This window comes from Ambystoma mexicanum, chromosome 6q (assembly GCF_040938575.1).
Source record: "Ambystoma mexicanum isolate Mex_15411 chromosome 6q, UKY_AmexF1_1, whole genome shotgun sequence".
Lineage (NCBI taxonomy): Eukaryota > Metazoa > Chordata > Amphibia > Caudata > Ambystomatidae > Ambystoma > Ambystoma mexicanum.
This window is the reverse complement of record NC_090937.1, coordinates 1,653,227,604-1,653,299,692: the sequence shown is the minus strand read 5'-3', so window position 1 is coordinate 1,653,299,692 and position 72,089 is coordinate 1,653,227,604. Positions and strand designations below refer to the sequence as shown.

General features: G+C 49.6%; 1 protein-coding gene and 1 pseudogene across 1 annotated transcript; both read right to left on the bottom strand.

The window, feature by feature from the left end:
• Positions 1-25,380: 25,380 nt before the first annotated feature.
• INO80B (INO80 complex subunit B) lies at positions 25,381-51,542 on the bottom strand. Its single transcript, XM_069632479.1, has 5 exons — positions 51,381-51,542; positions 51,085-51,280; positions 42,313-42,431; positions 41,569-41,741; positions 25,381-25,987 (listed from the first exon to the last, which is right to left on the bottom strand). Exons 1-5 carry the CDS (start codon positions 51,391-51,393, stop codon positions 25,520-25,522), a joined length of 969 nt encoding a protein of 322 aa, XP_069488580.1. The 5' UTR covers positions 51,394-51,542; the 3' UTR covers positions 25,381-25,519.
• An 18,467-nt stretch (positions 51,543-70,009) lies between these two features.
• LOC138517074 (5.8S ribosomal RNA) lies at positions 70,010-70,160 on the bottom strand (annotated as a pseudogene).
• Positions 70,161-72,089: the final 1,929 nt, after the last annotated feature.

The window sequence follows — 72,089 nt, the reverse complement described above, 5'->3', positions numbered from 1 at the left end:
CTGTAGTCTTTCGGTAATAATTCGGTCACTTTTTCGGAGGAAAGTGAAATAGAATTAACGCCTGTTATACTTGACCAATTAATTCTGTCTTTGAAGGTGAGGTAAAGGATTGAGCTGCAGTATATTACTGGCGACCAGTCCTCGAATGAACTTACAGATATTGTGGTATTTACTGTGGCGGGATTACCACCTGCAGTAAATCCTGCAACATCTCCATGGAGTCCCATGGACCCTAAAACATTAGGGCTAACACTGCAATGACCATATTCATAATCCAGCGGTAAGTTGGCCGGACTGAATGGCGGTAATGGTAAACAAGTTTGGCGGTAATCGCAGAGGGCCAAGAGTTGGAAACCGATTAGAATACAGTACAGCTCGAGAGTATATATGGAGGTACACCTCCACACGGCGGAGTAGTGGCCTACGACGTATCCAACGTCAGAGGTGATTCGTTCAATCCCCAAAACACACCTAGGGTTCTTCAGAGTGGGGACTGACTGCAACTCATAATCAGGACGAAATTCCCGCATGGAAACTGCAATGGACCTCTGAATACCCACAAACCTGCCGCTGGGCCAAGCCAACCCACCCGCCACTCGCAATGCACCCTACCAAAGCGCTGTCCTGCTTGCATGGGTGCCATTTTAGCAGGGGACAAAGGGTGTTTGTCCCCCTTAACCTTCTTGACACACCATTGTGCCCCTTTCATTTTGCAGGGGCCCCTTTGCCTTAGATGTCATGTCACCCCAACATTTTCAGCAAAGTGACTCCACTGCCTGCTTGTAAGTGTACCCCTGAAATCCCCCTCAGTCCAGCAGATCCACATTCTGCTAAAGTTTGGGAAAATGAGGGTTTAAGAAATGACTGATGTACCCCATGAGGGTGCGGAGGATGCACTCCTTGCTGTAGACAAAGCTCTGTCTGACAGTCGCTTATGGCGTGGCCCCAAAGGGGCTAAGGGCACTGGAGCTTACTTAACATGGCGGAGGGGCCAAGCCTCCCCTGCCCGCCTCCTTCTCCTTTGCTGAAGAAGAAGGGGTCACCGGGATGGTGACCCCAGAGGAAGAGAAAGCAGGGGCCAAAAGGGGCTGGGGGACCGGAAGGGGAGGAAGCCCCCTCCCCTGGGCAATCCCCCGATTGGAGGGCAAAGGTAACTTCACACCTCCAACAGGTGACATCGGAGGCCACTTTGGGGCCTCTATATAGGGGAAGCACAGGGGGAGCGGTCTCTTTCACCACTGTATACTCCTGCTGCAAGTTAATATTTGTCCCACCAAACATGATTTCTATTTTAGGTTTTAATGTGTTTTTTATGTATTGTCACAGGTAGTTAATAAGGAGATCGGGCAGTGCCAAAACGGACCTGACAGAGGACAAGAATAACCAGGAGCAAGTATCCCCGTTAGCCTAACACGACCGGGTGCAGCACGGTCAGGTCAGATAGAGAAGTGCACCCTCCATTTGGTCGTCAGCTTCCAGCCTTTGGCGTGTTGAAATAAAGGCAGAACGGCACTCCCTACATCCCAACAGCAGCGGCTGCCAATGTGATTCGCCCACAGGGAGGTAGGGATCTGGGTCCCTAAGATACTTGGTAAAGAGTTGATGAGAACAAAAAGCGAGCCGACTGGAGATTAATAAAAGTGATAAAAAGGGAAAGAGGGTGCTGATGAAGAAAGACTAAACAAAAGGGACCGCTGATCGTCTGTGTTATTAAAATGAATGTGTTCTTTGAAGAGTCATTCAGGGAGCCAGGCGAAGCACTTCTCAGAGGTAGGTAAAAGTCTTGCACAATGTTTTAGAAGCCTTTGTAGGAAAATAAGAATTCAAAGCTGGGCCACGAGAGGTTTAGGCTTGTGCAGTAAAGAAGCTGTCAGCAACTCTACAGAGCAACCACAAGTCTCCTCAACAGAGAGCAGGTGTAGTTCCACAACAAGAGGTAAGTTCTCCTAGACTGTACAGTACCTTTAGGTTGAAGAAAAGTGCAGCAGACGACTCCCGTTCCCCCTCTCCTTCTACTTGCACAGCCCATACAGGAGCCCGATCTACTCCAAAGAGGAAGTCCCCCGATTTCCATTCATCTTCTGTAAGGAGAGAGGAGCTTTTTAAGGGTGGCGGGGGTATGGGCTCTCTCCTGGATGGCAGGGTTGTTTCGCATATTGCCCTTAATCGGGCCAATTCTGTCTGAGTTGTCACGAATGCTACTTCTGAATCTCAAGTGGATGGTCCCAGGGGGAGGGGGGTGGGTGTGATTATGGGAGGGACATAAGGAGGTGATGTGCTGTACCGGGTGTTGGCGTGCTTCCCCCTGGTACATAGGCTGGGTCGGAGTATCCCTCTTCGGGTCTCGTGAGAACCGGTATAATTTCTTGGGTTCTTCTTTCCCTTTTCCTGCTTTCTCCTTTACTTCCACAATCAACCCCCCCATTCTTTTCCACGGTTATGCCTGGGGGGGGGGTCTCCTCGAACATTCTCCACAAATCTAACACCTCTCGTCTGTTCTGGAGCCGATTTCCCTTGTTTTATGCCATTAGGTCGGTCGTCACATGGGCCAATAGTCCTTTATCAAAAGACCCTTCGTCTGGGCAGGCATGGGGTGATCCCACCCCCTTTGTTTCCGCTACCCACGTTATTTTTATATCCCATCAATGTATAAGGGGAGGTGCTTACAAATATGTAATAGTGGGGTATCCATCCCATGCACCCAAAAAGGCCTCTTTTCTTCCCCTTTCCATCTGTCAACGTTCAAATCTTAATCTCTTGTTATAAATAACAACCTAGTGTTCTTTCACTTCAAAGCATTACTTGTAGGTTTTCAGGACAGACACGACACCTAAACCATTGAACATTTCACCAGGAAAAACCAGCGAATAGGCCAACAACACAGAACAAAAAAAAATCTTAATATCTTCTCTTAAACCCTGAGCCTCCCACCTGTTTAGAGCATCACCCCTTCCTCACTCACATCACCTCTGCCCCCACTAGGCCTACCTCCACAAATAAAAAACACAAAAATAATAAGCTAAAACAATAGACCAAAATAATAACCACTACATGTTCCCGAGCCAACTATATGGGGCTCCTACTTGTATACTTTTTTCACTTCTATCCGCACAGGTCAGGACAGTGCACTGCAGCGCCGTCTTCTACCCCCTGTCAGAGCTAGGTTCCTGTTTCTCCTCCATTTTTCAACTTGTCCTTCCTTACATAAAAAACAATGGCCATAAAAAAGAAAGCACTTATTTTCACACACTCATCCTACTCATTCCCATCTATATCATGCCCGTTCCCCACTTATTGTGCTCCAAAAAAGAACCTTCCCACTTTCCCTCATTTGTTTTCCTTTGCAATTAATACTCACATGCTCGTGTGTTTCCAAGAGCCTCCGTTTGTGGTCTATCCACAAGCGTGGGCCTGCCCCTCGTGACCGTACCCAGCTCAGGCGAGCAGCGGGGTGTTCGGAAAACAGGTAACCACAAAAACCTTCTCTTCTGCGTACGTGTTTTGTTTGGGAACTGTCAACGGTAGGTGGGGGTGTTCCTTCCGGGAAAACCCTGGATCTCACCGCAAGTACAGGGGTCTCAAGGAATATCACGCAAGAGGAGTCACCAAATGAAGGCACACACCCAACAAAGCAAGTAATATCCGAGACCAAATAATGGACACCCCACAAGGGAATGAGACCAGGAGATGGACTGCAAGTAAAACAAATATATATACATTGCAACCAAAGAACTCTGCTGCCCGAGAGCGATCTGCCAACAGATACACAGGCAGCACATTAAAAAAGGCACCAAGCTTCATGAGTGACATCACGTATAGGTAACAAAGTAACACAATCGATTGGTTAGGTATGTATACTAATCCCAGCTCCATATGGGAGGCCTGGGTTCCATTGCTTGCTGTCTCTCCATTAGTCACAGTGCACGTGGTCAGCTGGGCTCATCGCCACAGAGGAAGGTCAGGGCAGAGAGGCGCTACACTGCTATCAGCTAAACACCAGGAACTGATTGAGTAAAACTAATGGCGAACATAAAAATCATAAAATCATTGTATTGTGGGATGTATTTACCCATGCATCCGAGCCCTACCTCAAAACTGTGCAGTACTGACATGAAAACATCATGATGGCCAGAGCTTCCCAGAAAATGCACAGGGAAATGCATGAAGAATAGGCTGCCACCCATTTTTGCCGATGTTATGGGCACAGAAGGACACTGCCTAAAACCACCATTGGACTACCCACACAGTAGTCTGAAACCATTGGGAATGGCAATGCTGATTGCCAAAAGCAAACCCATAACTGTTAGGAATTCATTTTCTTAAATCCCAAAAAGGGGTGCAGTACCAGTACTCACCACTATCCAAAAGCCGGCATTTTAAAACACCAGATTTTACTTTTTTGTAGAAAACTGAATAAATGAACCCAAAACATGCCAAAGAAAGACATTTTAAGAGGTGGATCCAATGTAAAGTTATATTCTGAAGTGACTTGAAGGTTTATAACAAGACTGGCTGAGCTGTGGATTTCAGCAGTTTAAGTAAATTTGGACTGAAAGACAAAAAAAAATCTAAATGTTTAAATTGACTGAGTGACCTACTTTTGAGTGTCACATAGGTTGCAATTGTTTAAATGTCATAGTTTTAAACTTAGAATCAGCATCCTAGCTGCATATGTAAAAAAATGTCTTGACTTAACTGGGTAACAAAAAGTGACATTTTATCTGAAACCTGGCTTAAGGAACTGAATTCTGCCCACCAGCCACCCCCATCAGGAGTGAAACTTGAGTCACAGCTGTGTTCCCAGGCCTATCTGCCTTTTGCTGGCCACACTAAGGATATGCCATCTCTCTGATAATTGAATTAAGGGGAGCCCCCACAGAATACAGGAGCTCTGAACAAAGCCCTGTCCTGACCCAGGCAGATGGTTTATTGCAGATGTCGTAAAAGTAGCTTCCTCCTGAAGCAAAGGGGAGGGGCACTGCCTGTGAGAGCAAGCTGGCTTGGCAGAACTGGAAAAACCAGAAATTCAACCTTGTGCCGGAGGAAAACCACACCCCTTTGGGGCCAGAACATAACTCTAAAAAGATGAATAACTCATAGAGCGGACATGTGAAAATTTTATAAATGATACCATAATTCTTGTGATTTTTCTGCCCACATTTTAAGAGGTTTTTAGAACCGGTGGTATGTTCAGGGGAGTTTTAGCGGAAAAGAGGATATTACTCAAAATGTGTGCATGTGAAAAATCTGACACTTCATCAACTAATGTCCATACTCCTTGCGCACATGTGTGTAAATTTGGGGTAATGTCCGGTATTGCAAACCAGTTAAAAAGTGCAAAATATTGCCATTTCTGAATGCAAGCTCCCAGGAAGAGCAGAGTTTGAACAGGGTATACCTCCTGTAATGCATGATGGGTGCATATGATTTTAAAACAATATGTACCTCTGCAAATATGTATTTGGTTCAAATCTAGATTTGTGTGCAAGTTGACAGGAGTGGACTTTCTGCAGGCTGTAAAATGACATCACTTTGACACAACTTAGCTCCCCCAATCAGGGGAGAAATGAAAGCTTGGCCAATGATAAGTGGAGAGGGGTAGGGTCTAGTGATGCTGCACACACACCCATAAAAGAAAACACATAAAAGCAGAGAGACAGGACAGATAGGGGCCTTCAAATCCATTTGCAGCTGGAAGCTCTGCCGGAAAATCCATACTTTACCTCCATCAACCTTCAGAGAGCAGACATAGAGACTTCAAATCTATCAAATTTCCAGAACCAGAGAGAGCAGAGCTGACCCAGATCACTGTTAGCAGAACCAGAGACCCAGACCAGACCAGCAGAGAGAGCTGACCCAGATCACTGTGAAGTGCAGAGACCAGAGTCCAGTCTAAAACCTGACCAGATCCATGGCGAGGCCCATTTAACTCAAGAATATAGTGTGAGTACATAGCAGAACTGTGCAGAACCAATCTCTTAGTTAAAATAATATAATTCAATCCTATTTTAATCTAAATAGAACTGTCTCCTAATTGTCACCTGTCATTTGCAAAGCTGTCACCTGTCATTTTCTAGTTGCAAGCTGCACTTGTCTTTTTGAACTTTAAAATTTCAAATCTGAAAAACGACCTTTCTTTAATCGCTCATATCTCTGTGACCGTTTGTGCTAGAGACTTGCAGTAACTTTCATCTGGAAGCTGAGATCCTAGGCTTTCCTAGGACCCCAAAACGATAGTGATAGTCCTTGTAGTTCCCCGGTAATCGCGCTCGGCGCATTCGCAAATTTAGCCGCGATTTGACATTTTGCCGCGATTTGCAATTTCTTCACGTGTAAAAATCTGCTGCTGCTTGCCTTCCATTTGCCAGAAATTCGTTTAACCTGCTAGTTACACCCTAGATCCTTGCTAAAGTGATCCTGAACTTATTCAAAGCATATACCACTCACCCTAAACCTCCTAGAGGGAATTAAAAGCATTTTAGCATATTTTTTTTCTACATTGCCAGCACATTTAAAAGCATTTGGGCCTGTGTTTTCAACGTCTGTAGTCTAAGTTGCTGGGTGAACTGAATCACATTTAATTGCATTTCTGAGAACTGTGTGCTTCCTTCCATTTCCTTGCATTGCATAAAAGGGGGGGTGAATTGTACAAGAAAGTGATTACATTGTCTTTGCTGAAATCCTATCAAGTTATTTTCTGTACTGCATTTCATTCCACATTGCATCCATTGGAAACCATAAAAGTATTGTTGCTATCTTATCCATTTCATGTCAACTCCTTAGTGATTATCAAGAAGTGTGCTAGTGCCAGATTCTCCGTTGTTAATCTTTATCATCTCAGATTAAGTGTGATATTCAATTATTAATTTATTATAAAGGGTGATAGATATATATTGCTTTACTTCTCAAATAAACCTTTTAACTTGCAAAACAGAACTACTTCTTGGCTCAGTGGGGTCAGGGGGATTCTGAGAGAGGGGTGTTATATAGGGGTAGTCATCCAGAACGCATGAACTGGACATGAAGATATATCAATAAGGGTTTTCATTCAGTATTATAGACTAGGCGTTGACTTAGCTGTAGTGTTGAATTGAATCCTCTTACAAATTGGGGGCTCGTGCCGGACGTTTGGGTTAGATCTACCATTTGTGCAGATTAATACAGCGTGCCAGCTGACCAGATACACATATCCGGTCGGATCACCACGCTGTGTTACGCTGTAAAGCACTCCTCATAGGAACGCTCCAAGGAAACGGTCTGTTTTGCAAGAATAAAATACTAACTCTTGTAAGTCAGGAAGGAAATCAAATTTCCAGAATGACGACACTCGTGGACATGAAAATAGCCAGAGAGCACCTCTTACATAAGCTATTTGTGAGATGTGAATGGACCGAACAGGGCCAGGATGCGTGGTTGCAGGCAATCACACAACAGGTCACTGAAAACGGGGTCAGATATATATAGAGATCAGGGTCCACTACATGTGGCCCTGAGTGAACTATACATGGCCCCGAAGGCCAAAGATGAACACGACAAGATTGTTAGGATAGCGGCATACCTGTACCTATATATGGGAGACATGCAGGATAGATGTACTGAAAGCCAAGATCTGGCGAATAAGCGACAGATGGCGTTAGAGAAGGTCCAATCTGACCTGGTCTCTTCTGAGCAGAGGCTGCAGAGGAGCCAGGAGTCAGAAGATGATAGTAGGCAGTACATCATTAAAATAAAAGAGGATATGGACATCCTGCAACAGGAAAAGACAGACCGGGATACCAGAATTCTGGCTTTGCAGCAGGAACGCCAAGACAGTTTGGACTCCCTACTGCAGAGCCAGAAAAAGCTGGAGCAACAGATCAATTTCAACAGGGCATGCACAGAGCAGGTAGCCACCCTGCACATCCAACTAGACAGAGAGAAAGAGGAGAGCAATAAACTGATCCTGAAAGACCTGGATACCCAGGCAGAGTTTGATCAGGAGCGCCAGAAAGCCGGTGCCTTCCAAAGGCAAAGGGACGACCTGGCGGCACAGATGCAGGCTCTTAGTCAGGAAAGAGACACTTTAGGCCAGGAAGTCTGCCACTTAAAAAAGGAAATTGAAGAAAATCACCTGGCCCTCCAGGGGCTGGGTGATCTCCAAAAAGAAAACCAGAACTTGGTAGAGCACACCAGAAGGGTGGAGGATGCTCTAGCAAGAAAGGAGCAGGCCAATAGGGACACAGCTCAGGCGGTAACCCTCCTGCAGCAAAGACTGGCCCAGTTCTCCAGGACCAAACAGGAAGCACAGAGGGAAAATGAGGCCCTCTGTCAACACAATGATAGGCTCCAACAACAGGTAGCGATGCAGGAGAGACTGATAGAGTCCAGTAAGGCCTTAACTGAGGAACTGAAGGCACAAATGCAGGCTCTTGCATTGCAACAGGGAGCAGGGGCGGATAGAGATGAGGTTCGCTGGGAAAGGGAAACTCCGGAGCATAACCTCAGGAGCCCTAGTACCAGAGGCCCTCATACCTCTCAGTCCCTGGACTCTGCCACCCCCTTGTTCCCTGGCGCACATGAGCACCGGGCCACCGGGATGGCAGACTACTATCCAGACAAAAGTATGGGGCTCATAGGCCAGTACCACCCAGGTATGGAGGGGCGGGCATCCGGTATGGGCACCCAAGCGCAGTGCAATTTAGTGGGGAACCCCAGGAGAGTAGGCCCATTAAGGGCATCCTGAAAACCTCTGCCCAGTTAGGTCAGTGGAGGGGGTACCCATCAAATCCTGGCAGCAAGGAGGAATCTGAAGACTCCTCTGAACTGCGCAGGACACAGGAGACCAGGTCCCCACATTCTGCCAGCCATTCCCAGGCTCGCAGAATCCGGGAAAACCTGGAAGAACAGACAGGAACCTCTGGGAGCAGTGCCTCTGAGTCAGAGGATGAATGGACAAGGGTTACCCGAACCAAAAAGGCCAATAAGGCAAAAAGGGCCTTGCTTAAGCAGATTAAGGCGATCAGGAGCGTCATCACGCCTTACCATAAGAACGCTAAGTATTCTGTTTGGGAGCACTTAGAGTTGTTTGAGCAAATGATGGAGACTTTCCATTTGAAGGACAGCCAAAGCTGTATTCAATATGTAAAGTGGACCTTCTCCCCGGAATACTCCAGTTTCTTTGCGGGGCTGGAGGACCAAAATCATTTAATTTCCATTCATAGAAATCCTCAAGAGGCTCGCAAGGCAGCCTACAATTTGCAATGTGGGGAGGATCAGGCCCCACAAGAATTTGTGCAAGAACTGAAACGTGCTTTTGCGCAGACCACCAGAAGGGTGCGCACAGACAGTAGAGAATTCATTAATACATTTTTTCATGCCTTGCCCAAATACATAATGACCCAGCTCGTGAGGGATTTTCACGAGAAAAGATCTTTAGACTGGGTCATTGAACAGGCTACCCGGATCTATGAGGTGCAGAAACCGGTAGATAGCAAAAATAATGCCCAGAAAAACCCCAAAGCCAACAGCACCCCTGCTGCTGCCAAGGTGGCAGAGGTAAAGGTCACCCCCGTTTTAGAGTTGGAGATGGGGGGGCCTAAAAACCTACCTGCACCTAATAATGCTAGGCCCAGAAGGTCCTCGGGCCAGTCACAGACAGGGAGCCAGGGAGGCAGCCCCACAAATGGGGTCCCTCGCTCTCCTGATTATGTAAGCCCCCGTTACAAGGGAAACAGACCCATCCTGGGTTATGTGTGGACTCCTCCAGCCCAAGGGGGGAGATCCAGCCAAGAACCTAACCCAGGGAACTTTCCTCCTAACTTCCCACCGGAGGGCAGAAATTCTCCGAATCCTGGGCAGAATTTTTTCCCCAGGTATCCACCCAATTTCCAGCCCCAAAATCCTCCACCCTTCTTTCCCCAATTCCCTGAGCCCAGACAACCTAATCCGGGAGAGGGGAGGCCAAGGGTGGAGGGGTACCCAAATCTTCCCAACCAGGGGTACTACCAAAGAAGGGATACCCTTCCCGGGATCAGCCCAGGGGAGAAAACAGGGCCCCGTATCATCCTGAGCGGGTTTCCCAGTTAGAGCGCCAGGTTCAAAACATGGCGCGGGATCTGGGTCACATACTGAGGGCGCAGCAGAACCCTCAGATCGGCATGCCGGCGCAGAAACGCACCCAACTCTGGACCTGGTGCTCCAGAACAATGACGGGGGCAGCACCCCGATAACACACCGGTTCCCAGGGAGGAGGCACAAGGGGAAGGGGGGTGTAAAGCCTTGGAGGAAGCTTCCTTCCTCACTTGTAAACAGCCCCTGGAAACCCAGGAACCGGAAACAAAATCTCTTGCCCCTGAAAGTCTGCCTCCTAAGGAGCAGAGGGGGGGTAGGAGAAACAGAAGACCCAAACAGACTCAGTTTGAGGAGGAGGTACAGATCTTCCAATTTGAGGGAGAGGGATCCTCAGAGGATCCTGGGAAAAGGATCTTCTCCTTCAGAGAGGGGGGAACTCCGAAAGAAAAATGGGGAGATGTGGAGACTGAGCTACCGCCGCCCACCATCTCACCCCAGAACCAACAGCAAGAAAATCCCCTGGTTCAAACCCATCCTGGTGACTGCCTCCAAAAAGGGGGGGGCGGCCCGGAACCGGAGCCAGGGGAACCCACAATGGCTCTGATCTCCAGTTGCCAACTCTTTCTTTCAGATTCCCAAGGCTCTCCACAGAATTCTACCCAAATCTCTTCGCTAGCGATGTCCAAAACCAGAAAGTTAGCCCACCAGTTGTCCAAAAATGTGCATTATCTGTGCCCCCTTGAGGAGAAGGAGGGAAGATACTATGCCCTGGTACAAGTACAGGGGCAGGGTACAATTTTGGCACTGGTGGACACTGGATCTCAAGCTACCCTTCTGTCCAGAAGTGCCTTTGACGAACTGAATGCAGGAAGGGGAGAGAATTACCAAATTCCTCTCACCTCTCTTCCTGGACAACTCCAGAACTTTGACGGGAAGGAAATTCCCGTCGAGGGGACTGCAGACTTGGACATTAAGATCGGGCGACACAAGTTGAAACACCCGGTCATAATTGTGACTCCAGAGGGCACCCCTTGTTTACTAGGGAATGACCTCCTGAGAAGGTTGTCACCCCTAATAGATTGTGTAAACAAGGTCCTCTGGACCCAGACTAGCCGACCCATAAAATTAAAACAGAGTGACAACCATGTTAGTTTAAACGGCACCTGCCACATGGTTGAACAAAAATCTGACCAAGTAGAATTTCACTTCCAGAATAGCCAAATTCCAGACGCGACAGTAATAGCAGTAGGACAACAGACTGGTGATGGGGGGTCCTCTCTATTTCTGAAAATCAACCTTCCTTCCAGTTTAAGGTGGTATTCCACACTGGAAGGAAACACCCTGAAATTCTTTACTAATCCACAATCAGAAACTCCCACTCCTACAGTCCAGAAAGATGTGAAATCAGCTCAGAGCCTGACTGATATTCAGCAAATTGGAGAGCAGTTGTTCATCCCTGTTCAGTTAAATAATGGGAAGGACTCTGTTCTCGCTCGAGTGTGTGTGAACAACGGTAAGAGCTTCCATCAGCGAAGCCATGTTCCGCCAACTCCCAAAAGATCCAGCCATTCCCACATTCAAACTGATAGACAAATGGGAAATGGACCTGGAAGCGCCTAATTCCAAACATCTCCTGCCAAGCAGGTGTATGCTCAAAATCTCCATTGGCAACAAGAGCATAGTCCACAATTGTTGGGTCGTGCGAGACGTCCCTGCCGCCTTTTACTTAGGCAGTGACATTCTCAATCGCTTTGCCATTAGTTTGGACCTAATAAACGTCAAAGCTTGGTCCCGATTAGCGGATAATCCCATGGGCTTTGATGATCCAGAAAAAGCATTTAGGTCAGCTCAATTGCTACCTTATGCAGTTGAAATTCAGGTTAAAGAGAAAGTCACCATCCCAGAAAGGACCCGACAATTCTCCCTGGAAGTGAAAGTTAAAAGGGGACAAGAGTTGAAAAACCCTGATGCTTACATACATCTAAACGCTTCTCTCCAACAGCAAGGGTTGGGGGTAAACCCAACTCCATTAGTCAACATAGAACATGACACCATTCCAATAGAGGTGGATAGCAGCGACTTAAAGAGTATTACTCTAGCCGCAGGCACCATTATTGGAATGGCGGTTGATGACCGACATGTCTCCATTGATCTTGGAAATGAACTGTTAGGGCCAATCCCCAAGGACTGCTTTGACAGTGACAGTGAGGACAAAACAACACCAGACAGGATTTTTACCCGGCATGGGGGGAACTTCCTGGTGTACACTTCCTGCCCCTATGGTAAGGAAGATGTGACTTGTGACTTCAGGAGGGATGAGGTGATTTTCCAGGTCCATGAGGGCTGCCTTTCCCACCTGAAGCCTCCAGTCCAAATCAGCACTCTGAACAGGGACTTCTCCACCCAGCTGGAGGAGGTCGCAGAAATAGCCAAACCAGAAGTCTTTCCAGGCTTCAGGCAGATGGTGGAAGAGAGAGTCAACCTAGCTGATGCCTGTGTGACTCTGGAACAAAAGCAAAAGTTGAAACAAGTTCTTGGATTTCCAAGATCTCTTTGCGGTAGACTCATATGACTGCGGTCGCACTGACATCCACACAACAATCCCCACGGACCCTGGCATGACTCCAGTGTTTGTGAAGCAATATCGCTTGCCTCTCGCATCAATGGAGTCCCTTACTGAAATAATTAAGAACCTTGAGTCCCGGGGAATAATCCGTCCAGTCCACAGCACCTTCAATAATCCGGTGCTGGGAATATTGAAGCCAAACGGCCAGTGGAGACTCTGCGCCAACCTTAGGGAGCTCAACAAACGGGTCCATACTTCCTGATGGCCTCTTCCCTACATTGACCAAGGGCTGGCCCAGATCCAGGGGTCACAGGTATTCACTGCAATAGACCTGACCAATGGATACTGGACTGTGCCTGTCAGTAGGGAGGACCAATACAAGCTGGCTTTTACCTTTGGGGGCCAGCAGTACACATGGACCCGGACTCCCTTCGGATACCTTAACTCCGGTAATGAGTTCAACATTTTCCTACACAAGGCCATGCCCGACCTGGGTGCGAGGGGTAACCTGGCTTATGTAGATGATGTCCTCATCAAAAGTTCATCTGTGGAGGAACACATAGCGGAGATCCGTTATGTTCTGACGCAGTTGAGGGCCGCCGGAGCAAAACTTTCCTTTCAGAAAGCACAGTGGTGTAGAACCCGTGTTAATTTCTTGGGGCATGAGATTACTCCTCAGGGTCTCTGTCCCCAGGAAAAGAAAGTGGAAGCACTTCAGAAACTGAAAGACCCCACAACTCTGCGGGAACTAGCCTCCTTGGACTGACTAATTACAGCAGAAAGTTCATTGAGGGCTACGCAGAGATCACCAGACCCCTGATTCATCTCCTGAAGGGGGGGGGGGGGGTCAAGTGGGAATGGGGTCCAGAACAAGCCGAGGCAGTAAGACAACTCAAAAGAAGCCTCTCACAAGCGCCTGGCCTAGCTTACCCTGTCAGAAACAAGGAGTTCTTCCTGGAGACGGGGTTCTCGAATACGTGCTTGACGGCAGTATTATACCAAAAGCATGACAAGGTCAATAAAGTAATCTCCTATGCGAGCAAAACTTTATCCTCTGTGGAGGAAAAATTCAACGATTGTGAGAAGGCACTCCTGGCAACGGTGTGGGCATTAAAGAATTACCGCCCGTTTATCCAGGGGGAACACATCATAGTGGAGACTCCACACCAGCCTCTGCAATATCTCCAAAGTGACAGAATCCGGGCCGGAAATGTGAGTAATTCCCGAATTACTTCCTGGATTCTGTCAATGCAAGGCTTTCCTGTGGAGGTCAGATATGGCCAAAACAAGAAGAGTCCCCTCGCGCAAGGTCTGGCTGACTTGCATGATTGTGTCAGAGAAAACTGTCTCGAGGACGAAAGTCTAAAAATCAAGGACAACACGGAGGCATACCTTAATTCCCCACACAAAGTTTTTGAAGAGGACAAGTGGGAGGGAATGCCCACTGTCTATGTGGATGGATGCTCTTACCATGTTGACAACGACGGGGAGAAAGAACTGGTGGCTGGCGTAGGGAATGCATGGGTGAATGAGTCCCCAGAACCCTCCGCTGGATACAAAATTGGTCCCCGAAGTAGTCAGGTGGCAGAATTGATGGCTGTGCATCAGGCCATCCTCACTGCTGTCCAGCATCAACTCCACGAACTGGTCATAATCACAGATTCGGATTATGTACGGAACGGGTTCGTGGAGCACCTGGTTAATTGGAAAACCAGAGGCATGTTATGTGCTAACAACAAACCCTTGAAACATGGGAAGTTGATCCAAAACATTGATGATCTGGTCACCTCGAATGAGATGACCATCTATTGGAAAAAGATCAAGGGTCATTCCAAAATAGAAGGACCCGACAAAACTGGAAATGACTTAGCTGATCAGCTGGCCAAAACCGGGGCCATCCAAGGGGATCTAATTGAGATTGAGTCCCTGTTGGGGGAAATCCAGGTCACTGCTATCACTAGGTCCCAGACAAATGCTCACAGTGACCTCTCAATTGCACAATGGAGTAAGGAGACCCCTGATGCTGATTTGATTACAGCTCAGAAGGGGGATCCAATTATTGGTAAGTTTTACCAGCACCTTGAGGACCCTGAGAACTTTCCCCTGGCGGATACCGATTACATTGGGAAAGAGGACCTAAGAGTGTTGATGAAATGTCCAAAAATGTTCCGAATCCAAGACGGTTTGTTGGTAAGGAAATCCAAAGCTGGCCATGACCAGTGGGTGGTTCCTACCTCATTCCGAAGCCTGTTGTTAAGTCACGCCCATGATGCGGCTACTGCCGGTCATAGGGGGTTTCACACAACATTGGAAATCTTAAGAGAGGTTGCATACTGGCCACACATGGGGCAGGACCTCGACCAATACTTGAAGGGGTGTCTTGTGTGTGCACAATTTCAGCCATCATCCCTCACGCACCGTGCGCCTCTCCAAAAGAGGGGGATGACACTGCCATGGTCAGATTTACAAATCGACTTTGTAGGCCCTGTGATTCGCTCTGCTAGGGGGAATAAGTACATGTTGACTGTGACATGCTTGTTTACCAAGTGGGTGGAATGTCTCCCAGCCCCAAATTGCAAGGCAGAAACTGCAGCTGCCTTGATGATTAACCACATCTTTTCCCGTTTTGGTCTACCTCAAAGGATTGAGTCAGACAGAGGTAGCCACTTCACCAGTGAAGTAATGACAAAGATGTGGGAGATACTGGGGGTCAAGAGAAAGCTGCATATTGCTTATAGACCAGCTTCTTCTGGGGCAGTAGAGAGATATAACCGGACAATTGTGAGCATATTAAAGAAGTTTGTGGCAGATTCTGGGCCAAGTTGGGATATCCGATTACCTCTGGTCCTAATGGCCATCAGATCTACCCCTTCATCTGCAACCAAAATGTCATCATTTGAGTTGATGACTGGGCGCAAGATGGTGCTTCCGCAGCATTTGCTCTACAGGACCCAAGAGCAGACACTAATAAATGCCTCCACAACTCACGAGTATGTGGAGAATTTAAGGAAACACCTTCAACATGCTTTTGCTTATGCTCAGCGGAATCTAGAAAGATCAGCTGATAGCATGAAGACCCACTATGACCTGAATACTTCCAGGAAGGAATATCAGGTGGGGGACCGGGTCTATCTATACAACTTCCAAAAGGAACCAGGCCAAGCAGCGCAAATTTTTGCCTACATGGAAAGGACCCTTTGAGATCATCGACAAGATCTCCCCTGTGGCCTACAAAATCCACATCCCCAAAGGTCCTTTGGCAGCGGGGGAAGACAAGTGGGTCCACATAAACCAGTTGAAATGTTGCCATCCCAGGCACACTCTGCAACAACTGGAGGAATCCTCTGGAATCCTAGCAGGTACCGTCTCAGACTAATTCAGTTCCAACCATAAAAACATACCACATCTAGTCTCTAAAATATTGTGATTGCATGAAACTGTCTTAGTTATACTGTTTTCTTTTTTCAAAATAAGAATGTAATGTTTCGTTATGATGAAATGCATATGCTGCCCCACTATCTCAACAGTGGTGGAAAAATGTCTATGAATAGGTATTGCCGCTCTTCCTTTGTCGTCCTAGGAGAAAGAAAACCGGGAGACAGGCCAAGGAGGACGATCCGGAGACCGGGAGCAGAGACGCAACGGGCCCGGGGTACCGCCCAATCTTCCCATCAGGACCGGCGAGGAGAACCGATCGATCCGACCGGATGGAGGAAGAGATGCTGAACTGGCCATCTACCGGAAGAAGATGAGAACTACATCCCAGGTCTTGCGAGTCCCATCAGTGAAACAGAATGGCCATCGCAAGAGGGGGGCTTGTGGGATGTATTTACCCATGCATCCGAGCCCTACCTCAAAACTGTGCAGTACTGACATGAAAACATCATGATGGCCAGAGCTTCCCAGAAAATGCACAGGGAAATGCATGAAGAATAGGCTGACACCCATTTTTGCCGATGTTATGGGCACAGAAGGACACTGCCTAAAACCACCATTGGACTACCCACACAGTAGTCTGAAACCATTGGGAATGGCAATGCTGATTGCCAAAAGCAAACCCATAACTGTTGGGAATTCATTTTCTTAAATCCCAAAAAGGGGTGCAGTACCAGTACTCACCACTATCCAAAAGCAGGCATTTTAAAACACCAGATTTTACTTTTTTGTAGAAAACTGAATAAATGAACCCAAAACATGCCAAAGAAAGACATTTTAAGAGGTGGATCCAATGTAAAGTTATATTCTGAAGTGACTTGAAGGTTTATAACAAGACTGGCTGAGCTGTGGATTTCAGCAGTTTAAGTAAATTTGGACTGAAAGACAAAAAAAAATCTAAATGTTTAAATTGACTGAGTGACCTACTTTTGAGTGTCACATAGGTTGCAATTGTTTAAATGTCATAGTTTTAAACTTAGAATCAGCATCCTAGCTGCATATGTAAAAAAATGTCTTGACTTAACTGGGTAACAAAAAGTGACATTTTATCTGAAACCTGGTTTAAGGAACTGAATTCTGCCCACCAGCCACCCCCATCAGGAGTGAAACTTGAGTCACAGCTGTGTTCCCAGGCCTATCTGCCTTTTGCTGGCCACACTAAGGATATGCCATCTCTCTGATAATTGAATTAAGGGGAGCCCCCACAGAATACAGGAGCTCTGAACAAAGCCCTGTCCTGACCCAGGCAGATGGTTTATTGCAGATGTCGTAAAAGTAGCTTCCTCCTGAAGCAAAGGGGAGGGGCACTGCCTGTGAGAGCAAGCTGGCTTGGCAGAACTGGAAAAACCAGAAATTCAACCTTGTGCTGGAGGAAAACCACACCCCTTTGGGGCCAGAACATAACTCTAAAAAGATGAATAACTCATAGAGCGGACATGTGAAAATTTTATAAATGATACCATAATTCTTGTGATTTTTCTGCCCACATTTTAAGAGGTTTTTAGAACCGGTGGTATGTTCAGGGGAGTTTTAGCGGAAAAGAGGATATTACTCAAAATGTGTGCATGTGAAAAATCTGACACTTCATCAACTAATGTCCATACTCCTTGCGCACATGTGTGTAAATTTGGGGTAATGTCCGGTATTGCAAACCAGTTAAAAAGTGCAAAATATTGCCATTTCTGAATGCAAGCTCCCAGGAAGAGCAGAGTTTGAACAGGGTATACCTCCTGTAATGCATGATGGGTGCATATGATTTTAAAACAATATGTACCTCTGCAAATATGTATTTGGTTCAAATCTAGATTTGTGTGCAAGTTGACAGGAGTGGACTTTCTGCAGGCTGTAAAATGACATCACTTTGACACAACTTAGCTCCCCCAATCAGGGGAGAAATGAAAGCTTGGCCAATGATAAGTCGAGAGGGGTAGGGTCTAGTGATGCTGCACACACACCCATAAGAGAAAACACATAAAAGCAGAGAGACAGGACAGATAGGGGCCTTCAAATCCATTTGCAGCTGGAAGCTCTGCCGGAAAATCCATACTTTACCTCCATCAACCTTCAGAGAGCAGACATAGAGACTTCAAATCTATCAAATTTCCAGAACCAGAGAGAGAGCAGAGCTGACCCAGATCACTGTTAGCAGAACCAGAGACCCAGACCAGACCAGCAGAGAGAGCTGACCCAGATCACTGTGAAGTGCAGAGACCAGAGTCCAGTCTAAAACCTGACCAGATCCATGGCAAGGCCCATTTAACTCAAGAATATAGTGTGAGTACATAGCAGAACTGTGCAGAACCAATCTCTTAGTTAAAATAATATAATTCAATCCTATTTTAATCTAAATAGAACTGTCTCCTAATTGTCACCTGTCATTTGCAAAGCTGTCACCTGTCATTTTCTAGTTGCAAGCTGCACTTGTCTTTTTGAACTTTAAAATTTCAAATCTGAAAAACGACCTTTCTTTAATCGCTCATATCTCCGTGACCGTTTGTGCTAGAGACTTGCAGTAACTTTCATCTGGAAGCTGAGATCCTAGGCTTTCCTAGGACCCCAAAACGAATTTCTTCACGTGTAAAAATCTGCTGCTGCTTGCCTTCCATTTGCCAGAAATTCGTTTAACCTGCTAGTTACACCCTAGATCCTTGCTAAAGTGATCCTGAACTTATTCAAAGCATATACCACTCACCCTAAACCTCCTAGAGGGAATTAAAAGCATTTTAGCATATTTATTTTCTACATTGCCAGCACATTTAAAAGCATTTGGGCCTGTGTTTGCAACGTCTGTAGTCTAAGTTGCTGGGTGAACTGAATCACATTTAATTGCATTTCTGAGAACTGTGTGCTTCCTTCCATTTCCTTGCATTGCATAAAAGGGGGGGGTGAATTGTACAAGAAAGTGATTACATTGTCTTTGCTGAAATCCTATCAAGTTATTTTCTGTACTGCATTTCATTCCACATTGCATCCATTGGAAACCATAAAAGTATTGTTGCTATCTTATCCATTTCATGTCAACTCCTTAGTGATTATCAAGAAGTGTGCTAGTGCCAGATTCTCCGTTGTTAATCTTTATCATCTCAGATTAAGTGTGATATTCAATTATTAATTTATTATAAAGGGTGATAGATATATATTGCTTTACTTCTCAAATAAACCTTTTAACTTGCAAAACAGAACTACTTCTTGGCTCAGTGGGGTCAGGGGGATTCTGAGAGAGGGGTGTTATATAGGGGTAGTCATCCAGAACGCATGAACTGGACATGAAGATATATCAATAAGGGTTTTCATTCAGTATTATAGACTAGGCGTTGACTTAGCTGTAGTGTTGAATTGAATCCTCTTACAGTATGAATGGGGGTGCTTTCAGAAACCATTGGCATATATACTGGCGTTCCAACCCTTGCACTCACAAGTTCAAAAAACACATGATACAGATGGACATGTGTTCGTTTTAGGGAAGATATATTGGGGCATGTGGGTGCCCTGGAATGCATTGCGATGGAATGTCATTGCGATGGGCCAGAGGCATATCTATATCAAAGAGTAGAGGGGCAAGGGACCGGTGGACCGTGGCCTAACGGGGGGGAAGGGGGGGTGTCAGGTCGAGGGGGCACAGGCAGGTTAGTGGAGCTGGATGGGCACACGAGTAGGGGCTTGCTCTGGTCTCACACGGTGCAATGAGCTCATCTGACAAAGTGATACTAAACGTTGTAACAACGAATGGCTGAACTTCCGTGAGAACATGGCTTGTGTGGAGCTGGCAGGAAGCAGAGGTGGCTTGGGCGGTCTGTGTGAGGCGCTGGGGAAGGGAGAGCCGTGGCTTCTGAGAGATCATTCTCAGGCCTATAGTAAAAGATGGCATCTGGTGTGGCACAAAATGGAGTTGCTAGGCCATAAAGACTTGGTTGTTTTCTAATATTAGTAGGAGTGGATGGTCGTCATGGGAGTGGGGAGTTTCTCTGCTGAGCTCACACATGATCCTTTCACTGTAGGAAAGGTGCAGGGGTGCGAAACGGGCCACCTCACCCCCAACAGCTGCCTGGGACCACAATACACAGTCCCTTCACCTGCTCTTATCTGACACTTGTCTGCACTTAACCCTTGCACTGCCACCTGTTGGCTGCACTACTTGTCGTGTGATCCTGTGTCCTGCACTTGTTCCTCCTCCCTTTCCCCTAGCACTTTTCCCTTCCCCTCACCCCTGCACGATCTCAAAGTCACTTGGCCTAGTAAGATCGGTGTCCTATCCGCCCATTCTTTCCCCTCCCTTGCCTCCTTGCGCCATGCAACACTTGTGTATAGGCGCGTTATAAATGTCATATCATATGTAAGGGAGAGTGTGAGCCAGATGAAGCGATACAGAAGTCTCTACATCCACTGATAAAGACTATCAATAATTGCCAAGAACCTCGATACACTTTACACTTGTTTGATTGCCACATTTCTTTTACAGTGCACATTTCTTTTACAGTGTTCATCACCTTAACTGTTTGCCTTGTCTATACAGGGATTATATTTTTTCTAAGAATGCATTGTGTATTTATCAAAGTGTTTGCTGTACCTTCTGAGCACCCTTTCACCTCATGAGAGTCAGGCCTGAGCTGCTCTTCTTCGCTACCCCTTGCAGAGCCCAGTGTAATGGATTCAAACCTTGTGCCTCAAGTCATGCTGTGGATGTACCTGCGCCCTGTAAACAGTGACTAAGGAAAATCCTCCTCACTATAGGTTCATTGTTCACAGTTCTTCATTAAAAACCATTTACCACTTCAGGTTACCAAATCTGTCATTTGCATGTGTACTCATTACTTACTTGAAGAGCACGGGATCACACAACAAACATGTTTTTACAAATTCCGCAAAGCAAATATTGGCACTGTATGGGCCCCCCTTCTGTTATCATAGGCAGTCGGGTGCTGTACGCAACCCCCCCTGCACCCTCCGTCCAGACCAAGCTCTTCTTATTGTGGCAAGAATGAAAAGAGGCTACACAGGCTGGGCCCATAAAGGGCTCTAAGCTTCTGCATCTCTAGGCTAGCAATTGTCATGCAAGATGACTCATTGTTTATTGATTATATCGGACATAGGCTAGGCCAAGCCGTGACCAAACAAACGTTATCATGTGGTATCATCCTATGCATTTTTGGAGTGCGACTCCATTGCAGAACATTTTACTGAAATTTGACTTCTCCCACCCTCATCTACAAAACTGCTATTTGGGGGGGGTCGAGGGGGGAATGGTGGTCCATCTAAAATGAGGAATCTCGACCTCCCAGCCTCCGATTGTGGGTGAATTACTTAACATAATTCTCTCCTTCAACACCCATGCGGGTTAATCCTCAAGTCGACTGTGCAGAAAGAGGAAAAAATATAACCGAGGCAACGGGCGCATCATGTGCTATCTATACCATGATCGAAGTTCCATCTGGACGCAGGCATGGCAACTTTCAAGGGACATCGACAATACTGCACAGTGCCCTGTGCGGGCAAAATATTTTCTGAAACTGCAAAGAAGGGTAAGGAGATAAGGAATCAGCGGGAGGAACATCCAGTAGAAAGAACATTACCATGGGTAAGTCATTTGTTGTTTTTAGTAATACCATTATTTGCAGGATGCAAGACCACATATCCACAATAGGTTTTTTGAATGGATCATGCTTAAGGCATTAGTAGGGTGAAGCCCTCCCTCAAGGTGCTACAATGTAATTTTCCCTAAACAACAAATGACTGTGGCATAACTACCACAGTTACGCACTGGTCGCGCAATTGGAGGCTTTTCATAGCCAAGGCAGAATTTGTTCATTTTCTGGACTGCACAAGTGTTTGGCTGCACAGAAGACTGCCACCCCTATTATCAAACTACAGCTCCAAACTACTTGGGGATTACAATTCCCAGTCATGGCCGGACCCCATCAGCTGTCAGGTCCCCTCGTTTCTCTCCCCACCCACCCTTGTAATGGTCCTTCCGTCTACTTTTCCACTGGAGTCTAAACTTTCTCAGGTTTCTGATCTCTTGACTAAATGTTTCTCCAAGTATTTTTCATCTCAGATCTTGCCCTCTCCCATTCCAACACCTTATCCTTCTGTAACTGGCTCTCGGCTTGGCCCACGTGGCAAAGCCTGTTAGGGAAAATTCAAAGAAATGTGCTAATTCATCTCTACCTTTGAGACCCCCAGCAACTTTGCTGGATTTTGAGGACTTGATTTTATTTACATGAAGAGAGCAAGACCCTTTTCCCCCACAATCTCTCATGTATTTTAATGTGATTTTGAACTCTTGTTTCTTTCGGTTGTGAAGTCTGGCAAACTCCATAGGCATCACCTTTTACATTGTGTCCCAGCGCATTCAGTGCAGTATCACCCTTCAGTGCAGTGACACAGGGAAGTCTTCCAGTTATCCCAAATAACTTCTCTTGGATAAACTACTGTTTCCCAGTGCAGTAAAGTGAAATTGACTTTACTTACATATGTAACTTTCTAGAGCCAGCACACACTATCTTACAATAGGGTGCTGGAGGGGTTACTTAGTATCCCTTTGTCTAGCTTCTCATGTAACATTTTTATGTTACCCTTTCCTCGATGAATGGCTGGTGGCAGTGATTTACTTTTAACTACTGTGGTATGCTTTTACAGCGGGCTGCAGTAAGCACCCAAAGATGCCATTTTTGTCAAAGTGGCCCCCGTCTTCTTTTTTCACCATTTCTTCTTGGAAAGGTCCTTCTAGAGATTTACTCTGTGCACCAAACCAGGTTTGGTACTTTTGTTTGCTTTGCCTTTGGCAGGATTCACGAGTGAAGCCCGCCTCTGGCTCCAGGGTCTCTGGTGGGGTCGGGAAGCCAGGGAGGTGCCCGAAACTACCGGTCCTTAGTCTCCTACGAGACAAGAACGAACGCGCAAGTGATTGGCCAGCTGGCTGTCCGGCAAAGACAGCCACCATGCTGGGTGACTGACAGCCAGGCTGGACTGAATGGGAGAAGCCTGCATAAAAGGCAAGGCTTTTGGGCTTGGAAGGCAGAGTCGACCACTGGACGAAGGAATCCGAAGAAGAACTTGAAGGACGCCTGCTGCAACTCCTGGACTGTTTGTTTGCCAGGTGAAGCCCAGCTGCTGTGCTGAAACTCCAAATTCGTATCGACAGAAGCCCCTGCAAGGACACTTCTCCCTTTGAGTTGAATGGGACCAATCAACTCCAAAATAAGCCACCTGGACACTCTCTCGAAGCTGGTTGAAATTCCACTGCAGTTGCTGCTAGAACCGGATAGCTAGGGAGAGGAACACCAGATTGTGTGCGTTGCTTTAAAGCTTTCCAAGAATATCCTGCAGACTCCCAGTAAGCACGACTGACCGAGCCTGAGCCACCACAACAGAGTGCTGGACCCCAGATGCAAGAAAGTCCATCTCGACGGCCAGGCACCGCAGTGGTGCCGTTTGTGGTAGAAGCAAGGAGCTGAAACAATGAAGTGCCACTTGTTTGAAGATTGCTGGTTGCGGTCGGTGACTGCCCCATTGCAGTGCAGGAGTCCCCAGAAGTCCTCCCTCTTGTCCCCACGACCGAGGCCCAGGAACAGTGAGATCTGCAGAGCTGCACAGGAACCGGAGCCATCTTCTGCACTTTTCTTCAACCTAAAAGGTACTGTACAGTCTAAGAGAACTTACCTCTTGGCGTGTAACTACACTTGTTCTCTGTTGAGGAGACTTGCTGTGGTTGCTCTGTAGAGTTGCTGACAGCCTCTTTACTTCACAAGCCTAAATAGCTTGTGGCCCTGCTTTGAATTCTTATTTTCCTACATAGACTTCTAAAACATTCTGCAAGGCTTTCACCTACCTCTGAGAAGTGCTTCAGCTTCACCTAGACTTTTGCTCAATTGGCTTAGTCACCAGAGGGTGTAGGAGGTGTCCGTTTGCCATCCCTAAAGGGTACTTACTGGTTTTGTGAAGTGTATTTGTGTGTTGCCATTATATTGCCCCTTCTGAAGAAGGCTTACGCTAACCGACTTAAATTAATAATTGTTTAAATCAAGAATCTGTGTGTAAGAGTTTATTTGAATACTGGTCACTGTGAATCTCTGTGCAACTCCCCTACAGCTCCCATTGACCCCTCTTGAGATGAGCCTGGCTGCTCAACACGCTACCAAGACTGTGTAGTACAAGCTTATACTAAAGGTTGGGTTCCTAGTGCCAGGTGGTCAGGGTTCTTGTAGTGCACCCGAAGGGTACTGCATACAATCTTGCCTAACAAAGCCACACTGCTGCACCTCCCTTCATGTACTGCAGTAGCACTCTATGCGCCTCAACAGTCTACATAAAATTCAGAAACACTGCCCTCCCTCTATTTACTACTGGGTTGACTGAAGGATTGGGTCAGGTTGGTCCAGTTATTCTGCCAGTATCTGCACATGGGCAGAGTGAATCGACACAGGTGTCCTGGTAGGTCATTGCAAACCAGCCTGCAATTTCATCAGTATAGTACTTCCATCTTTTCTGAGAACCCAAGTTGAAATAAGGCACCGAGTAGGGATTGAACACAGTTGTCTGGTGCAAGCTCCTTGCAGGCTATGAACTCAATTATTTGTATTTGTTCCTCCAGCCGGCGGGAAGGTTCTCAGGGCGGCAAGTTTCTAGTCACAAAATTCCAAAGAGGAGAAGAACGGAAACTGGAGCATGCGGAATAGAGGAATAGTCAGGGATATAGGCAGATAGGTAAGGAGGACCACTAGACAGAAAATGGCCAGCTGAGAGAAGATCTTTTAAGAGAGCGCCCCTCCACCCCCCCACATAACAAGGTAACCATGCCTGATGCAAACACACACCAGTCACCAAGCTTGGAACCTCGAAGAGGCTGGCAAAAACGATGTGCAGCACGGTAGCAAAAGGAACCGGTTCTCTGTTGTTGCATAAGAGAACCAGTGCGGTGTCCCATAACAAAATAAACCATCAGAAATCCAACACTTTCTTTCAGAAGAGATGTACTTACGTGAATAAAGATTCCTGTAATGCAAACGTAGCCGAGCAGAAACTGAAAATGAAATGAAGCTGCTCTGGTCACAGATTTAAAAAAGAGCAATATCCCTATTTTTAAATGCTTAACAGCGAGCAGTGATCTTTCAGAATGTTTTGGATGGGGTTTGAAGGTACAGCTTTATTTTTTATTTGTACGTTTGTGCATGTAGCTTAGCTTACGTTTTTCTACAAGCCAGGGGTAGGGAATTAAACCAGCCTAGCAATTCGGGGGGAAAAAAAAAAAAACCAATGTTGGTCTTTTATGGCTTTGCAGTTCTGAGGGGAAAAAAATACCATAGATATGGAGAATGTCCATGCAAGTAAGAGAGGGGTAAGGATTGCTTTAATATAAAGTAACCAGAACATACTCCACCAAACAGCAAAGTTAATCCATTTAAGAATTATTCAATCGATTCACCAGTATCCTTAAAGTGTTCAGGCAGCCTCTTTTCACTGCTCAAACAGTCACCCAAATGGTTGAAGGCCCAAGTTCTTCCTGTAGCACTCCAGGCTGCACAGCGGCACGCCAGTTTTTGAACAAGAGTACTTCTTAGCACTGGTGCATCCGCTTACCCCACACAGGACAGCAGCGGGCGGCTCAGGAAGCTGTGAGGGAGGGAGGGGGCAAGTGACTCCTAGGGGAAAGGAGACTGTTATCTGGTCCACAGCGTTGGAGTAGCGGATCATAGGGCACATGGCCTGTCTGGCCTTCCTTTCCCGCAGTGTCTTCACCTTTGCCTTGTTGGTCTTGGTCAGGCGTTCAATGGTCTGGTTTTTGCTCTCCTCTGCCTTCTTGGCAGCCTGTAGGCGGCGCTTGCGGGCTCGCTCTTCCCGTTTCACCATCATCTCCTCAGTCATTTCCTGAGTTTGGAGGACAATGGGAAGCTCTGGTGCAGCAGGAGGCAGGATCTGCTGTTTCTGCAGTAGCGCTTTCTGGAAAAAGGCAAACCAAAAAAAAAAAAACGATCAGGGCTGGTTACATTTTGAACCGCTCATAAAAAAAAAAAAATCTCTTAATGGCAAGGAAGGTTAAGATGGATACAAAAAAAAAAAAATCAGACAACCAATCCAAGAAATACCGAGGTTTTGCCCATAAATGTAGGAGTGGTCCTGGAACCCCATATTTTGGCCAATTGCCCTACATCTTCTTCACCGGACAGAAGCCTGGGCATTATGAATTGGGACCCAACACTTGATGCCTAAATATCCTTGATGGAGAAGCCTTGTTTGAGCCCCCATCTGAGGAGGCTTAGACAACCTCTTCCCGATCTCAGCTTTCCACAGACGGAAATGGAAGATAATGCTTGGGTGTCCTCCAATCTACATTTTTCTAATAGTCTACCAACACATCCATTAACCGTCTAAAACGAATACAGAGGCTAGGATTCCGATAGCGGATCGAAAATACAAACCTTTTTATCTCTACACTGGCTGCCAGTGCAAAATCAATGCATCTAATGCACAAAAGGTATTTAAATTAAACCCACGATCTTAACTTTGCAGTTGTATTAAATCCAGAGAATAAAGTTATGTTCTAGCACTTGTCCAATAACTGTCCCAGATTTATGAAGACTGGGGGGGGGGGGGCAGATCATTCGACTTCCAGCCGGTGAAAGTCTGTTTGTGAGCCATCTGTCATTCTTTAGGAAAAAACGAGACCCACAGAACAGGGCACTATTAGCTCTGTTTGTGACCTATACTTCTGCCCATCAGCGATCACTAGCACTTTAAAACCACTGCACAAAGAGTGACAGGAAATCAAAAAATCATGGCAAATATTTTTTGAAGGGGCAATTGGAATAACATTTCCAGAATATAGCGTCAATATTGTAGTTCGTGGGGCAACAAACCTACCAAAACCACCAGTGATAAAAGCCAGTGCACTCCGCACCTTTTGAAACAAATCAGTCACAGTGGGCCTCAGTGGTTGTCACGAAAGCCTTTTCAAACAGGGCAATTCATATTTTAATTTATATTTTAAATAGGTTTCATTATTATTTTTACAAAAATCTGTTATCTATTAATCTATAACCCCATTCAATTTAAGGCTAAAGAATAATCAATCGTTTGTATACTTTACCTAAGACTTTAAAAAAAAAAATGTTATTTATTGTGCAATGGCCGAGACAAACGACTTTTTTTTTTTTTACACACAACAGTAAACAACTTCAAGAACAGACAACAAAATTATTAAAAGAAGACCAATTCATACTAAACAGCTAACCATTCACAACATTCAAACGAAATGGAAACAACTGATTACTACATAAACAAAAAAATCTCTGCCTAAATGACCCAAAGGATTCGAATCCAAGGACTTTTCTTCTTCACCTCTTGTCACAATCATCAAACTCTCGATCATCTATTGTGACAAGAGGTAAAGAAGAAAAGTCTAATCGAAGAGGTCCGCCAAGAACAAATTAAAAAGAAAGGGGCGTCTAGGCGGCCCTGACGAACACCTACATTTTTTTCGATTTCTTTCGATAAATCCCCCGCTCTGGATAATCTGACACGAAGAATAGAGTTATGGTGGAGTTCAATCAGGATTGCCAACAAATGGTCAGGCAAACCCCAACTTTTCAAATTGCCCCAGAGCTGATCCCTACTGATGGTGTCAAAAGCCTAGGATAAGTCCACCCAGGCTCCGAACAATGGTTTCCCATCCTTCGCAAAACATCCTGACAGTTCAAAACTAAACCATTAAGAAAGGTGGAGAGGCCCTTCCTGAATCCAGTTTAAAATTTTGAGAGGATCCCATTTTCTTTGGTCCAACTTTCTAGATCTCTCAAAATGAGACCTGCAAATATTTTACTGTCCGCATCCAGTAGAGAAATTGGGCGCGAATATATATATTCAGTGAAAAAAACTTTGTTAAAGGGACGTTATGGTTCAAAGTAAAACCGAAAAACCCCCTGAAATTCGGCAGTTATTGTAAGATAAGCAACCATAACTCGCGCCACCGTGCACTGTTAACACTAATACCCAAGACATCAAAGATGATATCACTGATTTTCTGAATTTCATAGGTTTTTAGTAGCGCAACTTAACCATAACGTCCTTTTCAATGGAGGAAGACCACTAGCATCCTAGGTTCTCAAAGTGGGAACCCGGGGTGGTAAAAAAAAAAAATGATTTTTCTTCCCAAACCAGGACACCGCAGGCAGGCGTCCCGGTGTAGGAAGGAAAATCTTTTACCAAGATGGACACCAGGGAAAGGGAAGGCAGGGTGTATAAAGACAGGGCATCGGCAGGGGGTCGGGAAGACCAGGAGAGAGACACAGGGCATGAGTGGGGGGTAACACGAGGGAGACACGGGGCATGAGCAGGGGTTGGCAATAAGGGAGACACGGGGAATGAGCGGGAAAGAAGGGAGACACGGGGCATGAGCGGGGGATGGGCGTGAACAGGGGAGACACGGGCCATGAGCGGGGGGAAAAGGAGGGAGACAGACACGGAGCATGAGTGAACAGGAGAGAAACGGGGCATGAGCAGGGGTAGGGCAAGGTGGGGCTCCCGCTCATGCCCAGTGTCTGCCCTGTTCCAACAGTGCAGACACGGGGCATGAGCGGGTGGTGGGAGGGGAAAGGGAGACACGGGGCATGAGCGGGGAGGGGAAAGGAAGACAGGGCATGAGCGTGGGTGGGGGGGAGAAGGGAGACACGGGGCATCATAGGAGGGGGTGACAAGAGGAAGACACAGGGCATGAGCAGGGAGTGGGAGGGAACAGGAGACAGACACGGGGCATGAGCGGGGGGTGGAGGGAACAGGAGACAGACACGGGGCATGAGCGGGGGGTGGAGGGAACAGGAGACGGACTCAGGGCATGAGCGGGGGGTGGAGGGAACAGGAGACGGACTCGGGGCATGAGCGGGGGGTGGAGGGAACAGGAGACGGACACAGGGCATGAGCGGGGGGTGGAGGGAACAGGAGACGGACTCAGGGCATGAGCGGGGGGTGGAGGGAACAGGAGACGGACTCAGGGCATGAGCGGGGGGTGGAGGGAACAGGAGACGGACTCAGGGCATGAGCGGGGGTGTGGGGGGCAACATGAGAGACACGGGGCATGAGCGGCGGGTGGGGGAGTACAGGAGACAGACACAGGGCAGGTCATTTTGGCGCGGCCGGTTCGGCGAGGCACGGCAGCCCGCGCCGAACTGGCCGCACATAAATGTCCTGCGAGTTCTTCATGCAGGCACCACAGCCACGCAGAGTACACAGCCGGGCCCGCGAAGGTGGGGGCTGTGCTGTTCGGAGCAATCTGCTCCGAGCAGCACAGCCCCCACCCTCGTGAGCCCGGCAGATCAATTCTGCTCTGTGCGCCGTACCCCAGTGCACATCGCCTGCTGTTTAGGGAAACGTTCAGTGCAGTGCACTGAAAGGGCGAGTTTCAACTTCATCCCACACTATTTTAAAATGAAACCGCTCTAGAACAGTTTCATTTTAAAATAGTGTGGGGTGAAGTTGAAACTTGCATTTTCAGTGCACGGCACTGAACGTTTCCCTAAACAGCAGGCGATGTGCACTAGTGTGCGGCGCGCCAAAACATCCCGTCGCCGAAACAGGGTGTACCGGCCGGAGAGAGAGACACGGGGCGCGGGCGGCCGGAGGGAGACACACACGGGGCACGGGCGGCCAGAGGGAGACACACACGGGGCATGAGCGGGGGGTGGGCGGCGGGAAGGATAGACACACGGGGCATGAGCGGGGGGTGGGCGGCGGGAGGGATAGAGACACGGGGCATGAGCGGGGGGTGGGCGGCGGGAGGGATAGACACGGGGCATGAGCGGGGGGTGGGCGGCGGGAGGGATAGACACGGGGGGTGGGCGGCGGGAGGGATAGACACGGGGCATGAGCGGGGGGTGGGAGGGAGGGATAGACACACTGGGCATGAGCGGGGGGTGGGAGGGAGGGATAGACACACGGGGCATGAGCGGGGGGTGGGAGGGAGGGATAGACACACGGGGCATGAGCGGGGGGGTGGGAGGGAGGGATAGACACACGGGGCATGAGCGGGGGGTGGGATGGAGGGATAGACACACGGGGCATGAGCGGGGGGTGGGATGGAGGGATAGACACACGGGGCATGAGCGGGGGGGTGGGAGGGAGGGATAGACACGGGGCATGAGCGGGGGGGTGGGAGGGAGGGATAGACACGGGGCATGAGCGGGGGGTGGGCGGCGGGAGGGACGGGGCATGAGCGGGGGGAGGGAGAGACACGGGGCATGAGCGGGGGGAGGGAGAGACACGGGGCATGAGCGGGGGGAGGGAGAGACACGGGGCATGAGCGGGGGAGGGAGAGACACGGGGCATGAGCGGGGGAGGGAGAGACACGGGGCATGAGCGGGGGAGGGAGAGACACGGGGCATGAGCGGGGGAGGGAGAGACACGGGGCATGAGCGGGGGGAGGGAGAGACACGGGGCATGAGCGGGGGGTGGGCGGCAGGAGGGATAGACACATGGGCCATGAGCGGGGGGTGGGCGGCGGGAGGGATAGACACACGGGGCATTAGCGGAGGATGAGCAGGGGGAGGGATAGACACACGGGGCATTAGTGGAGGAGGGGGGAGGGATAGACACACGGGGCATGAGCGGGGGGGAGGGTTAGACACGGGGCATGAGTGGGGGGGGTCGGGGAGGGAGAGAGACGCACGGCGTTCGTGTGCAGGCGGCAGATCCTGCTCCTCGGCCCTCTGCTGGCCACCCTGTGCAAATGGTGTGAGCGGGGGGCTGGAGGAACAGGGGGAGACACGGGTGGACTTACCGTGCAGGCGGCAGATCCCGCTCCTGCTGACAAAGCCTCCCATGCGAGGAACAAAGATGGCAGGCGTCTCTGAAGCCAGACGCACTGCACGCTTTCACCGCATCCAATGAGAGAGCACGTCAGATGTCCGCAGACATCACGCAAGCTGCTTGCCCAATCACCGTCCTGTCCGCGGAGCAACAGGGAAGTGTGTCTGCGAAGCGAACACAGATATCACTAATTTGTTTCACTTACATTTTTGGTCGGATATACACCAAATAAAGCAAAGCATGCTTTCGGGACCAAGCAGCCGCTCCTGCCGCAAATTTGGTGTAAATCCGTCCAGTGGTTTGGGCTGTAGGCGCGAGCAAAGTTTATTCCCATAATGGGACAAAACAAAAGTTTTGGGACCCCCCCTATAACTTCCCCCCCTGGACGAATCCTCACCAAACGTTGCAAAAAATTCAGAGTGGGCCATATACCTTTTGCAAAGTTTGGTGAGGATTCGTCCAGGGGGAGCGAAGTTATAAGCTGCCCAAAAAGTGCTCTTCCTATGGAAACACCAACTTAACCATAACTACATAGCCACTACCGTGGCCATGATCTAGATATAGATATAATCAAGCTTTTCCAAGAATCTGGGATTTTCCTAGTCTTAACTATTTGGTCTAAGAGGCCTTTCAGCATTCTCAACCAAATTGTGGAATTTGATTTTAATATGGCATTTGTAAAACCATTGGGCCCTGCAGCTCGTGACGCAGAAGATCAGGATTAGATTCATAATCTCCTCCGTGGAAGAATGGAGAACCCATGGTATTACCGAATAATTCCTAGATTCTCTGTATTCAGGGTGAGCATACACTTTGGCGAAATGGTTAACCCAGGCCTGTTCTTGAATTATCGCATCCTGTGATTTACTGACATTTGGGTTCATCAATGCCCAGACAGACTGCCTTTAGAATTTCCTCCCGCCTTTATGTGACCTCATGCCCCTATGTGATCTCATCCAATTGCTATATGGGTTCTTGATCTCTCTGGCATGATCCCTTCGTTGGATTTCATTGCTCTCACAACTTCTTTTTACCATTCTCAGTTTTCTCCCATCTCTCTTTTTTAATCAAGACTTGTAGATCAAAATGATGGCTATGGGGATTGGGGGGGGGGCATCTTCTGGGAACAGGGGCTCGGAGATTAAGTTTCCAAAGTAATTCCACAAAATGTTCAGGTACAGATTGTAAGGATAACTCTGGATCAGAAAGATTTTTGGCATAATACACTAAGTTATCATTCAGAGTTTGTTCACAGTACTGAATCGTACAAGTCTATTACATGCCGAGTTGAGGACTTACTTCTGGGACAATCGGAGATGCAAATATTATCTATATTACAGCGCCTGTGCAATGTTCCAGATCTCACAGTAGCACTTGTAACCCAAGATGTTTGAAGGGAGAGAGTTTCTCATTCAAGAAAATCACTAAACAGAAACTGAGGTAACATGTTTTCTTTCTAACACAGGGCTAAAGCATTCTTGTAGCATGCTCCGTTTATTTAGATTACTTGGAAAGGCTGCTACAACTCCCAAGAGAGTTGTAGTCCGTGCCTTCTTTTATTGGCCACCAGACGTGACAGAGACCAGACAGACTGTCGGTCTGTGGCGGACACAGTGGACGGCTAGGTTCTTTCCAGTTTGTCGTGACAGGCGACACCAGTGAGTATCTTACTGTGCTTACCCTACTCTTACGGTGTGTATCACGGTAAGTACTGTTTTATATGTACCACGCTGCAATAATGTGGATTACATATACTAGTAAATGTTTACATACCTTGAAGACCACCACACACGGTACACTCAAATTACGTGCTTTACATGAAATTAGATAGCTTAATATTGCAGTAAGTAACTCTGCAGTAAAATCCCATGCTATATCATCCCCTTCCAAAGTAGCAATGATTAACGCACGGTCCGCCATAAAAAAGGCTGTTGCTTTAAGTGAAATTATATCCACTAGGAAGCTCGATATGCTTTTTTATAAATTAATCAGGGTTCACCGATAGTAGTACCACCTATTTCCATCTTCTAGTACCTGATCATTCCCAAATTAAATGGCACAGAGTGAATCAAAAGAGGGGGTGTGGCCATTTTGACCAGATCCACCCTTGAAGTTAGAAACTTCACTCCCTCGATTGGGATACTACATCTCAGGTACTGGCCTGTACCCATCATCCATCCCCTAATGCCGGTCAGCTGCTACTTTGTTATAAAACCCCTGGCTCAGCCGTTCTCTTTTTAGATGCTCTTGACGGCTATTTGGGGTCAGAAGCACATCACTCAAAGCTGATTATCTTGGGTGTTGTAAATATTTGGTGCAATGTGTTGGAAGAAGTCGACTGTAAACATCTACATGACATAATGCAGATCCACGACTTACATTTTTGTATCTAGCTCACCAACACATCGGTGGCCACTGGACCCTGTGCTTTGACTGCCAAGACTATGCAAACATGAAATAACCCCAGTGAGTTAGTCAGATAATTTTACAGTACGTTTCTTAATTCCTAATCCTTATCTATCTCATTCCCAAACTGAACTATCAGTATGCAATTGTGTCACCGAAAAAAAGATTCGGATCTCATTTTGAGTAAAGATCTACTGGGAGGGGATTTACCTCATGTGCAACCTCTAAGTGCACCGTTTTTTACTCCAACCGGCACACCTTCAAACCAACCGTAACAATATTGCCACTCTTAAAAATATAAAGAAGCCCCAGAGGAATAATAATCAGTGGTATAGAGACAATTTAAAAAGCCTTAAGCAATAAAAAGGAAATGGATTGAGACCAGAGTCCTAGCTGATCGCCAGGTGGCTAGATCAGGATTGGAGGAATATAAAAGATACTTGCAAAATCCTCCTCTATGCAAAAGAAAATTAACCTTGCCAATAACAGACCGATAGCGCCTTTTTTGGCCATTAAAAATGTTACCAGAATGTACCAACGTCAGTCTGCCAGCTTTGACCCAAAGGGCTAATAAATTTAATCTCTTTTTCTGGGATAAAATTAAAAACATTTCAGACAGCACTGACAAGTCAACCTACCGATCACGTCCTTACGTTAAAGAAAAAAAACACTCAACTGATGTCCAAAGTTTGTTATCTCCTGTTGGAATTGAGGACATTGTCAATCTATTGGGGAGGCTCAAGCCTACCAACTTTGGTTACGATCCGATTCCAGCTCATCTGGCAAAGCTGCATGCAGATGCACTTGGTGGGGCTATACAGAGTTTAGTTAACGTCTCATTGGCCCAATGTGTTCCACTAGCTCTAAACAAAATATTATCTTACACCCTTGTTAAAGAAACCAACTTTGGTCCATAAAGTTATATCCAACTATCGCCTAATTGCTGGTCTATGTTCTGCTGAAATCCTGGAAAAGATTGTACCAACCAATTACAGAGCTATGTGGAAGAACCCAATATTTTGGATTAATTCCAGTCGGGATTCAGACCACGCCACGGCAGCGAGACAGCCCTTACGGCAGTCTGGGAAGATATGCTGGCTGCCTCCGACAAAGTGGGTGTAAGCATGCTGGAACCGTCGGCGGCCTTCGACAAAGTCGATTTTGAGATTCTCATTTCCAGGCCATCATCGGTGGCACAGTTATCAGATAAAACCCTGGAATGGTTTGTGTCCTTTTTAACTAATCATACTCAGCAGGTTAAAGTTGGCTCTTATTTTTCGGACTGACTGCCTGTGAAGTACCGGGTTCCTCAGGAGTCCTTGGTGTCTCTGCTGCTGTTCAACATGTATATTCGCACATTGTTGAACATTTTCTCTGATTTTGGTTTGTTATTACTCATATGCGGATGACACCCAAATCAATGTATTGCCCAAACAACCATCGGAGGCAACAGACCGAGTTTTATCCTGTGCTAACAAAATCAAAATCCGGATGCTGGAAAACAAGTGCCAGCTAAATCCATCAAAAACAGAGGTAATTGTATTCGGCTCTAAGAGAAGAGAAAGGTAGCACGTGATTTACAATGTACTTTGTGTCCTGCTCTGTTTGGAGCTCCCAACTAAATTTTCGGATGCAGCAAAAACCTTGGCTGTATCTTGCAGTCCAGTATGGACTGCAACCTTTACGTCAACCAGACGGTTAAATCTATGTACCACCAACTCAAACTAATAAGGCCTGTCTTGTCTCTTATTGCTGACAAGGACTGTCCAATAGTGGTGGGTACACTCCCAAATTTGAAACTTTATTACAATGCCCTTCTTATGTGTGTTCAAAAATTCCAAATCAAGAGTTTGCACAGAATTCCGCAATCAGGCTGATTTTCTCATTGCCAAGGAAGGTAACCGTTTCACAATATCGGAGGACCCTTCATTGGCTCCCAGTTCACCAGCGAATCATGTTCAAGGTCTTAAGTTTGGTGTTCAAGTGTATTCACAGCCTTGGCCCGGCTTACCGGATCTCAAAAATCCAAATTCACTGCCCAAACCGATCACTTCGATCTGCGGATCAGTGCCTTCTGACAGTCCCATTTGTGAAAACGACATGGGGCGATAGGCACTTTCTTTTTTCGCCTTTCTTCCTGTGGACCTCGGTCCTAGAATTCTCTCTCGCCGGACTGCTGACGGATTACGTCCCTATCCATCTTGTATGGGAGGACAGGTCAAAGAGAGCCCCCCCCCCCCCCACCATCCCCTTTAGTCCCCTCCTTGTAATGTCCATGACTCATCAGGGGCCCCTCTGCCACCAGGGCCCAGGTGGTGGGTGGACCACTGGCCGACACATCGACTAGGCCCAGGAAACCATTTTGAGAACCAGAACGCCATCTCAGGACATGACTCCTTGTGCTTTGCATCACGGCCCCCACCTTTAGAGAGTCCTCGTCTACCCTTTTGCCTCCGCTCCCTGGCAGATCTGCTGAAAGCCCGTTCCCACAAGTCGGACATGAGCTAGTGTTAGAGCAAACACTATCTTTCACCTTTCGCAGTGCATCATTATCCTAAGCGTGACCTGGGCAGCGGGGCTGGCCTGGAAAATAACTGTAAACCGTCCTCGATGAAACAAAAGCCTTAATCCCACACCAGGAAACTGCTCATACATATATAGCATTACAATGATATCCCTTCTGCACGACCTCTGTGTCAAAATTCTACGAACACTGTACGAACAAAAGAATGTGTCATTGTGTGTCCACATGGTCACGACACTCAAACCCTCTCAGTATGCACACACACTCAGGGCCCCTGGCCTCCTACTATGTGCTTCTCTAGGGGTAATGTAAAGTGAGTGATACCAAATGCTTATGCCACGACTACCCTGATGCTGCTAGAGTACAAAGGAACACAAGTGCGACAGTATTGTGAGCTCATATAAACAAGATACATAGAATGCCATCAAGTGCAAATGTACAGGTTTAATGTGTATTACTGCTGTCAACTGTGTTGGTCTGTTGCTCCTGCGTGCTCTACCAACCCTAATGCTACCTCGCGTATCATGTTTACAGTGTGATGTTAAAACTGCTAATATTGCAAATACTTACCCTATAGTGACTAATAGAGTTGCAGATATAGTTAACGAATTCTGAAATTAATATATACTGCTGTAAATGCTATAGATGTGTGACCCCTTAGCCAGTTTATGTTATGCGAATCCCTTCGTTTTACAGTTTGCTAGAAGACTATCATTGTGGGCATATCCAAATCCACCTCTCCTCACTTCCCATTGTAGCCTGCCAGAGAAAGCAAAGGCCCGAGCGACACCGCCTCACCTCCCCCAATTCGGCTGGAGCCGTTTCAGGCATTCATGATTCCCCCGCAGCTCACATAGCCACGAACAGCGGCCTGAATTATTTACAGCTCAGCAGCAAAATCCGGCCATAACCAGAGGCGCCCCTTCATAGGTCCCACGACCCATCAGCTCACCCCAGATTAATGACGCTTGTAAAAGAAGACACCTAATATTGCACAAACATTGTATAAAGGCATCCATCATGACTTCTAACGAGACCCAAAACCTGGACAGCTTACCCCATGCCCTGAGACCCGACCCCGTGGCCTATGATACCCAGTCAACAGGATAACAGCAACCCCGTATTGATGTATCGCCAAAGTACCCCACCTAATGCACATTCCTCCTGTGTTATATTAACCTGTAGAACAACCTATTGTAGGATTTACAGGACAACTGACATTGCAGCATTGAATGAATGGGGTGTGCCTGGCCCTTAGGGCAGAAAGCCAAGAAAGACGTCCATCAATGACACTGACACACGCCTGACCGGACAGCACCTCCCGGATGAGCCCAGCTGACCTGCCCACCCCATGTTGGCACCCGGCGGTGTCCACCAACCACGGAGAGACGCATCACGGCTGCACACAGTCGACGCCATGCAATCCCCATGTACATGTGCCCCCTATGGTGTGTAGGTGCCTATGACGCTTTTTGTAAATAAAAATGCCTGTCTTTGCTATTGATAGACAGAGCGCTCTCGGAGTTTGCAGAGTTCTTTGCATGCCCTATTTTGAGTTAGATAAAGCCTCCCTTAAGCTCACCCGCACTTGGTCCTAGCCTTATTCCCATTCGTGGGAGAGTCCATTTGTGCCCCTCATTGCGGAAAGGGTCGTGCTATCTGGGGACGCTCGCATTCAATCTTCAGGAAGCAATTAAAAACTATTTTTATGTAATTTGTCCTACCAACTAACATAAGTATTTAGCAATAGCTCTGTGTAGTCCATGATAAAATTGCTATTTGACATCTGCGCATAGATGCAGTCTCTGTTTGGACTCTGTGGTATGCGCTTTGTAAATGTTAAAATCAAACTTATTTAATAGGAAATGCCCGAAAGCCATTGTCAAAACCTGTTCTACGTGCAGACTGCTGACAAGCGGTCTTGTCCATTTCAACTGACCTGAACCCACAAGTGACCCATTATTTTATGGCCAAAGGTTCTCTCTGGTCTTATTTAGAGCGCCTTGGACTCTTGCCCATCAATATGTCCATGAAGGACCCGCTCTACCCTGCTGAAATGCTCACAGGTGGGAGGGAGGTTGCTAATGCGATGAAGCAAAGGCACCTTGAGTGAATGACAAAAGCAACTGTCCCATGAAGAGGACAATCCTGCGGGAGCTGCAACCCATAGAAACTAAGAAATGAAGTATAAAAGTATAAACTGATCTTTTAATAATACTGGCACCACTAAAGCTTCTTTCATGAGACTCCAATCAGAACAGGACCCCATTTTTTGGATCACGTTTAAGCAAAACAATCTGTGCGAAGTTAGCACACTGCACAGAATGCTTTACCAGTTTCATGATCAAAAAAAGAACAGGTGTTTCTCCTTCATAAAACTTGGGATGTAATGCAACCTAATAAAAAATTGCATAGGATTTTAATTAAGACTTCACTTTTTATAGAAGGGCACAGTGAGCGCCTCAGGTTATGGTATTTCCCCAATGTAACCTCTGGCAGACTGGTTTAGTTCTTTTTCAGCAAGCCATGATTAAAGCTTTTCTTCACTTGCCGTAGATGGTACGGAATTTCCCAAAAACCGAATACTGAATTGGGTATAAGAAGGCAAAAAAAAAAATCCATCAAGCTCCATGACCCGAAATTCATTTCTACCAGATCAAGAATATACCAGGGAACATACCCCTGCCTTCGCGGGGGATTGAAAAATTGCCAACACATATGCCTCAAATCTGCCCCAACAACCCAGCATGCACAAACGGTATAGATACAAGGGACATATGCCTCAAATCTGCCCCAACAACCCAGCATACACAAACAGTATAGATACAAGGGACATACAACCGCAAATCGGCCAATATTGTATATTACATCCAATGCATGACCTGAGCGCAAGCAAATTGTGTAGGAGAGAGGAACTAAGTGAAAGAATACATCTACAATTATTGTACCAGAAAAAACAGAAACCTAAGTGGGCCACCAACAGGCACACACTGAAGAAACTTTTGGTGACGGTATGGAAAGATAGCCTCCCGAACAACATACAAAGAATGTGGGAGCACACCGTGTTGAAGATGCACAACCAAAAAAAGAGAAAACGAAGGACTGAACAAAGGTAGGATTTAGGACACGCCATGGCTAAACTTTAAACCTGGAACTATCAAGGAAACCACATTGGCTGTGATAGAACCGAATATGCCAGAGCCATTTCTCACCAACACTGATAGGACACTTCATTTGATATTTCTGGGGGGCTTCACTCAAATGTCTTGCACTCATTATAGAGTACGAGGCATGCTGCCTGACAGTGGACATTACACCATTCCAAAATTAGTAATGCATTTTGAATGTATCACTTCGATTGAAAGTCAGTATGCCAATTGGAATTACATGAGGTGCACGGATATAACATACATTACACCACATACACTTTGTGAATATTGTTCTATTGACCGCATCATACATTAGCCAGTAAGCAGAAGTGACTGCAGTTAACACACTATAGGGCCCAACTCTGTTCATGGAGACAAAAAAAACGTATTGATGCCTCCGACTTCATGCTTTCATGTCACAATGCGCCATTCCTACGCTTATTTGGGCGTTGCAATCTCTGTAGGTAACATGGGTGTGGCGGTCAAGGACATGCAGACAAAAACAACCCGTTTGGAAATATGGAAGCCTGGTTGCAACGACCAGGAAGTGCAAACAACAGGCTTTAAAAGCAGGATGTGCAGTTCTGCGTTTAAATGTGTGGTGCGTTTTTTAATCTTACATTTCAAGATTGCTCTACAATGCAGAGAATATCTTTTTTCCAAATACACTCTGTCTCCCTTGAAAAACTCCTCGTCTCGATGCACGCATTCAGTGCAACAATGTTGTATGAATAACCTGCATGCCTGCCTAATATTTGGTAAATATATATTTTGTTAATGAAGAGAAATTGAAGTACAGAGTTACAGATGAGTGACACTGAACAGCGAAGAGTTAAAGTCTTTCAAGGTGTCCCAGTTAGTGTTAGGATGGTTCAGATTCACAAGCCAGGTTGTGCAGACAGTGGCTCGGTGATTCAGATTGGGGAGCCCTGCAGTTCCTCAGAATTTAGATGAATATTTATCTAAACTATAAGCGTAGTTTGCTGGATTTACCAGCTACTCCCCTCTGTTGTCTTGAGCCCCAGTCTTTTCGCGATTAGCTGCAGAGTGCAACCAGCAAGGTTTCTTCTTGGAGCGAACAGGCCCTTTAACCGGCAAGTCCTACTGAGGACCTTCTGAGTGCCACAATGAAGATGGTGTAAAGACTCACGCGTGGGGGGCGACAAGACATTACTCAAAGTGCAGAATGCGATGAGGCAACCCAACATGAAGACTGTAAGCCATTCATGAAACGCCAAAAGATCAGGGAGCTTGCAACAATCTGAAGATGAATAATTCGGTCTGTTCTTTGATAAAGCCCGAGTTGTATGCTGGGGTCTGGTAAGCGACCATGATATAGAAGCGTCTCAGTAAGGAAACCGTGGTCCTAGCGAGGTAAGGCAGCTGAGAGAAACAGAATCTTGTATCCTGAGGAAGGGGGGGAAATTGTGTGTAGGATAGTGGTCTGTTTTTCCCATTATGCCTCCAGATATCTTTCTTTCCACCCTTTAGCTTGGTAATCTATTCTTTATAAACCATACGATGGGAAAGTATGTCGATTTCATGATTTCTGGGAAGGTGGGGTAGAGGCCCGGCAAGGACAATTAGATTGGCATTTGTCTTTGTAAGTGATCTGGACTCGACGCTGGAATCTGGAGCGTTCCCTTGTTCTGCATTAGACTTTCAGTTACTATAATGATAAGACATTGGACTGCATTGCAAGAGGGTCCATGAATACAAGCTTGGTTGTAGTAGAGTCCCCAACTAGCTATTGGATCGATCCTGCAGATATCCATAAGGATAAGAGGTGTTCACCAGGTAATTTGGTCAAGAACGGCCCCTATGCTTATCCTTTTACTGGGATTGTGAATGTAAAGTGCTGCCATTTGCTTAGATCAATTTGGGGATGATCCTTTCAACAAGGAGGATCTTCTGGTTTGCTTGAACCTAGACCGTGCCCTTGGTTTCAGTGTTAAGGATTATTCTGCATGTTTTTATAATGCGCGTAATACCCAGAGGATTCTAAGCGCGGACCCGGCGATTGAACCTGTGTCGCTCCGTGTCGCCTTGCTTCCAAGGCGAGCGTGTTGCCGCTGAGCTTTCCTCCCGAGTGACATGAGGGGTAGATCCTTAGTCTCCATAACACTGCCAATCACCCAGCTCTACTACGATGACCTAATCATCCAAAGTAGCCTGTGCATAATGAAAAGGAATTTAAAGTACATATTACTTGGCACCATAGACAGTGACGAGCACACAAAACAGATGCAATATGGGCCTGCGGGAGTCGAAGTAAGCCTATCGGCGTTGCTTTTACGTGGGCCCGGGGGTGCCTGCGTATGCCCTGAATCAATATCCTGCTCAAAAGGTTTGAGGAACAAGGTCCAACAATTATGAAAGTTTGAACAGATCCAAACTATAAATATATATGTATGGTCTATGCTTGGTCATGTGGTTTTACACACTGGCAAAGCCACTTCTGTGCATGCAAATTATAAACAAATTAAATGAAATGGTTGCCACGGTTACATGGCCCCAGTTGCTTTGTAGGGAATGTCCCATCATACTCTGTCCTCTTAGCATGGCAAGAACTGCACTCCATGCCCAGTTCCAAATGCATCCAAGCACGATAACAGCTTAGATTATCCAATGTTATGCTCCCTCACCTGTCTGGCAGTCAGCAGAGACTCGTCCACTTCCTTCTTGAGTTCCCCATTTTCGTCCAGCTCTCCCTTCTCCAGGGCCTCTAACCAGCGTTCCTCCTCATCTTCCTCCCGCTTCACGAATCCTTCTGACACCATGTCGGGCAAGGGCATTGGCTCGAGGTTACTGTCTTCATCTGGGAAAGAAACATGCTCCTGTAAACCACTGTACCATGGCATAGAAACGTCCCCACACCCACAGCATAGCCAGAGCCACTAAGTAGTACCAGCTTCTACCAATCAATAAGTCACTGGCACTTGGAAAGAGGGCCTTAGAGGCTTGAATGCCATGAGGTGGCATTGACTCAGGATGAATCACTCTTTTACAGCTGCTAAGAATGACCAGATATACAAGGCAGCGAGAAGCCCACACCATCTCAGTGAACAATGACCTACCCACTGCCCTTAACTCAATAGTCCGTAGAAGGAAGAGGAAAGTGCATATACCAAATTCAGGTTCATATCAGAGAGCATGACAGTGAAAATGAGTAACAGATGGAGCATGGTGTTTACTCAATTTAGGGCACAGAAAAGCTAGAGTACTGTTAACTCACCTACTTCCTCTCCTGTAGGACAGTCCCATGAATTTTGGGACCGGCGACAAGCGTGCGCCATCCCCACCTAAGAGACTGCATGGGGTAGCCAGCTGTGGCCACCAGACTTCACACAAAGACGAGTCTGTTTTGGGGTAGAAGAAGTGCTGCTTACCCAGCCAGGCTCTGTACTGCTCGATCGGGACTCCCTCCATGGGCTCGTCATCATCATCCACAACCATCAAAGGGGATAGGGATTGCTTCGCCTCAGGGACGACTGTAAATGTTGGCACACTGAAGAGGGGGTGGGGCAAGAGGAGGAGAGCAGCTTTAGTAACACTAAAGGGACCGCTCCACAAGTCCATCTACCAACAAGATGCCCATAGGAAAGAAGGATAGATGATTATTAATACAGAATGAAAATCAGCTGAGAAAAGCACAACCCAGACTGAACACAAGACTGCGCGGAACGGGATGGCTACATTAAACTTGGCATGGCTAATGAGTAAACCCTGGTGTGAAGGTGGCATTCTGGCGTTTCTCGTGCACTTCCCAATTCTTCAGTGTGCAAAAATAAAATGGCAGCAGGTTACCCAGAAGTCTTCAGATTTATTGTAGGCATGGGGACACATCACTGCAATAGCTCCATACTACACAATCAGCACAACTTGGCCACAGTAGAAAAGCACGATTCTTCGGTCTTCCCGTGGCCATCGTGCACCACTGCATACCAGGCATAGTCCCGTCAGAAAGTAATTTCTAAATTAATATTGGGTCACACTAACCGGTTGTTTGGGAGAGCGTACGCTCTTGCCAGTGGAAGAGAAACAAAACAATGGCATTTGGCTTGGTGCTAGAACAGCTACGAGAAGAGAGGACATTGTATGTTGGGAATTACTGATCGGCATGCTACAAATGCCAGTTTGGTAATCACACATGCAACTGATAGGCACCACATTACCATCCAGAACCTGAATGCACTCTCTTCACATCTAGATATCCTCGCCCCGACGGCTACAGCATGCAACACGGGGAAAGGCTGAACAAGACAGGCGGTGGACTCGCCATCACATTACCATCCAGAACCTGAATGCACTCTCTTCACATCTAGATATCCTCGCCCCGACGGCTACAGCATGCAACACGGGGAAAGGCTGAACAAGACAGGCGGTGGACTCGCCATCACTCACAAATCTTAGTAGCGATGCACTAGTCCAGAAGCAACCACAATCGGCTCCTTCGAAGCCCTCTCCTGCCACTTCCCCGTCACCATCAACCTCATCTAGATGTAGCCCAAAATACAACACTTTATGTACGACTCTGCTAACCTGGTCACTTTCACCCAGAGGACCCTGAAGAGAAGGTACGAAGATCCCATTTGCGGGTCTCTCTTTGCACACTCAGCACCTTCTTTCCTTGCACCCCCCCCTCCAGGTCTCAGAGGTGTGGGAAAACAAAGGGTGTCTCAACTACTAGTCCCTGGGGATTTCTCTCTCTCAGGCGGCACGGACATCGTCTTTGGATCCAGACCCTGGGGGTGGACCAGTGAGGGAGTATCACCTGGTTGCGGGGTCGTCCGTGTGAAGCAACCTATGGTGAGATGCGGGATTCCCCCCCCCCTTTCCCGTACACCTAACCAATCATATTGCATAGGATACTCCCAACCCCCTTTTTTACACAAACACTGGGCAGAGGAAGAGGGCGACTTAGACTAAAGAGGCTAACCCATACATATTGCATTGGACATGTCACGCTAAACGGGTCAGGCAAAGTCAGGCACTGTGCATACATCTGATACCAATTAGCTCTCCTAACACGGCCGGAACATAGAGACATACTCTGAGCAAGGTGGAACATGAGTAAGAGCATAAATTCTTGTGCGAAGGTGAACCTAAGGGAGCAGATCGAAGGACGAGAGCAACGGGTCAAGGACACCAGGAGTACCCTGCAAGAGATTTTTAACTGACACTAGTATAAAAGGTGCACTGACGAATCCACTGGATCTCTGAAAATGCAAGTGCTCCTCCTTTATTTCCTGTTGTGTCCCACAAAGCACATTCGTCTCATCCACCCTCTATAACATTTTCATGAAAACACTATTTGAACTATTAGACGATCCAGCCATCTCCTACACGAACTAGGATGGTGACACGCAAATCCTCCTCCCCCCTCAGGTGACTATTCCGACGACTCCACTAAACTACGCGCAGCTTACCATACCATCCAGCTGTAGATGGCCTTGCACCTACTTTGTCTTGATGAAAAAAACCTAGATTCTCCTCGTGGGATCCCCTGCAGTGCTACAAAACTTCAACGAACATTATTGTTCCTTTACCAATGATGGCATCGCGATCCCGTTCCCCCCCCCCCCCCCCCCAACAGTGAAGACCCTGGGAGTCCACCTTGATGCCGTCCTCGCACTAGCGCGTCATGTCAATGCTATTGCGTCCTTCGTCGGTCGGCCATACCATCAAAATAATCCATTCCCGTAGGCCATTCTTATCGGCTGACAGTTACCTCACCATCGCCCGAGTGGTGATCGGTTCTAGACGGACTATTGCAATGCTCTCTTTGCAGGCAACTCTATACAGGACAACAATACAATGTAAGTTATCCATTACAATGCGCTCAGCGCCGGCCTCAACATTCTGAAGCGAGAACATATCTCTGAGGCTAGAAGAGCCATCTATTGGCTCCCAATACGTGGATGTATTACTTTCAAATCACTTTCTATTACCCATAAATGCCTCTCCAATTCCACCGAAACTGGCGCAAAGGTTCACAAAAGCCAAATCACAGACCAACCAGAGCTGCTTATGCTCATTGACTCGTCACTCCAACATTCAGATGAGCTAGAGCAGGTGGCTCTAACTTCCCAGCCACTGCAGCAAGCTATGGAACACATAGATGTAAGATCTGAGCGGTCATACCGGTACTTCTGTACACTTTTGTACACCCGGCCATACCCACATACTACAGGCCTATCACCACGGTGCCATTCCTCCTAAAGATATTAGATAGAGTGGCCTACTTACAGATTCAAAAATTCCTGGAGCAGCACCAACTCCTAGGCACCTGGCAATCAGGTTTCAGACCACAGCATGGAACCGAAACAGCACTTATTGATCTTAAAGCCCAGGTCGACGAGCTCAGAGACCAGGGAAAAACGGCCTTGCTTCTCCTCCTCGATCTCTCAGCAGCGTTTGACCCCGCTCCCATTACGTTTGGTGTACCCCAAGGATCATGCGTCTTCCTACCATGTATAACATCTTTACTAAGCCTCAGTTTGATGATCTGGACCTTCTAGGTGTCACATACACTAACTATGCAGAGGACACCCAGATTCTCATTCCACTTTGTTTTGTTTGTTTTTACATTTATAAAGCGCTCACACAGCCTGTGGGCATCGAGGCGCTGTTACAGGAATTGTTTTTTTGTTTTTTTCTTCTTAGTTGCGTAATTGTTTATTTATTTTTTTTGTCTTAGTTACGTATTTATAACGCACTTAAACACCCACAGGTTTCTAAGCGCGGACCCGGGGATCAAACCTGTTGCTTCGTGTCGTCTTGCTTCCAAGACGCGTACGCTGCCGCTGAGCTATCCTACGGGTATAACAAACAGGGGACTTTCTGGGGATTACAAACAGGATTTGGCCTTGGTAAATAGGATATACCTCATCATCCAGGCATGGATGGCACGCCATGGTCTATGCCTGAAGGTTGACAAAACGGAGCTCATCATACTTGGGACCACACCAAACATTAAGAAACTTAGCCAAGACTACTCATGCTTTATCATAGATGGCCATACAATCAAAGTTGCTAAGGAGGTAAACTTTTTTTACCTCGACTCTAGCCTTACCCTGGCTAAACAAGTGAGTGATATGGCATCCGCAACTTCCTATACTTGCATGTTGATCAGATCAGCAAAACAATACCAATCTACAACCAGCTGAACCACACTAGCAAGATTGCTTGTGCAATCCACACTGGATTACTGCAACGCTCTCTACTTGGGATCGAACAAATACATTACTCAAAAAATCCAAATATTGCAAAACAATGCCCTTAGACCAGCCTTAGGAATCTCTAATAGAGAACATATATCAATAACTAGATTACAAGTCAACTGGCTCTCCACCGTTGACAAAATTAAACCTTAAAACTGCGTTCCTAACATTCAAATGCCTTAACTCCTCAGCACGGAGCTAATTGACAGAGGTTGAAAAGAAGAATCGCATCCAGACCTACTAGAGCAGCCTACACGAACTCCTTTCAAAATGACTACAACTGGAGGGAATAGTTTCCCGGTCAAAGCAGCTCAATTGTGGAACTCCCTCCCGACCACTCTAAGGACTGACCAATCTTACCCACACTTCAGATTGAATATTATCAAGTGGCTTAAAGGAAATGAGCTATACGCTCTAGCTACCTCAGACATTTGACTTAGCTATCAAACAGACCTTTCTCTTTGACTGTCTTTATTTGTAAATGTATAGGCTATTGTATATCCTTACTTGTAAATGCATATGCATTACCTGCTGTTTTGTTATAACCTGTACTTATGTAACCTTGTAACCTGTAAACTTGAAGTATTCTTGTTCTCGCGCCCCGATACCTTCAGGTCTGGTGCGCATTACAAATACACAAACAAGCAAACCTGGCGCTTCCCCTAAAATCCCCTTAACAGAGACCAAGGCCATTTACCATCTTGGTGTTCTTGATAAACGAATGCCTCACTATCTGTAACCTATAATGCAACTAGCACCCCGATGCCCCTGGATTTATAGCACTTTATAAATGTAAAAATAAATAAAACCAATCACCACAACTTTCCCAAAGCACAGATCACCTAAAAACCCTGGCAGCACGCGTCAATACAACAGCATAGCTACTGATCATTTTACGGTTCTCCTCACCAACGTATTCGACCTCCCTCTTTCTCAGATCATTCAGGGCACCTGGAGACCATGCACATTGCAGTGGTGTACAGTATAAAATCCAGTAACACAACTGGGGCTTGGAACAGAGATACGTAGATCAATTCTTCCTATATAAAAAGGGGGCCCACATGTTCTGATAAGCTCTTAATGACAATACTTGCAACCGGCAACTCTCCAGTATGGACTACAACTCCCACGATGCCTCGCTACTCTGGCTAGGGCTGATTTGTAGTCCACAATATCAGGGGAGGCAAAGGTTGCAGGTCCCTTCTCCATGTGAACCCCCTCATGCACAGGTAGCCCCTTGCCTTCAAAGGACCACCCTCTGGTCACAATGGTGCCATGTGTACTCCCCTCGTGCAGCTATGCCTGGTAGAGGTAGCCCCTTGCCTTCGCAGAAGCCCCCTCTGGTCACAGCAATGCCCAGTGTACCCGCTCGTACAGCTGTGTCTGGTAGAGGTAGCCCCCTCCCCTCTGGTCACAATGGTGCCCTCTGTACCCCCCTCATGCAGCTGTGCCTGGTAGGGGTAGCCCCTCGCCTTCACAGAAGCCCCCTCTGCTCACAGCGGTGCCGTGTGTACCCACTTGTGCAGCTGCGCCCGATAGGGGTAGCCCTCCCCGGTCACAGAGGTGCCCTGTGTACCCACTTGTGCAGCTGTGCCTGGTAGGGGTAGCCCCCCCCCCCCGGTCACAGTGGTGCCCTGTGATCCCGCTTGTGCAGCTGTGCGTGGTAGGGGTAGCCCCCCCCTGGTCACAGCAGTGCCCTGTGTACCCGTTTGTGCAGCTGTGTCTGGTAGAGGTAGCCCCCCCCTCTCTGGTCGCAATGGTGCCCTCTGTACCCCCCTTGTGCAGCTATGTCTGGCAGAGGTAGCCCCTCGCCTTCATAGAAGCCCCCCCTGGTCACATCAGTGCCCTGTGTACCCCCCTCGTGCAGCTGTGCCTGGTAGTGGTAGCACGTCGCCTTCACAGGACCCCCCCCCACTGGTCCCAGCGGTGCCCTGTGTACCCGCTTGTGCAGCTGTGCCTGGTAAAGGTAGCCCCTCACCTTCACAGAAGCCCCCTCTGGTCACAGCAGTGCCCTGTGTACCCCTTTGTGCAGCTGTGTCTTGTAGAGGTATCCCCCCCCTCTGGTCACAATGGTGCCCTCTGTACCCCCCTCGTGCAGCTGTGCCTGGAAGAGGCAGACCCCCGCCTTCACAGAAGCCCCCCTGGTCACAGCAGTGCCCTGTGTACCCGCTTGTGCAGCTGTGCCTGGTAGGAGTCGTCCCCTCTGGTCACAGCGGTGCCCTGTGTACCCCCCCTCAAGTAGCTGTGCCTGGTAGTGGTAGCACCTCGCCTTCACAGGACCCCCCCACTGGTCACAGCAGTGCCCTGTGTAACCCCCCCCCCCCCCCCTTGAGCAGCCGTGCCTGGTAGTGGTAGCACCTCGCCTTCACAGGACCCCCCCACTGGTCACAGCAGTGCCCTGTGTACCCCCCCTCGAGCAGCTGTGCCTGGTAGTGGTAGCACCTCACCTTCACAGGCCCCCCCCACTGGTCACAGCGGTGCCCTGTGTACCCCCCTGCGAGCAGCTGTGCCTGGTAGTGGTAGCACCTCACCTTCACAGGACCCCCCCACTGGTCACAGCGATGCCCTGTGTACCCACTTGTGCAGCTGTGCCTGGTAGTGGTAGCACCTCGCCTTCACAGGACCCCCCCCCCCCCACTGGTCACAGTAGTGCCCTGTGTACCCCCCTCGAGCAGCTGTGCCTGGTAGTGGTAGCACCTCGCCTTCACAGGACCCCCCCACTGGTCACAGCAGTGCCCTGTGTAACCCCCCCCCCCTTGAGCAGCCGTGCCTGGTAGTGGTAGCACCTCGCCTTCACAGGACCCCCCACTGGTCACAGCAGTGCCCTGTGTACCCCCCCTCGAGCAGCTGTGCCTGGTAGTGGTAGCACCTCACCTTCACAGGGCCCCCCCACTGGTCACAGCGGTGCCCTGTGTACCCCCCTTCGAGCAGCTGTGCCTGGTAGTGGTAGCACCTCACCTTCACAGGACCCCCCCCACTGGTCACAGCAGTGCCCCGTGTACCCCCCCTCGAGCAGCTGTGCCTGGGAGAGGTAGCCCCTCGCCTTCACAGAAGCTCCCCACTGGTCACACCGGTGCCCTGTGTAGCCCCCCCCCTGGTCACAGCAGTGCCCTGTGTACCCCCTCGTGCACAGGGAGCCCCCCCCTGGTCACAGCAGTGCCCTGTGTACCCCCTCGTGCACAGGGAGCCCCCCCCTGGTCACAGCAGTGTCCTGTGTACCCCCTCGTGCACAGGGAGCCCCCCCCCCCTGGTCACAGCAGTGCCCTGTGTACCCCCTCGTGCACAGGTAGCCCCCCCCCTGGTCACAGCAGTGCCCTGTGTACCCCCTCGTGCACAGGTAGCCCCCCCCCTGGTCACAGCCGTGCCCTATGTACCCCCTCGTGCACAGGTAGCCCCCCCTGGTCACAGCAGTGCCCTGTGTACCCGTTTGTTTAGCTGTGTCTGGTAGAGGTAACCCCCCCCCTCTCTGGTCGCAATGGTGCCCTCTGTACCCCCCTCGTGCAGCTATGTCTGGCAGAGGTAGCCCCTCGCCTTCATAGAAGCCCCCCCTGGTCACATCAGTGCCCTGTGTACCCCCCTCGTGCAGCTGTGCCTGGTAGTGGTAGCACGTCGCCTTCACAGGACCCCCCCCCCACTGGTCACAGCGGTGCCCTGTGTACCCGCTTGTGCAGCTGTGCCTGGTAAAGGTAGCCCCTCACCTTCACAGAAGCCCCCTCTGGTCACAGCAGTGCCCTGTGTACCCCTTTGTGCAGCTGTGTCTTGTAGAGGTATCCCCCCCTCTGGTCACAATGGTGCCCTCTGTACCCCCCTCGTGCAGCTGTGCCTGGAAGAGGCAGACCCCCGCCTTCACAGAAGCCCCCCTGGTCACAGCAGTGCCCTGTGTACCCGCTTGTGCAGCTGTGCCTGGTAGGAGTCGTCCCCTCTGGTCACAGCGGTGCCCTGTGTACCCCCCTCAAGCAGCTGTGCCTGGTAGTGGTAGCACCTCGCCTTCACAGGACCCCCCCACTGGTCACAGCAGTGCCCTGTGTAACCCCCCCCCCCTTGAGCAGCCGTGCCTGGTAGTGGTAGCACCTCGCCTTCACAGGACCCCCCACTGGTCACAGCAGTGCCCTGTGTACCCCCCCTCGAGCAGCCGTGCCTGGTAGTGGTAGCACCTCACCTTCACAGGACCCCCCCACTGGTCACAGCGATGCCCTGTGTACCCACTTGTGCAGCTGTGCCTGGTAGTGGTAGCACCTCGCCTTCACAGAACCCCCCCCCCCCCACTGGTCACAGTAGTGCCCTGTGTACCCCCCTCGAGCAGCTGTGCCTGGTAGTGGTAGCACCTCACCTTCACAGGACCCCCCCCCCACATGTCACAGCGGTGCCCTGTGTACCCCCCTTCGAGCAGCTGTGCCTGGTAGTGGTAGCACCTCACCTTCACAGGACCCCCCCCACTGGTCACAGCAGTGCCCTGTGTACCCCCCCCCCTGGTCACAGCAGTGCCCTGTGTACCCCCTCGTGCACAGGGAGCCCCCCCCCTGGTCACAGCAGTGCCCTGTGTACCCCCTCGTGCACAGGGAGCCCCCCCTGGTCACAGCAGTGCCCTGTGTACCCCCTCGTGCACAGGTAGCCCCCCCTGGTCACAGCAGTGCCCTGTGTACCCCCTCGTGCACAGGGAGCCCCCCCCTGGTCACAGCAGTGCCCTGTGTACCCTCTCGTGCACAGGTAGCCCCCCCCTGGTCACAGCAGTGCCCTGTGTACCCCCTCGTGCACAGGTAGCCCCCCCCTGGTCACAGCCGTGCCCTGTGTACCCCCTCGTGCACAGGTAGCCCCCCTGGTCACAGCAGTGCCCTGTGTACCCCTCGTGCACATGTAGCCCCCCCCTGGTCACAGCAGTGTCCTGTGTACCCCCTCGTGCACAGGTAGCCCCCCCTCCTTCACAGCAGGACCCCGTACCTCTTGGTGCCCAGGATCTGCCCCCCCAGCTTGATCTTCAGCTTGAGCTGCGGCTTGGAGGGGCACGAGTCGGACTCCAGGGTCTCGGAGGAGACCCCGTGGCCCAGCTCGTCCTGGTGGTGCTTCTTCTTGTGCTTCTTGTGCTTCCGGTGCTTCTTTCTGTGCGACCCATGCCCGCTCAGCTCGTCTTCGCTCCCTGGAAGGGAAAGAGGCAGTGAGCAGCAGCACATTCACCCGAGGTGACATTCACACACGGTGCTCTAATGAGAGGGGCGGGGGGGGGGGCACATACTCACCGCGGGGGTCCATAAGAGAGGAGCAGGACAGGGGTAGCGACTAGTTCCCATCCAAGAGGGGGACCATAGCAACGGCCCGCCCACCCGTCATCACGTGACCTCTAATGTCACCTGTGTGATTTCCGGCAGTGCAAAGAAGCGCTTCCGGAGCACGTTCAGTGAGCGACAGGTAGCGACTGAGAAAAAGACCATAGCAACGGCCCGCCCACTCGTCATCACGTGACCTCTGATGTCACCCGTGTGATTTCCGGCAAGAGCAAAGAAGCGCTTCCGGAGCACGTTCAGTGGGCGACAGGTAGCGACTGAGAAAAAGACCATAGCAACGGCCCGCCCACTCGTCATCACGTGACCGCTAATGTCACCCGTGTGATTTCCGGCCAGAGTAAAGAAGCGCTTCCGGAGCACGTTCAGTGTGCGACCCGGCTGGGTTGATACTAGTCCAACAGGTCATCGGTTGTTAGGGCCATTTCTTAGATGTGAAATAGCTGCTTCAGTGTGAGTGAGCTAGTTCCCATTAGAGAAATTGCCCTTTTTGGCCATAGTGACCAAGTCCTGCATAATAATGGGAACTAGCCTACTCAAACTGAGAAGGCTAGTTCCCATTAGAGAAGTGGCCCTTTTTGCTCCCCTAGTGGCCAGGTCCTGCATAATAGTGGGAACTAGCCCACTCACACTGAAGCGGCTATTTCCCATTAGAGAAACGGCCCTCAGACCTGGAAAGGCAGAAAGGTCCTCTCGTCTAATGGGAACTAGCCCACTCACACTGAAGCGGCTATTTCCCATTAGAGAAAGGGCCCTCCGACCTGGAAAGGCAGAAAGGTCCTCTCGGCTAATGGGAACTAGCCCACTCACACTGAAGCGGCTATTTCCCATTAGAGAAAGGGCCCTCCGACCTGGAAAGGCAGAAAGGTCCTCTCGGCTAATGGGAACTAGCCCACTCACACTGAAGCAGCTATTTCCCATTAGAGAAACGGCCCTCCGACCTGGAAAGGCAGAAAGGTCCTCTCGGCTAATGGGAACTAGCCCACTCACACTGAAGCAGCTATTTCCCATTAGAGAAACGGCCCTCCGACCTGGAAAGGCAGAAAGGTCCTCTCGGCTAATGGGAACTAGCCCACTCACACTGAAGCAGCTATTTCCCATTAGAGAAAGGGCCCTCCGACCTGGAAAGGCAGAAAGGTCCTCTCGGCTAATGGGAACTAGCCCACTCACACTGAAGCAGCTATTTCCCATTAGAGAAAGGGCCCTCCGACCTGGAAAGGCAGAAAGGTCCTCTCGGCTAATGGGAACTAGCCCACTCACACTGAAGCAGCTATTTCCCATTAGAGAAAGGGCCCTCCGACCTGGAAAGGCAGAAAGGTCCTCTCGGCTAATGGGAACTAGCCCACTCACACTGAAGCAGCTATTTCCCATTAGGGAAAGGGCCCTCCGACCTGGAAAGGCAGAAAGGTCCTCTCGGCTAATGGGAACTAGCCCACTCACACTGAAGCAGCTATTTCCCATTAGGGAAAGGGCCCTCCGACCTGGAAAGGCAGAAAGGTCCTCTCGGCTAATGGGAACTAGCCCACTCACACTGAAGCAGCTATTTCCCATTAGAGAAACGGCCCTCCGACCTGGAAAGGCAGAAAGGTCCTCTCGGCTAATGGGAACTAGCCCACTCACACTGAAGCAGCTATTTCCCATTAGAGAAACGGCCCTCCGACCTGGAAAGGCAGAAAGGTCCTCTCGGCTAATGGGAACTAGCCCACTCACACTGAAGCAGCTATTTCCCATTAGAGAAAGGGCCCTCCGACCTGGAAAGGCAGAAAGGTCCTCTCGTCTAATGGGAACTAGCCCACTCACACTGAAGCAGCTATTTCCCATTAGAGAAACGGCCCTCCGACCTGGAAAGGCAGAAAGGTCCACTCGGCTAATGGGAACTAGCCCACTCACACTGGAGCAGTTATTTCCCATTAGAGAAAGGGCCCTCCGACCTGGAAAGGCAGAAAGGTCCTCTTGGCTAATGGGAACTAGCCCACTCACACTGAAGCAGATATTTCCCATTAGAGAAAAGGCCCTCCGACCTGGAAAGGCAGAAAGGTCCTCTCGGCTAATGGGAACTTGCCCACTCACACTGAAGCAGCTATTTCCCATTAGAGAAAGGGCCCTCTGACCTGGAAAGGCAGAAAGGTCCTCTCGTCTAATGGGAACTAGCCCACTCACACTGAAGCAGCTATTTCCCATTAGGGAAAGGGCCCTCCGACCTGGAAAGGCAGAAAGGTCCTCTCGGCTAATGGGAACTAGCCCACTCACACTGAAGCAGCTATTTCCCATTAGGGAAAGGGCCCTCCGACCTGGAAAGGCAGAAAGGTCCTCTCGGCTAATGGGAACTAGCCCACTCACACTGAAGCAGCTATTTCCCATTAGAGAAACGGCCCTCCGACCTGGAAAGGCAGAAAGGTCCTCTCGGCTAATGGGAACTAGCCCACTCACACTGAAGCAGCTATTTCCCATTAGAGAAACGGCCCTCCGACCTGGAAAGGCAGAAAGGTCCTCTCGGCTAATGAGAACTAGCCCACTCACACTGAAGCAGCTATTTCCCATTAGAGAAAGGGCCCTCCGACCTGGAAAGGCAGAAAGGTCCTCTCGTCTAATGGGAACTAGCCCACTCACACTGAAGCAGCTATTTCCCATTAGAGAAACGGCCCTCCGACCTGGAAAGGCAGAAAGGTCCACTCGGCTAATGGGAACTAGCCCACTCACACTGGAGCAGTTATTTCCCATTAGAGAAAGGGCCCTCCGACCTGGAAAGGCAGAAAGGTCCACTCGGCTAATGGGAACTAGCCCACTCACACTGGAGCAGTTATTTCCCATTAGAGAAAGGGCCCTCCGACCTGGAAAGGCAGAAAGGTCCTCTTGGCTAATGGGAACTTGCCCACTCACACTGAAGCAGATATTTCCCATTAGAGAAAAGGCCCTCCGACCTGGAAAGGCAGAAAGGTCCTCTCGTCTAATGGGAACTTGCCCACTCACACTGAAGCAGCTATTTCCCATTAGAGAAAGGGCCCTCCGACCTGGAAAGGCTGAAAGGTCCTCTCGGTTAATGGGAACTAGCCCACTCACACTGAAGCAGCTATTTCCCATTAGAGAAAGGGCCCTCCGACCTGGAAAGGCAGAAAGGTCCTCTCTAATGGGAACTAGCCCACTCACACTGAAGCAGCTATTTCCCATTAGAGAAAGGCCCTCCGACCTGGAAAGGCAGAAAGGTCCTCTCGGCTAATGGGAACTAGCCCACTCACACTGAAGCAGCTATTTCCCATTAGAGAAAGGGCCCGCCGACCTGGAAAGGCAGCAAGGTCCTCTCTGCTAATGGGAACTAGCCCACTCACACTGAAGCAGCTATTTCCCATTAGGGAAACGGCCCTCCGACCTGGAAAGGCAGAAAGGTCCTCTCGGCTAATGGGAACTAGCCCACTCACACTGAAGCAGCTATTTCCCATTAGAGAAAGGGCCCTCCGACCTGGAAAGGCAGAAAGGTCCTCTCGGCTAATGGAACTAGCCCACTCACACTGAAGCAGCTATTTCCCATTAGAGAAAGGGCCCTCCGACCTGGAAAGGCAGAAAGGTCCTCTCGGCTAATGGGAACTAGCCCACTCACACTGAAGCAGCTATTTCCCATTAGAGAAACGGCCCTCCGACCTGGAAAGGCAGAAAGGTCCTCTCGGCTAATGGGAACTAGCCCACTCACACTGAAGCAGCTATTTCCCATTAGAGAAAGGGCCCGCCGACCTGGAAAGGCAGCAAGGTCCTCTCGGCTAATGGGAACTAGCCCACTCACACTGAAGCAGCTATTTCCCATTAGAGAAACGGCCCTCTGACTTTTCTGCCTCTCCAGGCCAGAGGGCCGTTTCTCTAATGGGAAATAGCTGCTTCAGTGTGAGTGGGCTAGTTCGCATTAGACAAGGGGACCAATTGATCTCCTGTTGATCATCAACTTGTCCCGAATGTCCTCTTTCTGATAATGTTCAAAACAACACTTTATAGCCAACCCTCACAGTGCTGTAACAAACTCCTCAATGGTCTCACAACATTTCGGTTGTCTGATGGAAAATTGATAACAAGCCAAAATGTTATTCCCCTTCCCTCGTAATGCTTGTCCATCTTGGCTATGCATACATCAAGCTGGTTGCCCATCTTGATGCATTCAGCTTGTTTTAAGAAATTGTTGTCCAGCCCGACCTCGACAAAGAAACAGTGCCTCTTTCTTTTTACTCAAATAATTAAGACCATATACTGCTAACATATACTTCTGGAATCTTTCTTTCGATTTAATAACCTAGGAATAACCCAGTGCCTGGTATATTTCCCATAATCTTTGAATTCGTTTCTGTTGCTTCCCTATTTTTGTGCTCTTGGTATTTGTCACCTTGTTCACAGGGACAAATGTCTGTAATCTACCTTTTAAGGTGCAATGAAAAAACACCTCTCAGAGTAACAGCCAATTGTGCTACGGCATGCTCCCTTCTTTATGTGTGCAAGTGTTTCTTTCGGTCACTACAGTGCACGTGGGACAGGCACAGCACAGAGCGCAGTGCCCGCAGTGAAGGCCTTCAGCTTGTTACATAGCTAAGCAACAGACATGTCAACTCCTTATCATGTCTAAAATTGCATACACACAGCACAGAGCGCAGTGCCCGCAGTGAAGGCCTTCAGCTTGTTACATAGCTAAGCAACATACATGTCAAATCCTTATCATGTCTAAAATTGCCAGGTAACAACTTGCAACACCGGACAATGCGTCCTTGGATCACGTGTTCTGTCGTCTGCATGCACGGCTATGCTGCTAGGGTGCTTCCTGTGTCCTCATAGGCTCACGCACAGCCCAGATAATCCCCAATACATGCCTGGAGAGTCCCACTGAGCCACCTTTTTGTCTGTGCAACTAACCCTGTACCTGTTCAGCCAGGGCAACCACACTCAATGGCAAGTGCAGGCTCTTTGTCATTGCCGCAACTCATCACCAGTTAAGGAAGTGAACCAGAACACAGCCAGTATGTGTGACTTCATTTCTTTTAAGTTCATCTTTATGCTGTAACAACTCTCTCTGTCCTCACCCTTACACCAACCACCATACAACTTGCCTTGCATTCTCTTCTAGTGTTCTCTGTTCACATTCCACACCCATAAGATTCCCTCTGCTGACATTCCTAACACTGTAAGGAGTCCCCCTTTCTTCTAGAGGACTTTAATCCCATGGCCACTTTAAGTATTCTAATATTACTCAACTAGAGTTGTATTGCCCGGTGGGAATGGTTCAGTTAGTCCTCCACTAGTGCTCTATATGAGCATAGGTTGATCCTCCTCGGATTGACGACGCATTGGCCCTATTGGGCATTAAGATTTGTTTGCTCTCCTGGCCAGAAAGACCATTTGTCTGTCCCAGGCTTGAAGATGCGCTGGCACTCCTGGGATTGAAGACAAAGATAGGCCCTTTCAGGGGCCAGAAACTGATGATGTGATGCATCGGCAGGGCCAGAGGTCCACTCAGCTTGGTGTTGAGAGTTAAACCACGTTTACCCAGGGTACTGCACCCCTCCTCATCTTTCCAATACCCCTCTCTACTTTTGATGGGCTAGGTATTAGGTTAAGATGTACAACAAGGCACCAGCTAGCATAATACTTAATGGACACAGGCTTTCGTCCACACCATTTACCTTATTTTCAGGGTACACCTTCTGCACTTCTTCCTTCCTCCACCTTCCTTTTCTTCTGCAGTACCTTTCCAAAAATGTTCTTCCATCGGTGGCCCTCTTCCTACACCGATTTTGTCTGTACCTTTTAAACTGTTCTCCAAGTAATTTCTTCCTTTCTCTTGTGTCTCACCTTCCATCTCTGCTTTTCCCCCTTGCTAGTTTTCCCCTTTTCACGCTGCTCTCCCCTTTCCCTTCCTTTGACGCATCTTCACCTTCCTCTCCCATCCACCTCAAGTCTTACTCTCCAACTCCCTTCGCCTTCCTTCTTCCTCTTTTACTCCGCTCTTTACTGCAACGCTTGTTTCCAAACTCCCATACCAGGCCTTCTACCAAAGCCTCCCTGTATAGTCCTGCCCCTTTTTATACTGGAAAAGGAAAGGTGTTAATTAATGTGCCCAACTCCTTGTGTGTACGTGACAAAGTGATTGGCTCTTCTGAGTAACTCACCATCTTCAGATCTAGGGATTCGTATCAGTTATAAATTGTCAGCTGCCAACTTGAAGTCAAGCAGCGCTGTCATGGTAGCTGCCTGACCCCACCATGGTGCCTCCTGCAGGCAGCTGCACAATAACTCTGCCAACCTTGAACCTCCTCATATGCCAACTTCATTGCATACCCTAGCTCAAGTAGGTCTTTTCCACAGTCCATCCTGCAGACTGTGTATTCAAATGTACTTTTAGTGGGATCAAAGACGATTCTCACAAATCTTTTGACCTTCTAATGCAGAGTTGTTCATTCTTCAAAACTCTACCAGGTCTTGAATTACAGACTGGTACCTGGCAAAGGATAAAGTGGATAGGGTAGACGCCTTGGGAATACCTTATATACTGGCTATTATCTTTCTGAAAGTACAGGCCCCTCCATTCCCATATGTCCACCTAGAAACATAGTCACAGTTCTCTCCTTTTTTATGCTGTCACTCAGTTCATTGTTGTACTCAATATGTAATTCTTTTCATTGACAGTTTCATATATTAAGTCATTTATATTCCATGAAAGTATTTATATTGTTAAAGTAGGCCTTATTTTCATTTATTTTATTACTTGAGTTATCAGTTCATGGTTCTTACATATTTATCATATTCAAGATTTATTATAACCATTTAATTGGACCAAAGTGTGAAATATCTTAGCCGTTGGCATAATTATGGATCTATGTGTTGAAATTGAACCTGAAATAGTTGCATTTTTTCCAAATGTTTTGTACCAATTTTTTTAAATGTCAGATTTTGGGGTAGGTCGCTGCCACTGCACTTGGGGATGGTGGACTCACATGGGAGACAGATGGCAAAGGCCGAGGACATCACCACCAGCCGTCCTTGAGGTTTGGCTGGGCTACATTACAGCTTTTCCCTTCGTGGAGGTTTAGGCACACTGCCGGGGCTCCCTGGTGGGGGAAAGCTGTAACATAGGCCAGCCTGAGCTCCAAGATGGTTGCAGGTAAAGTGCCCGGCCTTGGGCGGCTGTCTCCCATGTGGGTTGACCATCCGGCAGCCCAGCAGCGGTTACAGGAAGCCCCAGAAGGGTGCCACTCCCTCAGGGTAGGTGACCCTGTCAGGGCTCCCTGGGACAGCCGCTGCACTTGGACATGGTCACTCCATATGGGAGACAGCTGCCCAAGGCCAGGAACAAACTATCCTGGAGTTCTGGCTGGCCCGACTTACAGCTTCTCCCTCTGGGAAAGGTCGGGGAACCTGCTGGGGCTCCCTGGGAGTCCTGCTGCACTTGGGGATGGTGGACCCACATGGTAGTCATCCAAGGTCGGGGACATCACCCCAGACCATCCTGGAGCTCTGGCTAGGCAGCATTACAGAATTTCCCCTCAGGGAACTGATGGAGAGCCTGCTGGTGCTCCTTGGCACTGCCATTGGACTTGGGGATGGTCAACACTTTTTCACCCAGGTAGGTACACCCACACGAGGTACTGTTTTCATCCAGACACCTTTGGGAAGGTAGGCCATGTGTTGGCGGTATGTTTCAGTAGTTTCCAGGTTTGAAATGTCTCAAAATCGTGTTTATTTTCCCTAAAGTTCAGACTTTGCCGGGCTTTTGGGTAATAAGTTCTAGGGCAATTGGCACAAGTCAGACCTCTGCGGGTTCCTACGGGAGTCTGCTCTCCTGAAATTCTTGGGTTACCAGTGGTTTAGCCTTTTCCATTTGCACCCAGGTAGTTGCACCGACACATGAGGTACAGTTTTCGTCAGGACATGTGTGTGTATGTAGGATGGTAGGACATTTGTTGTTTTCTCTTGGTTTAACATTTTCATACATTTGCTATTGCACTTTGTTACACAACCCTTTAATTTCCCAAATGTGAACTACATGTAGTTGCCGATTTAAGCACAGTATGCTTTTGTAACCTGCTCATGTCACCTACCCTTCAAAAGGGCTGCCTGTGCTCTTTCAAAAATGGTATGCTTGCCATTCCTCACATTTATTTTCCTTATTTACACATGCTAAGTATGTCTGTTTAGGCCGTCAGCATAACATTCCTGTGTACTATGGCTCCGTTTTTGGCTTATGGTACATGCGATTTCCTAACTGGAAAAGTCAGGGGAATGTAGCGGGCACTGCTTTTCTCAATATTCATAGAAGCCATTACCTTACAGGTCCAACCATGTCCAGCGCATACCTTTTTTAACTGTCATTTTTCAAATCTTTCCCCAAACTATGGGCATTTTCCCTACATAGATGTTGCCTCACCTGCGCAAATCACTTTTCCTAAACTTGGAATTTTGTCTACTTTTCAGAAATATATGCCTTGGTCTTCCCTTTCAGCTTTCCTACCCTCCTCTTCCATTCCGTCCATGCATGGACTATTGGGGGGGGGGGAGGGGTAAACTCGCATAGCTCTCACAAAATTGATGGTAACCTTATTTTTTTGGTTTTCACTCAACCTGTTCTTGAAAGCCTGGAAAATGGCAAATTCAGCACAGCAAATCATTTGTTCCTAGCTCTTACAAGGAAACACCCACAGGCTTCTTTGTACATCATTTTATTGGCATTGTCTGAAAAAACACGAAATGTGCTCCGTTTTCGGTTATTTTCTCTCACCCCCATACAGCAAACTAGGATTCCTAAGTGGCGTTATGATCACCTACATGTGGGAAGAAAGGGGGCCAAATTTGAGCGAGATATCACATGTAAATAAAGCATTACAAGGGATTGAATGGCGACATACCGAAACCACCAAAAATGGGCTTGGCGCGCGGGGGGGGTGTGAGGCATTGAGAAAAATGGATTGAGAAGTGTGGAAGAAAGATTACTCAAGAAAGGGCAGATGAAGGTTCAAAAAGCTTCATAAGAAGATTCCAAAAGGGCCCCCGTGACCACCCCACCATGAGGAGCGCGCTCCTCCCCGGCCATCCGAAAAAGGAGCAATAAGCGGCGTTACAAGACCCTAGGGCAGCAAAAGCAAAGGGGACGACCCGTGAAGCGAGCGGTCCCCAAGAAAACTCCAACTGCAGCGTTTGGGGGCAGAGTTAGTGGACCTGAGACCACCAGCATAGATGGTGGTCTCAGTGACATTTGTAAGCACTTGTCATAATAAAAACACTTAATTACCCAATTGACTATTTCTTTAAGCTAATATGTTATTTGTTTTTAACCCCTTAACTGCCAATGCCTCACACCCCCCCCCGCGCGCCAAGCCCATTTTTGGTGGTTTCGGTATGTAGCCATTCAATCCCTTGTAATGCTTTATTTACATGTGATATCTTTCTCAAATTTGGCCCCCTTTCTTCCCACATGTAGGTGATCATAACGCCACCTAGGAATCCTAGTTTGCTGTATGGGGGTGAGAGAAAATAACCGAAAACGGAGCACATTTATTGTTTTTTCAACAATGCCAATAAAATGATGTACAAAGAAGCCTGTCCAATAACTCTGTGTGGGGACTGGCAGTCGAGCCGGAGGAGATCAGCGAACCCACGCGGGTGGTGCAGAAGACGCAGGGTGCCCATTCAGCCAAGGCAACATAGGGGAGACTGGGGAGTGTGAGCGGACCACCGCGGATCCACTGGCAGTACAGCAGAGCCGGCGCAGTCCGGACACCCAGCTACAAATGAGAGGGAGCGGGTAGTATTCCCCTGAAATCCTGCGCCTGCCTCTGCCCCATACAGCAAGCCCGGCTCCACGCAGCGCAGGGCCTCCACGAACCACGCGGCGCAGGGCCCCCATGAGCTGTGATGCGCCCCAGCTGGCGCAGGGTAAGTAGGCATAATTAAGGGAGTTGGCAGCCATGAAGCAGGCGCATGCAAGATGCTCCCCTCCCAAACAACGGACATGGAGGTTTATAAAAGCATCTGCCCCAGTGCACCATAACCTACACTTGGAAGGGGACCCCCTCTATGGCAGGAGACCCGCAGCATACCCGGACCCCGGCAAAGGCCCATACCATTCAGCAACATCAGAGGCACACTGCAGTAATAGAAGGGTGACAGCACTAAGTCTCCTGCAGCATCCCCGCCGCTAACGGCCAGGGAAGGAACCCGGGGGCGAGGGGTGGGGACGGCACGTGCCCCCAACCCTCAGCATTTGGCTCTGCAGGAGAGCGCTGCTTCGCTCCACCACCCACCCTTATGAAAACTAACCCTGCCATGGAAGATTAACCGAGAAGGAACCTCCATGGGTTCAAGAGCATACTTAGAGGCTCAGGAGTGGTGGGAGCACGGGGCCCCCCGGGAAGAAATTCAAGAAGCTCCTGGACTCCAGGCCAGTGTGACACTGTGACCATAACCACTTTCACCTTTGAGCGTATTAGCCCCACGGCCCCCAGGGGGGCAACCAACCTAGGCTCTAAAGGGGAGCTAGACCCCCGCTGCGCACAGGAGGGAGAGAAAAGCATCCCCTTCCTACAGAACAACTGGCCAATACCCCAGGGTCAAGAAGAACCTCAGAGGCCTGGGAAGAAGCCCCCTACAGTAAGGTGCAGGCAGGCACTCGCCATCAGCAGGGAATGTTGTGCAACAAGGCCAAGGAGGCCAAAAAAGGCCCCTCAAGGGCCAAGATCTCAAGAAAACAGAAGGGACCCTCCAAAAGCTATGGAGAAATGAGGGGGAAGCCCCGGAGGAAGAGGATCCATTGGTGACAGAGAGGCAGCAGTTGGAGGAACCCCTGACGCTACCACAGGGGCAAGAGGTCACGAGCAAGGGGCTGCAACAGTGCTTTAAGGCATTCAGTGACCAAATGACTGCTACCCTTCAGACACAATTAAGCCTAATATGCAAAGAACTTGCACAATCCCTGCAGGAAATCAAAGGCGACAGTTGAATTGATACAAATGAAACGCAATTCAAGAACTCACTTAAAACACCCGGAAGATAGATGTATTAGTGAAGCAGCAGGCAGTAGCGACACAACCTGGAGCTCCAAGCCAAGGACTTGGAGAACCGCTCGGGAAGGTCCAACATCAGGGTGAAGGGGCTGCCAGAAAGTGTGAGCGATGCCAACCTCAGGGAAACAATGCAGCACATGTTCAAAGATTTGCTGGGCATGGCTGGGGGAGAAATTCTCAAATAGAAGGTCCGCAGCGAGAAGAACCCGGGGCCAGGCCAAGAGAAGTGGCGATGGCTTTACAGCGATACAACCGAAACAAATGGATCCTCCAAGCGGCGAGGAAAACAACCCTGATAAAAGTGAACTGCGCCGTCAGAACTTTTCCAGGACCTGGCCAAATCCATACTAACAATGAGGAGGCAAATGGGCCCAGATAAGATCCAGGTGGACATTCCCCTTTGGAATGGTCTTCAAGTGGGAAGGGTGCCAACACCTCATCACTACGTTGGATGAGGGACCCAAGATCCTGAATATTGAAGAAGAAGGGGATGCAGGGGAGGACCTAATAGGAGGCCAGAACATGAAATCCACCAAGAGAAGCCATGGGAGTGGAGAAGAGTAGAGATGACGGATCTTGGAAACAGGGGAGAGCAGAGGAATGGCTCTCCCCGCCCAGTTATTCTCTGGGATGGGAACGAGATCCAGCAACCTAGGACAACGTTACGGCTTGGGGAAGTAGAGCCGAGTACAGCCGGAGGGGGCGATGTTACGGCCTGGGGAAGTTGAGCCGAGTCCAGCCGGAAGGGGCGATGTTACGGCCTGAGGAAGTTGAGCCGAGTCCAGCCGGAGGGGGATCGTTTCGACATGGTTACTCTCAGAACGTAACGGGGTATGGGTAGGGACACACCGACTAAAGAGACAGAAACTGGAGAACCTCCTCTAGGATACCAAGCCTGACATTGTGACGCTCCAGGGGACCGATACCCGTAAGCAAGACAGATACAGAATGAAGTTGAGGATAACCCCAGGTTCTGCAGGCCAGCGACAAGAGCAAAGCTTGAGGGGTCCTCATAGCGTTTAGACACCTACCTGACGTCGAAATAATAGGCACAAAAGTCGACAAGGAAGGTAGATTCCTCTTCGTCCAGCTACAATGGGGGGTGGCCTCTCACAATCGCCACAGTGTACGCCCCCAACTCCGGGCAGGACGAATATTTGCAGGGGGTTTTGGAGAAGCTAAACCAATTAACAACAAGCCAGCTAATACTGACGGATTTTAACTTGGCGTGGTGCCCATCCACGGACAGAAGCGCAGACAGGACACCCACATCTGAAGGCCCATCTAGTAAACTACAGGCTAGCATAACAGAATGTCATTAGCAGATACATAGCATGAACTAAAAGGGGACTCCAAGAGGTATACTTACTACTCACATGTGCACCGAACATTCTCAAGAATTGATTACATATTGGTTTCGGAGACAATGCTTTACCAAGTATGGATCATAGAAAGGGAAACCATAGCCATGCCCGACCACTCTCCCCTGCAGCTACAAATCCAATGGGAGGGGGGGGTCCTCTGGAAGTAGCGGTTCCCCTGACATCTGCTGAGAGATGCAGTAATTTGGGACGAGATACACAAGTCCATCCGCAACTTCTTTGGGGAAAATAAGACCCCAGAGGTGCAGGAACATGTAGCATGGGACGCCTTTAAGGCAACCATGTTGGGGATGCTCATAGCAAAGCAGGCATCTCGAGCCAAACAGGAGAAGGCCCTTCAGGTGGACCTAGAACAGGGGTAATGGAGACCGATAGTGGGGGTAATGATCAGGAGGGAGTATAGGCATATCAAAGGGCAAATCAATATCCTTCTAGCTAAACAAGCAGTAAAATTGCTCCGATTCTTGAGGCAGAAGTATTACCTCCAGGCAAACAAGACAGGCAGGCTCTTAGCCAGGTAGGTTAAGCAGAAGGAGGCGGCAGGTACAATACGCCACATTCAGATGGTGCAGGGACAGGAAACCACACGTACAGAAAAGATCCTTCAGGCGTTCACAGAGTTCTATACAAGCCTCTACTCTGCGGAGGCACCGGAGAGTGACTTCCAAAAGGCCTTCTTAAAATCTTGCTGGCTAAAAAGATTAGAACAGAGCCAGCGTGACGCTTTAGAAGGGACGATTACCTAAGACGAGGTGCGTGCATCGATCCAATCGCTACAACCAAATAAAGCCCTAGGCCCGGACGGGTACCCCGCCACATTCTATAAAGCATTCCATACCACATTAGTCCCGTTAATGACATCCCTGTTCAACTCCTTCTCCGATACGGGCCGCATCTCCCAGTCCATGGAGGAGGCCAAGGTAATCCTCTTCCCTAAGCCAAACAAGAAACAAACCCTCTGTAGCTCCTACTGCCCTACTGCCCTAATAAACCTTGATGCCAAAATCTTTACAAAAAATTCTAACATCTAGAATGGATAAAGTAATCACTGACCTGATCCACCCGGATCAAGCAGGCTTTGTCAAGGGGCGACAAACGTTTGTCAACATTAGGCGAATATCCCACCTGATAGAGAAGTCAAACAGGGCAGTCCTGAGGGCAGGGAGTGTTAGCACTAGATGCAGAGAAGGCATTTGACCGAGTCAAATGGTCATTCTTGTTTGCTACCATGATGGTTATGGGGTTTGGCCCGGGCCTTGTCCAGCTGGTCAAAGTCAACTATGGAGCACCACTTATCAGGCTGGCTATCAATAGGCATGTCTCCCAGGCGATAAGGATCACTAGGGGTACTAAGCAGGGCTGCCCATGTCACCATTCCTGTACGCAAACTTTCTCGAACCCTTCCTAGCTAGAATTAGACAGGAGAGGGGAATAAAAGGGATTACATTCGGTGGGGAAGACCATAAGGCAATGGCCTTTGCCAACGACCTCTTAGTCGTGCTAACAGACATGGACACTTCCCTCGGGAAGTTAACAGCACTCCTAGGGGAATTTGGCAGAGTGGCAGACCTGAAGACCAACAACCAAAAACAACAGTTGATTAATGAAAACATTATTGGCTAATGCTTTCACTTTGGTTCGTCTTGCGCTGGTCCAAGAATGTCACCTCTAGCGGCACAATACGAATGCCTCCGGCCGTCCCTCTTAATCACGACCCCAGTTCCGAAAAACAACAAAATAGAACCAGTGTCCTATTCCATTATTCCTAGTTTAAGTATTCAGGCGACCAGCCTGCTTTGAACACTGTACTTTTTTCAAAGTAAACGCTTCAGACCCCCAGGACGTTCAGGCAGGGGCTGGGACAGGCAGTGGTAGCTCACCTCACGGCGGACCGCCAGCTCAATCCCAAGATCCAACTACAAGCTTTTTAACTGCAGCAACTTTAATATATGCTATTGGAGCTGGGGAAGAGAGGGTGCAGCCACCCCAGGGCGCGGGGTTGTAGCTAAAGCCTGTGCCCCTGGACAGTGGGGTTGGGGCAGGCCCGGCTGGCCACTGGGCCACCTGGCCTGGTAGTAGGCCTAGATGGCCCAAGTTGTGGCTGGTGGACCAGATGGCCCGAGTTGCGGCTGACTCCTGCATTTGTCTCCGGTCGGTGGAGCTTTAACAGGGCCCATTTAGTGCTTCTCCTTCCAGGGCTCCCCGCAACTACCGCAAGGCTTTGGGACTCCACCCACACGCACAAGGCTGGCACCCAAGGCCAGTGGGGGCAGCAGCCCCAGCCACCCTGGAGCTCTGGCCCGGGCCGCCTTAGAGCTTTGCCCGCCACATGAGAGCTTTACCCTCCAGAGAGGGACAGGGCTCCCCACGATCACCACCAGGCTTGGGGACAGTCAACCCAGACGTGCGACAGGCACCCAAGGCCAGGACACCCCCGCCGCCAGCCACCCTGGAGCTTTAGCAGGGCCCCTTTAGAGCTTTTCTCTGTGGGGAGCGATGGCACTACCACTGGGTCCGGGGGCTTTCACCCTGGAGCTCTGGCCTGAGCTGCTCCCACAACATTAGAGCCTTTCCCTCCAGGACTAACCCACAAACACTGTGGAACTCAGGGCCGGCCACTGCGAGCGCATTTACCCCCACGCGGAGGAAAGGGACCCGCTCAGGGTGCCCCTTGACTCACGCACCTCGTCTTGGACCTGACCACACGTGGTTGATACTTGCCAGAGGACCGGGAGCAACCCACGAACGCCATTGAACTAAAGCCAGTAATTGCGCCACGGCCACCCTGAAGGCCGCAAGGTGGCACTTCCATGCCAACCGTAGACAAATGCAGGAGTCAGCCGCGGCAACCACAACTCGGGCCATCTGGGCCTACTCCCCAGGCCAGATGGCCCAGCGGCCGTACCTGCCCCCACCGCCCAGGGGCACAGGCTTAAGGTACCACCCTGCGTGCTCTGGGGTGGGTGCTTAAGCTGCTGGCTCTCTTCTCCGCCCTGGGCTTAAGGCACCACCTCAGTGCTCTTGGGCCGGGAAGACACTTCCACGCCGACTATTAAGCTTACGGAACCCGACCGGAGACAAATGCAGGAGTCAGCCGCAATTCGGGCCATCTGGTCCACCAGCCACAACTTGGGCCATCTAGGCCTACTACCAGGCCAGGTGGCCCAGTGGCCAGCTGGGCCTGCCCCAACCCCACTGTCCAGGGGCACAGGCTTTAGCTACAACCCCGCGCCCAGGGGTGGCTGCACCCTCTCTTCCCCTGCCCTGTCCGGGGGCTTAAGGTACCACCTCGAAGGCCCGGGCCCTAGGCCATCTGGTCTGCCATGCTGACCAGGAAAGGTGAGAAGAGTGCTCCCCACCCAGCCCGCACACCCCCGCGGGTGCGCCCATAGGGTGGGTGGTATTTTCCTGTGCACCCCGCAGGCCCCAGGAGGAAGGATGGAGAACCTTGGCGGTGCTGCCGCCTTGCAACAAAAGCTTGGCTCAGAGGATGACTTCCAATAGATCGCAGCGACGTAGCTGCTCTGCTACTTACGAAACCCTGAACCAGAATCTGGTTGTCGCTGAATGATTTAGCACCAGATTCCCCACAAACATGCGGTACACTATGGGTGAGAGAGGTGGCCCCCTTCTGTCCACACTCAAGTCCTGAGGAAAGCGGCTCTACACACCGGCCCCCGAGGCCGGCTAACCTAAGCTAACCGATGCTCGACAGCGCTGCAGTATCACGGTCTGGTGTGGAGGGGGGATTTTGGACGTAGAGGCGTTCAGTCATAATCCCACAGATGGTAGCTTCACCCCATTGGCTCCTCAGCCAAGCATGCACACCAGATGTCTGAACCTGCGGTTCCTCTCGTACTGAACAGGATTACTATTGCAACAACACAGCATCAGTAGGGTAAAACTAACCTGTCTCACGACGGTCTAAATCCACCTCACGTTCCCTATTAGTGGGTGAACAATCCGATGCTTGGTGAATTCTGTTTCACAATGATAGGAAGAGCCGACATCGAAGGATCAAAAAGCGACGTCGCTATGAAGGCTTGGCCACCACAAGCCAGTTATCCCTGTGGTAACCTTTCTGATACCTCCTGCTTGAAACCCAAAAAGTCAGCAGGATCGTGAAGCCCTGCTTTCACGGTCTGTATTCATACTGAAAAATCGAGATCAAGCTAGCTTTTGCCCTTCTGCTCCGCGGGAGGTTTCTGTCCTCCTTGAGTTTGCCTTAGGACACCTGCGTTATCCTTTGACAGGGTGTACCACCCCAGTCAAACTCCCCACCTGCCACTGTCCCCGGAGCGGGACGTGCCCAGCAGGCGCTGGGTGCTTGGAGCAAGAAGCGAGAGCCCCACGGGGCTCGCCCCCCGCCTCACCGGGTAAGTGGAAAAACAATAAGAGTAGTGGTATTTCAACAGCGGCCCGAGGGCCTCCCACTTATCCTACCTCAAGTCTCTTCACAGTGCCAGACTAGAGTCAAACTCAACCGGGTCTTCTTTCCCCGGTGATTCTGCCAAGCTTGTTTCCGTGCGCCAGCTATCCTGCGTGAAACTTCGGAGAGAACCAGCTACTATATCATTCGATTAGTCTTTTCCCCCTATACCCAGGTCGGATGACCGATTTACACAGCAGGACCGCTACGGACCTCCACCAGGCCGAGTTCACCATCTTTCGGGTCCTATCACACACGCTCATGCATCATCTCTCTGACAGAGCGGGCGAGACGGGTCGGTGGAGGGCCCACCGCGACAGGATGCCACTGCAATCGCCGGGCACCGGCCCTCAACATCATTACATCACAGGGTTTCATTCATCCCACTGACTCGGGCAGGCGTTATACTCTTAGTGTTTCTAGACAGGTCGGGTGGTTAACCGACATCACCTCAGACCCCTGGCGCCCTTTGTGGGCCTCCCCGCCCGGCAGCACGACGTGGTTGGGGCGTATTGAGGGCAGTCCACCACAGTCACATAGGGAGCCCCGTCTCCCGTGGCCACTCTAGCAACCCCCAAGAGGGGCCAGGACAGTTGCCGGATAAGGGCCCGGTGGCGGTTTATCTCCCTCAGCGCCGTGGACACAGCAAAACTGCTGTCCGGGGGCTGTAACACTCTGCTGGAGCAGAGAGCCACCTGCCCCCTGGGGCCTTCCCAGCCGGTCGTGTTGCACCGATACAGATGAAATGCGCCCTGCTGGGGCTGGATGTACCCGGGCCGCAGACCTAAAAGGGCCTCCACCGTTCCAGGTGACCAACCTGCCTGCCGTGTTGAATCCTATCGGTGGACTGCACAGACCCCACCAGTTTAGCGCTCAACCGTTTCACACCCTCTTGAACTCTCTTCAACTTTCCCTTACGGTACTTGTTGGCCACCAGTCTCGCGTCCGTATTTAGCCTTAGAGTTTACCACACGCTTTGGGCTGCATTCCCAAGCAACCTGACTCCAAGAAGACCTGATCCCATTGTGCAAGAGGCCGCCATCGGCCTAACACCATCCGCGTGGGGAGACTTGATCAGAATGACTTGAGCCCCCTGAGCGATGCCAGGGAGTCGGTCTTCTGTAAGCCACATTTCCCACACCTGCTGCTGAATGGGGATTCGGCGCTGGGCTCTTCCCTTTTCACTGGCCTTTACTGATGGAATCTTGGTTAGTTCCTTTTCCTCTGCTTAGTAATATGCTTAAATTCAGCAGGTCACCACGTCTGATCTGAGGCCGTGGTCGGGGAGCACAAAGCTCAGGGCAGCTGGCCTCGGGCCCGTACGGGGGGTTGCCCCAGCCCTTGGCGCAGGCGAGTGTATTCTGTCCCAATCTGTGACCGAAGCCCACATGGTCACGAGGTCCGCGCTCCATGGTCATCCTGCGCCGGCAGCCGTGGGACACCAAAGACAGCCACACACACAGCACGGCCAGGTGCCCCGGGATGGGGTGAAGGTGCGCCAGGCTTTTTTAAAGCCTGCTGCCGCCGCCACCACATCCAGGGTGCGTCGGCCACCCGGCCCTCCCGAAACCAGCATGAGGAGGGGAAACTGGGGAAGCCAGGACGCGTCGGCAATTAGCTTGCGCGCCAGATCCAAGGATCCAGCGACGGTGCTGATAGGGGTCTGACCTTAGGGGGATGAATGGAATGGGGTCCCTGCGACAGCCCCAGCCTCGACCCTGGGAGTGAACCCTGGGGCGATTCATGTACAAGCGACCCTCCGACAGGCGTAGTCCCGGAAAAAACCCAGGGCCACATGGTGCGTTCGACGTGTTGATCAATGTGTCCTGCAATTCACACTAATTCTCGCAGCTAGCTGCATTCTTCATCAATGCACGAGTCGAGTGATCCACCGCCAAGAGCCACAGGCAACTTTTTTTGTCCTAGATGTCGGCCTGACCCTGCCAGTGCAGGAGAGGTTGGGGGAGGCAGCGCTGGCTGTGGCAGGACAGCCCAGCTCCCTGTCTAGCTCGGCCGAAACCATTGTGGTTTTAAAAAAAAAAATAATAATAATCCAGGTGCTCAGCCTGACCGCCAGCTGCAGCAGCACAGCGCTTCCCAGGGGGATGGAGGTAGGCCGCTCCGCCACCTGCCCACACGGCCCGATCCACTCATCCTTCCCCGACCCCTTCCCTTTTGGGAGGGGGGGCTGGGAGATGGACAACGAGGCAGGCCAGAGACAGCACAGACAGGGGGTCGGGTGGGACCACTAGAGTCTTCAAACCCCAGCCCGGCTGCATAGGGCCCAGCTCCAGGTACCTGGGCAAGAGGGAAGGTCACCCACTGTGCCAGCGGGCCTGGCCATTGCTCACACACAGATGTGGGCGGCTGGAACCTTGGCGCCCACCGTCAAGTGAGCCAGCTGCACCGTGGCTCAGGGCTCATGCCTGGCGTGCCGGGCGCCTGTCTGACTGGGGAGGCACCCCTCGAGAGCAGTCAGGTTTCCCTCGGCTCCCGGCTGCCCCCACTCGGGGCTTCCAGGGTGTGCCCACCAATGCCCAGCCGCTGGCAGGTCAGAGAGAGGAGTGTGTGCCCCCGGCCAGCGCAGATGCGGGCTCAGTGAGGAGAGGGAGCTGGTTGACCACGTGCACCGGACTGCTCTGCGAGAGGTGCCCCGGGCTGTGGGTGTGCACGTCTGGGATGCAACCGAGGTCGGGCCCACGGCTCTCCCTCCCGCTGCTCAGCTGTTAATGATCCTTTATGCCCCCACCCACAAGAAGAAAACATTTACACTCAAATGCCCCATTTCTCCTTCCAAACACATTCCATATTCAAATGCCACCTCCCTCCTGACCTACATGCCACCATCCCTCCATCCGAACCCACACAAAGACACCAACATCCGTCCCTCCATACCTACACCAAGATGCTCCACCCCTCAGAGCCACACCCATATGCTTCATCTCTACCTCCACACTCAGATGGCGCCATTCGCCCTCTCTCTATACCCACACCCGATTACCCCATCCCTTTGACACACACATGCTCCCACCACTCCAATAAACCAACATCCTTCTCTCCAGACAAACATACCCCATATCCCTCCATTCACACCCAGATGCCCCCTTCCTTCCCACCAGAGCGCTCCAGCCCTGACCCACATGCTCCACCATTCCCTGACATGCCCCCATTATATGCCCTGTCCCTCCATTCCAGATCAATAATGCCCCCTCCGATCCAGATGCCACCATGCCCAATCCCTTCCTCAAGACCCATACCATGATGGCCCATGCTCCCTCCACACAGAAAGATGCCCCTATCCGTCGTCCGACCAATGAGCCCCAATCCTTCCCTCCAGACCCACACCAATGTGCCCCATCCCTCCCTCCAGATGCACACCAATGTGCCCCATCCACCTCCCTTCAGAGCCACACCAATGTGCCCCAGCACCTCCCTCCAGAAACACACCAATGTGCCCCCACCACCTCCCTCCAGAGCCACACCAATGGGCCCCCACCACTTCCCTCCAGAGCCACACCAAGATGCCCGTACCACTTCCCAACCCACACCTAGATGACCCATGCCACCCTCCAGACCCGCTGTGCCCCATCTCTCCCTCCAGAAACACACCCATGTGCCCCCACCACCTCCCTCCAGAGCCACACCAATGTGCCCCCACCACCTCCCTCCAGAGCCACACCAAAATGCCCCGTTCCACTTCCCCACCCACACCTAGATGACCCATGCCACCCTCCAGACACACTGTTCCCCCATCTCTCCCTCCAGAAACACACCCATGTGCACCATCCCTCCGCCAAGATCCACACCAATGTGCCCCACCACCTCCCTCCAG

Coding starts and splice junctions, on each gene's coding strand:
- INO80B (XM_069632479.1), bottom strand. Junction 41,742..42,312: donor GCAGTACAGAGCCTGGCTGG/GTAAGCAGCACT, acceptor TTTCTTTCCCAG/ATGAAGACAGTAACCTCGAG. Junction 25,988..41,568: donor CTCTGCTGACTGCCAGACAG/GTGAGGGAGCAT, acceptor GCCTTTTTCCAG/AAAGCGCTACTGCAGAAACA.